The sequence below is a fragment of the Lepeophtheirus salmonis genome, chromosome 7, assembly GCF_016086655.4.
Source record: "Lepeophtheirus salmonis chromosome 7, UVic_Lsal_1.4, whole genome shotgun sequence".
Taxonomy (NCBI): domain Eukaryota; kingdom Metazoa; phylum Arthropoda; class Copepoda; order Siphonostomatoida; family Caligidae; genus Lepeophtheirus; species Lepeophtheirus salmonis.
In genome coordinates, this window is record NC_052137.2 from 41,155,408 (window position 1) to 41,211,356 (window position 55,949).

General features: G+C 31.5%; 1 protein-coding gene and 3 long non-coding RNA genes across 5 annotated transcripts; all 4 read left to right on the top strand.

Moving 5' to 3' along the window:
• The first annotated feature begins 6,990 nt into the window (after nucleotides 1-6,990).
• Nucleotides 6,991-18,057, top strand: LOC121122280 (uncharacterized). The gene is made up of 3 exons (XR_005865766.2): nucleotides 6,991-7,086; nucleotides 16,769-16,978; nucleotides 17,909-18,057. It is a non-coding gene; the product is annotated as an uncharacterized lncRNA (long non-coding RNA).
• A 3,658-nt stretch (nucleotides 18,058-21,715) lies between these two features.
• LOC121121937 (uncharacterized) lies at nucleotides 21,716-34,596 on the top strand. Its single transcript, XM_040716928.2, has 6 exons — nucleotides 21,716-21,945; nucleotides 24,091-24,240; nucleotides 27,225-27,338; nucleotides 31,429-31,522; nucleotides 33,980-34,220; nucleotides 34,282-34,596. The coding sequence occupies exons 1-5, from the start codon at nucleotides 21,893-21,895 to the stop codon at nucleotides 34,136-34,138; spliced, it is 570 nt and encodes a 189-aa protein (XP_040572862.1). The 5' UTR covers nucleotides 21,716-21,892; the 3' UTR covers nucleotides 34,139-34,220; nucleotides 34,282-34,596.
• A 16,462-nt stretch (nucleotides 34,597-51,058) lies between these two features.
• Nucleotides 51,059-53,370, top strand: LOC139906027 (uncharacterized). 2 transcript variants are annotated; one of them, XR_011781222.1, is made up of 3 exons: nucleotides 51,080-52,791; nucleotides 52,844-52,983; nucleotides 53,046-53,370. It is a non-coding gene; the product is annotated as an uncharacterized lncRNA (long non-coding RNA). The 2 variants fall into 2 exon arrangements; XR_011781221.1 differs by having other exon boundaries at nucleotides 51,059-52,983.
• A 693-nt stretch (nucleotides 53,371-54,063) lies between these two features.
• On the top strand, nucleotides 54,064-54,736 carry LOC139906028 (uncharacterized). Its single transcript, XR_011781223.1, has 3 exons — nucleotides 54,064-54,340; nucleotides 54,396-54,535; nucleotides 54,599-54,736. It is a non-coding gene; the product is annotated as an uncharacterized lncRNA (long non-coding RNA).
• Nucleotides 54,737-55,949: the final 1,213 nt, after the last annotated feature.

Below are 55,949 nucleotides of genomic sequence, written 5' to 3' on the forward strand. Positions count from 1 at the left end.
GGAGATGATGTGAATAATGAAGGTTCTTTTATCTAAAATGTTCCCCCAAGAATTATCAGAAGAGATGGAAGACACATGCAAGAAAAGTAGGCTCTCAACTGTCGCAGGGAATGGACCAACAGACAAGGATAGAAATGAGCGTCGTAAGTCAAGACATACTTAAGGATGTATATGCTGAAAGGAATGGGGAATATGCATGTCAAAGTGTAATGACATTCAGTTAGGAAATGACCAGGAAAGCTTACAAGTCAGGAATTATCTTCAATAAAGATCTTTGAGATTAATTAGAGAATCGAAGTGGATGGATGATTAAAACTGTAGGAAGAAAGGGGATGAAGAATCAGTATTATAAAGGACAGGTGTTTTCGTTTTTTGTATTCATTCAGTTCTTATGCCTTTCATAATCTATTTCTTGAATGTAAATTATATCTTAGCAGATTCAAGAAAGGCAGAGCTCATGAAATACATGGTGTTCCTAGAATGTCCGTATATAGCTGTCTTGGTTGATATTAGAACAAATATTATATAGCCAATATAAATAATTACTATGCTGTCATTTAAGTCTAGAGACTATAAATATAGATCTAATTTATAGCTATATGTAGTTATTATATATATGTAGTAAATAATCATGCCAGGTATAAATAAAAGATTTTAAATATCAGATATTTGGGAAGATGAACAACAAATGAAATGGATCAAAAGCTATCTAATGTAAATACATTCATAAGTTTATGTCTGAATATAATTTATGTACTCGTAACCAAGGAACAACAATACAAACAATCTCTCACTGCAACGCTACTCTTTACTATGATGACATGGACTATTCACAAGACTATGTAATGACTAATGAACTAGCATAGTTTTTGGGGAAAAAATGGCAAGATAAAAAAAGGAAAAGTGTCTCAATGGAAAAAATGGCAAGACTCTTTTAAACTGATATAATATCTATCACCAATATAATATATAATAAGAGAAAAGAAAAATATACAAACAGGACAGCGGTTCCAATGGAAGGACTTTTAATCACTTAATTCCCCGTTATTAATTACAATATCATTGGACATGATGGACTATTCATATTGGACAAGATTCCCCAGCCAAGGAAGGAGTCGATTCTTCTCTTTTGAGGCTTAGCTTGATTTTTTCTTCAGATAAAGTTTCAATCTGCCATCACTCCCGTAGAAATTGAAATTCAAGCATCTCCTGTTGAGGATAAACTATTTTTATATTAATTCGTAGACAACATGAAAGTTTTTCGGTCTTTAATTAATGAAGATCGATCCAAGCATATGAACAACACTTCTAAATTAAAAATATGTCTCTTCATTTATCCATTATGTATAAATAATAACTAATATATCATATTCATGCTGTCATAATCATAAGTAAACATTTGTATTTTTCCAAAAATTGATAGATGTAACTTTTATGATTTTTTATTGATTTTTTCCCAGGGAATAAAATCTAAATTACTTGAAAGTTACGCCGAAAATAACGATTAAAATTACTAATTTGATTGTATAAATTTTATTCATAAAACTAACTTTTTAAGGGCCCTTGAAAAAATATTAGTGTATTTATGATCAAAAGAAGTGGACTTATACCCACCAAGATCAAAAGAAATAAAAAAGATTGTATTTTTCTGTAATTGAAAGGTAACCCTGAGTTAAATAGACATAACAGTTTAACAAATACCAAACTTTTAAGATACAATATAGTTAAGAGAAATATAAGGCACCTGAAATCTTTGAGGTCCTGAAACCTTCCCATAGAGTTGGATCTAACTATGCGTACCTAATTAGATAATTACATGAGTGTCGAATAAATTATTTTAGAGTCGTTTCTGTCATCATAAAATATGTATTTACATTTATTCAATAACTAAATTAATTGATGGAATTCACCATTGACAAAGGAATTTACATTAATATTTGTTTTATAAGTTAATGAAATTGGAGCTAGATTCTTTTTTTCATTGAAATGAATGAATATATGGAGTTATAATATTCATATTCTTTGATAAATATCACCGAAGACCATCATTATTTATGACAAACGTAGTTACATATTCAAATGTCAGAATGGACTAGATCATACAAGAAAAATACATTTAAACATTCGTTGAAAGAGCCTATAAGTCACTTTTTATGGTTCTCATACTTGTCTTGATACATTGGAAGTATGCATTCACAGTCCCAGATAAACAAATTCGAGAATTCGAGTCCTTTAGAGAACTACATAATGCAGCCTGTTTCGTTCTCTTTGCGGAAGAAAGAAGGTTTATGAAGAGACGAAGACCATCGTTCTATTGCAATTTCAGATTGCTCCAAATGTACTGAGCTTTACAGTTTTATATGAAATATAATGTCAATATGAAAAAGTTAGACATGATATTAAACAATAAATTTATTCAACATGTCCTCCCTCAGCAGCCACCATCTTCTCCATCATATCCTGATTACTTCCGCAGAATCGACAGCATTCCACTCCCTCGTAATGGAGCCCTTCAGGGCCGCGATGCTCTTGTGGCTGACCTTGCAAACCTCCCTCTCCAACTTCCCCTACCAGTAGTATCACACGGATTGAACTCGGGTGAGTTGGAGGGCCAGGTGTTGCGATCCCAGGAAGTGATGTCGTGGGAGTTGAAGAGGTTAGTGGTCCTCATGGCGATGTGTGCGGGCGCTGAGTCTTGTTGGAATATGAACTCCCTCCTTGCGGTCGTATTCTTCATCCAGGGGATGACGAACTCCTCCATGACTTCGCAATACCTTATCGCGTTAACCCTTTCATTACGAAAGGAGGCATCACGTCACCGGTACTGCAGATGACACCCAGGGTCATCACGGAGGCCAGGAACTTTGTGGTGAAGACTGCAGGGACCTCTTCTCTCTCCTTGGCGATACACCTGTCATTCTGGACGTTCTGTCGACAGTCCAGTTCTTCTCGTCGGAGAAGAAGATGATTCTTCCTCCATGGGTCTTCAGGTCATTGAGGAGACGCTTACCGTTGGTGAGCCTGGTGGCTTTCATGGATACCGTGAGGATGTGTTGTTTGCCCATTCGGTATGACCTGTACCCGAGGTCCTCATTCACAGCCTGGGATACCAGCTGCCTGCTCACTTCACGTTTCTTGGCCAACCTGGACAAGGAAGTCCCCAGCGAAGCCTTGATGGACTTCTGTAGGCCTTCAAGGAAGCGGGGAGTGCGGATTCGGTCACTTTTCATGTTGTGGACCTTGCGGCAAACCTTCCCCTTAACCTCCCAGGCATTGAAGACCCGGTACACCGTGGTCTTGGGGTAGTTAAAAAGCTTGTAGATAGCAGAGGGCTTGTGTCCTGCACGAGGCAATTCGAGGATTGCGTCTCTCCTTGCTTGTTCCATGATGACTATTGTTTGTTGTCAAAACAATTGTAGTGGAAGTTATAGTGTATTGTTCATGCAACCTTTTATATTTGTATGATTTAACCCCGAATATCCACATTGTGAATCTAGATTAAGTTTAAAGTAGTTCCAATTTATCGTGGACACCCTGTACTATAATAGAAAAAGTAAGTACAAAGCTTCCAAGAATTTAAGGAGTATTATGAATATTTTATTTATTGACTCTGCTGAAGTGTCAGGCATGAACTCACACATTTTATCTTCTGAGAAACTGAACAATATTGTCGTATCATCACAACTGTATATATGCATGTGAAGTGCAGAACATACTTGTAGACTTATGGAATTTTCTATTATTCCAATAACATTTCTTACCGTCAGTCTATGCTAGCTAATTTCGTTTATGGTTATTTAATTCATCAACAAAACTCATAAATCTTATTAAGATAACATAAGGGAACTGACATTTAATTAATAGTCTCTTACATAATAATTATCGTAAAACTTAGTCACAGCTCAGGAAACAAGTTACTGGGACTACAATGAAGTTGTAGATTTCTACAAAAATTGTACAGTTGCGGAGACTGTGTATTAATTATTAAGTGTAAAAAGTATCTAATAAATATTGCCATCTTTGTCGATTACATTCGCGATTACCATCCAGAAAGCATACAAGTGAGAAACACTGATAAGATAAAGAAATTGTACATGCAAAAAAAAGAATGTGGTAAAAAAAGTATTACTCCCCTAGCTTATCATATTTTGGTGGACCCTTCTAAAACTGCTCATCTTTGGTTAAAGTCGATAAAAATTCTATAGGTATCACGGTAATTCTTTTCACGAATTGAAATCCGATGATTTTATTATTATGTCTTTGATCTTTCTTGCCCAATAATCTTCACTTTTTCTCAATCTCATGAACCAAGAAAAGTTTTCGTGTTTCAGTGTTATGTTGTGTTTTACGATATAATGACTCATCATTTCACAAGCAAGTTTTCTTGTATTTTCTTATTGTTCCCTCGACAAGTGGAGGGGCCTTCCCTTGCCAGGCAGACATTAAGATGTCTATTACTTTTTTTTCTAATACCCTGAGATGTTCTGATATTCTGTTTGTGGATGGTTCACCCTTTAGAGGCTTCTCAGAGCCCGCTCACTTTCGCTGAGGTGGCAACCGTTTTAAACATTCTATTTGGATTGGGAAACCCCATTTTTTTCTATATGTGATGTTGCATCTGTGTTGGAAAAGTCAAGTACTGAGGAGGGAAGCCTTGGTCTTTTAACACAGTTTGTGTTATCCATCTGGGTATGTCACTCCCTAACTGCAGAAGACAGATTTTTATTCGACACCTGCTAAATCAGAGCTCTTGCAATATAAGATGTGGAGTTTAATTAATATTCTTTAATACCAGATTGGTCAACCTCTTTCGTATTGCTTATTGTGTATCTTCTTTCTCTATCTCCCCATTGTGGGGTCCCTCCGCAGTGCCCCATTTTGGATTTTATTCCACAGTAATAGGACTTTCTTCCTGCTCATCATGGGAGTTACCTATTCTGTTGTCGAGGGCTGGTTCAGTAACAGGACTAAGGCCTTGCAATGTTCTTTTATGGATACCCTTTCATTGTTGCACCTTGAAGGTCTAATGCTGAAACATTTCGAACATTGGCTTCGATCCTTCTCAAAAACCAACTAGATTATAACTCACCTGATTGGTAAGAGTGTTGGATCATTATAAACTGTAGCTTTTATTTCCCGTAATAGACTATAGGAGCCTGGTTTGGGGTTGAGACTCTTATACCCTGGATGCATGATGAGCTGATCTTAATTGTTTTATTTTAATTTTCAGATTGGCATAACCAATAGCAGACACCTCTTCTGTAAAGGGCTTGTGAGCTTTTACCCATTTGCTTTCTGAGAGCTTGCCTAGTAATTATTTGGCCTGCATTCTAAAAGTTCTCTAAGCGTTTATTTGCGGGACTTTATTTAAGCCATGTATACCTACAGATAAACTCTTGTTCGTTTCTTTTTTATTATAACTAAAACGTAGTTCAAAATTTTTGAACTTTTCTATTATATTATTTGGCAATTTCTCAGTGACAATAGCTCTAGCCGGACCCATGTCTGAGCTAAGTTGAGATAAATTGGTGGATGGCATTCCAAGATTAAATATGGTTATTGCCGCCATGTCATAGTTGGTAAAATCTTCTTCTGTTGGGAGGGATACACTTTCAGATATAGAAATTAAATTTATTTAACTGTAATAATATGTAATTAGGATTTCCATTCATATCACAAAATTTTTAAATTAATTATTTGCTGCGTATTGCAATGATAGAGTGATAATAAATTAATAATTGATTCATTTCGTTATGGTGATGTTTCAAGAGTTTTCTCAACCCAATAAATGAATTATGGGGACTTAAGATATATTCAAATTTGTTTAAAATATAATATTTTCTTGTGCGTCCTTGGACATTAACAGGTGGAATCAGATATGTTTATATTTATATAAGAAAGGTACACCATTCCTTTCTAGAGTTGTTCATTATTGTCTGAACTTGCTTGAGTATGTTCATATTCAATTAAAGAACTAAAAGATTATTTGAATGATTCGATGTTTAATATGATACCCATGTCTCTCAATGTAGTGTTCACTATATCAAAGATAAAATTACAATTTTTATTTTTTAAATTTGTTTTTTGTGGTTAATAAAATGAATTATGAAAATTGAAGAACTTATAAACGAATACAATCAAGAAGTTTTCCACAAAATTTAATAGAATCCCAAATGGGTATCAAAAAGGATAGCCTCGTCGTTCTAGGGTTAAAAAAGAGACGGAATCAATAAAGCAATTAATAATTGACTTTCAATGGACAATGCTAATGATCAATCGTTTATATAGAATGCGTCAAAGCTCTTATGTGCTTGGTCAAGTCCTGATCTATACTTCTCTACACGAATGTCGTTTCTGACTATAATTATCAACAAATATATATTTTTTATTTTTTTTAAAGTTTCCGTTCGGCAATGCGGTAATTTGGGAAAGGGTCTGTTCGGTAAAATGTTATTCGGGGGAGTGATTTTGACAATAAGATCTTCGGTAATATGTACAACAACAAAAAAGGGTTTTTTATTGTTATACAACTTGTTGGTTCAGGCCCCCAAAATGACCAATATCAACAATGCATCGTCATATGAAAATGCTCTATTGCAGATTTCCTAATCGACACAACTAGATAATACAATTAGAGTCAAATACTTTTTATCAAAAAATGTATAACTCTTATTTATTTATCAAAAACATTTTTAAACGAAATAAATAATTTTATTTTCATCATTTTCCATCGAAAGTACTTAAAAGTATGTATTAAGCATTCATAAGTGCTCTTTTTTAAATCAAGTATCAGTGTTAAATCAATACTTAAGTATAATCATTCAGTTTTATACAAATCTACTTGGCCCCATCTCTACTAGATGTACACATATCGAAACTTCGTAAAGCGAGCCCTATGACGATAGATAAGAGAAAAAACGCTAAGCGCAAAGAAAGAAAAAATCCCTTAAACATTATATTTTCCTCTCATAAAAGTATTCATTAGTTTCAATCCAAGAAAGTAGCAAAAGTGAGCTTAAAATACCATTGAATCCTGCTTTTATTTATTTTCAATATTATTGTAATCCAACTTCAAAACTTATCAAGGTAAGTTTTTAAAAGAATATTTACCTGGTTTTCAGTGTGTGAGCCTCTTTTTTTTTAAACGTTTCAAAAAATTTCCAAAGGTTTTACGTCTAATTCGAATAAAAATTTATACATTAATTACAAATCCGCAGGTGGGTTATAAATAATTTTTGTTTACAATTTTTTCGATATAGAAAAAAAAATTATCAAAGTAACTTAGTAAAACTTGACATGAATCATGTGATATGACCAATTAGTCATAAAAAAATATTTTAAATGTAATCATTTCTATTTTAAAAGGAATAAGATATTTAATAATTAATTCACGAATTATATGATTGTAATACTTATTAAAACTTTGGAATTTTTTTATTCTATTTTTGATTATTGTATGTTGTAAAGCTTCAGTACGAAGTAAAAGCTGTCCTTTGTCTGCAAAGTTTCCCAAAATATTGAAATCTCTTTCTACAATTTTTTCTAAATATAATGAAATGGTGAAATGATTACATCTGAGAAAGTAAATTATTTATTCAATTTTGCTTCGAATCGCTTCTACATTGAAAGCATTTGAAGAATTGGGACTGGTTCCTATGATCTAATCAACTTCTTTCAAGCTTTCTTCATTTTTAAACTGCAGTAGTGTACTACTCGCGTTACTTTAGGAGAGCGATACAGAAAGTAGCCGAAAATTTATATACTATTTTGGCAGAAGTATCAAGTTTTGCATCTTCCTTAAGTGCAGTACTTGATAGTACAAAGGGATGATGTTCCAATTCTATAAAGTAGCTCCTTCTGATTCATTGTAGTAAATTGATTTCGAACTAATAATTAAAAATGATAGGACTGATTTTTTTTTTTTTGATTTTTTTTTTTTTTTTTTGAGAAACCTAGTCTAATGAACTGAGAATTTAGAAACTCCGTATGTGATTTTTTTTCTTGTACTGCAATACTCCTTTGATTTTTTTTTTTTTGCTATTTATTAGTGACTGTATGATTAATCCGAATAGGAGAATCGGCATCGAGAAAAAAAAGTTTAATTTGCGATTCTGATTCAAAAAGTGTTATTTAACTATTTATTATTTTTCTAAGTTATGAAAAAAATAGGACCCCCCTCCTCCCAAATTAAAACTTTTTTTCTTTTTTCTAGAAAATTTATTATTTTAAATTTAGTTTAGTTTTTAAATTTTTTTTTCCAAGATATGTAATTTTCCAAAATTAAAATTTCTCTTTGTAACTTGGTGTTTTTGAAATTTTTCTCCAAAAAATGTTATATTAGAAATTTAATTTTTGAAATTTTTAACGAAAAAATTAATTTTTTTGAGAAGAGATGTGACTTCTTGAGATTTTTTTCCCAAAAAATGAATTGCTGCAATGGAGAAGAGAACCTTCCACATTTAAAATACCATTATTCTGGGGACAATATTGTATTCATATTTAAAATCATGATTTGTAAATCATTAACTTTATTATCCATTTTTCAATTAATCTACAACAAAGGATGGCGAAAATTCTACCTATCAGATAATGTACAAAAAAGAAGAAAGAGCACCCGCATCAAACGGTTTTCCTCTTTTTTAATCAATATGCTTAGTTTTTTCTACACATGCATCTCTTTTCTACATATAGGCCATAACATATATATTTGTAATTTTTGAGTTATGATAATTTGTCTATCAACCATCGATATATGAATGTAGATATATTTGACCCTTTCACCGTGTAGAATGACACAAGTCCCGTCAAATCAAGTGATGGTCGTTCTTTGCAGAATGAAATCACTATTCTAAATTTAATGTCAATGAAAATTTCGTATAAAATCAATAGAAAGAAAAAATAGTTTTTGCTCCTTCGAAAGTTAATTTGTTCGATATGTTGTGTTGTCTATAAATATTACCATGCGATTATATTACCAATGATTTGCCTTTAATATTGAACCAAATTAGACAAGAAATTGTAATTGTATAGTATAATTTTTGCAAAAAATACCTTGAAATTATATCAAGATTATTATTTTGCAGAAGAATTTAATTAATTAATAAAAATGAATAAACTCGATTTACACAAAGTTAAGTAAAGATGAAAAAATGACAATTATTATACAGGGTGGAGCAAAATAATTCATTTTTTAAATATTCAGGGTATAGAAGAAGTGACAAAAGGGTTTTTGATATCATTAGTACGGGTACGATTCTAAAGTTTTCTTGAAAATACAGTAGACTGTACCAAAAGGACAAAAGTTAGGAATTTGTATCCCCGAATATTTTTCATTTTCAATTTTGTTACTTTAAATAAGAAAATAATCAACTAACGTCTAAAAAAAATAGTTCTCCATGTACGCTTTTGGATTTGAAAATCTGTAAAATGTCTAAAAAAAGGAAATTTTGATGTTATTTCTTTAAAATTATAGATTTAAATCCAGGTTACAGGATTTTAATTTTATTAAGTATTATAACTGAAATTTTGTAACAATATATTACAAGAATATTGTTGCAAAATATATGTTTCTTCTATAATACTTAAAATGATTAAAATCCTATAACTGGATTCAAATCAATAATTTTAACGAAATAACATTCAAATTTCCCTTTTTTGATATTTTGCAGGTTTTCAAATAAATGCGTGTCCATGATGGATCATTTTTGGATACTTGATTGTTATTTTCTTGTTTAGAGGAAAAAAATGCAAAATAAAAAAATATCCAGGGGTACCGAGTTTCCATCTTTGGTCATTTCCGTACAGTCTAAAATACAGTAAGTCGCTACAATGCGTTGAAATAGTAGAGAACGGGCTTTTGCTGTCGAAAATAAGTATGGCAAGTTTAAATTTATTTCTTGAGTTTTTGTTGGTGCAATTTAGGAAAATCGGTTAATTGCTTCAATTTACGAAAATCATTTAATTGCTTCAATTTACGAAAATCAGTTAATTGCTTCAATTTACGCAAATCAGTTAATTGCTTCAATTTACGAAAATCAGTTAATTTTTTCAATTTCTAATATACAAAAAATGATTTTTTTTCAATTTCTATTATACAAAAAATGATTTTTTTTCAATTGCTAATATACAAAAAATGATTTTTTTTCATTATCTGTATATATGTAATACAGTTTGTTTGTGTATTTGATGGGTACCCACACATTTGACCTAGGATGCTGAAACTATGGATTGGTGCTTCTTTTGAACCTGGTCAGGCTAAGACGGTGTGCCAATTTGGAAAGGGTTCATATACGGGAGGCTTATTCTATACCTAAAACACGAAAATTGTTTTTGGAGTTTAAGGAGACTAGAATGGCTGTGAGTTATAAATCCAAAATTGACTAGCGCTCAAAAAATGACTATTTTAATATGGACAATTTCTAAATTTATTCAAAATCAAAAAGTTATGGGCAAAAAAAAAGGTGAAAATTATACTTTCGTGTTGTTTTTTTTCAGATGCAAAAAAAAAAAAAGATTTTAAATGGAATATTGGATTCGTAGAAAAAGTAAAGTTTGTAGAAATTTGTGGAGAAGTTTGTTTGCATAGAAAATTTGACAAATAAACATTGATATTTAACTGAAATATCGGTTAATTTCCGAATGTGCTTTCTCTTTTTTTCTTTTGTCTTTATTTCATCCATCTTAAATTTTAACTAAGAAGAGCCACGAAACAATATTTTTTTGACGTATATTATACTAATTTTAACCTAATTATGTTAATCATTTTCAATTTCCTGAAAATTTTATTAGATAATTTTGAAATATTTGCAAAAATGAATCAGTTATCGAATGTTATTTTTTTTCAAAGACATTATTCTCCATAATACTTTTAGCTCTGCATATACGAAAAAAATCAAGGTATGTTTGTGTCTCTCTTTACAATACAAATAAATACTATATGCTACTTTTTTGGAAAATTAAAGTAAAACAATTTTCTTTGCAAATTTCGATTTGTCAATTTTTTGACAAAAATAAAATATGTACTTCTTATCTAGAAATTTTTTTATGTATATATTTTGGTATGTTATTTTAAGTATATAACACAACTTTTTTTTAAAATTCATAATAATACTTTTCATATAATATACAGGCGTTATTATATCATGACTGTGAGAATAGCCACTAAAAGGGTCTAAACATTAAGAACATACAGTCCATGTGATTTCCCCCACCCTCCTTGTCCCAAGCAATGCTAGGTAACCCATTGTTAGTATTTTTATAATTTGAAATTTGCAAAAAAAAATTAACGCAAATAATCCATGGTTAATTATGTTAGAGATTGCAAATTGATGACATCGTATTTAATGTTGTGCAAGAATTCTAAATCTGTGCAGTTTGTCCAAATCCGGTAATTGGAACCAGATTTATTCCGGAAACCCAAAATTTTTAAAACTAATTATTTAATCAACTAATAATTCAGAGTCAGAAAATAAGATATGATAATAAAATCATGTACCTTTTTGTATAAAATAACCCTATCCCTGTTAATTCTTTTACTGGAAAGTTATTTAGAAAGAAAATAAAAAAATAAATAAATTACTGCGTATTAAAATATTGTCGTTGGGAGTGTGTATGGGAGACGTCACTTATTTGATATGATGTTTTATGAGGGTAGATACATGAATTCAGAACAGCATTTCATTTTGATTAAAGTATTATTAAATTAAATTAGATTATTTCCAGCATTCCCCTAAACATGAACAAAGTAGTGTTGTGTCGTTCGGAAATGTGACTGCTCTATGAGCACGGTTGACAAATTGAACGACGGGAGCCGGTCCCCCAAAAATCAGGAACCAGCTCAAAGCGGCAAATTATGAAGCAGAAGAATATTTTTCCAAAATATAATCCTGCGGCAGGAACATCTACAGGATAATATTTGGACAGGGTGGGGGGTGGGTATTGCTAGATTTTTGTAATTAAAAACATTTCGAAAAAAATTTCTCAAGTTAAATTTTTTGGACAAAAAAATTGAAATATTAATTTTTTTTTTTAATTTCAAAAATCTACAGCTGTTCACAAAAAATTAAATTGTTTGGAAAATAATTTCAAAATAATAAAAAGCAAATATTGGTTTTTATTAGAAAATTGGATATGGAGGGGGGGAAGTACAACCCCTCACCCTCAGTTCACCCCCTGTGGACAACCATGTACGTACGCCTATATAATTGTAATATATCTATTAAATCAACAAAAAAATATCTGAAGAGTCGTTTGGGAGCTGAAAGAGCTGGAATTCCCATCACTACAGCAAAGTATTAAATTGTATTGAATCAAATTTACGAGTGTTTAGGTAAATACTCTATAAATAATGGATTTTGAAGTATTTTGTTCAAAATGAAAATATGTTTGGAAAATAAATATTTACCTTTTTTTCTAAATTTATTATTGTTAACCTACCTTAAATATCTACCAATATTAAATTTGGAGACAAATAATTAACTAACAAAATGATATTTTCATTTAAAGTTGGCTGAAATACTTTGTCGTCCCTTATTTGATAACAAAAATGATTGTCCAATTTCTTGAAACTTTAAGGTTATGATTACTGTTATCATGGTTTTGTTTAATTCATTACCCTCTTTACTAATACAGCAAGGTTTGTTTTTCCGTATGAATATATGATAACAAGTAATGGAGTGCACCGTATATAGTGATCCCTGATGTATATCATAAACATATTTTGATAGAAGAAATAACAATGTAGTCATATTAATGAACCATTGCAGGCGTGTGCATATAGCATCGAACGTGTATACTGGGTGCATTGTATATAGCATCCCTGATGTGTTTGAAAATTTTAATTGTCATTTTTGTGGTCTATGGCTTAATTAACAATAATACTTTTGAGTTTTAGTAGTTGGAGGAAAATGCTGTTATATAGTGTAAATATAGTATTTATTCCGTATGAATATATATAATTTTGTTTATACCTTTATGTAAAAACCAACACGATTTTATATTTAAATTGATTTTTTAACAAACTAGTCATCCGATTTGATACAAACCAATGCCAACTGAATCTGAATAAAAAAAAAATTTATTCCATATAATCACATTTGGCATCAATCATGGCCTCGACTCGACCTCAGATTACGGGAGAAAGTCTTGATGTAAGTCTCCTTTACTAGATTCCAGAATTCCTCCCTGGTCCCGGACACCAGCTCAGATTTTGTGTTGCCTGAGGATTTGTTGGTTGTGTCACTCAACTGCGCCCTGAACAAAGAAGTTGATGGAGTTGATGTTAGGTGAGCTTGGAGGCCATACACATGGTTCAACAAAGTCAAAAAAAATCTGACAACCAGTTCAACGTTTCATTTACAGTGTGGCATAGATTAGAGTCTTGTTGCCAGCAAATGACCTCCCAGTTTCTTCCAGACTCTCCAGACAAAGGATCTGTCCAGGTTAAAGAAGTTTGCAATCTCAACATTGTCTCCCCTGGAACGAATTGCAACATCTTTCTTTTCCACAATTATGGAATAAATACTTTGTTCATCAATGCAGTTTTTTAAAACTTACGCGAAACACTTCTGGCTAGTCGCCACAATAACAAACAACGTCTCTTTCACCTAGTTTTTTTTTTACACTAGCTCTTTAGAAGCTGGCGACTGGACACAAGAGCCGTATGATAAGTATTGTTTTTTTTTTTGACAAGTTATAAGTTTTTGGCTAGTAAAAAGTTTCCACAAGATACAAGTAACCTTCAGTAGTACTCGAGATTTTTTCCTAAGAATTTTGAAAAATCTTGGGACCAAAATGTATACTCATGACATCTTGCATATATTTTTTAGCTCTAATTGTCATCCATAATGATTAAAATCCATTGTAGAATTGGAAAGTTGGCAAAAAAAAAAAAAAAAAATTAACAGGGTAAACCTGAAAATTTGAAGAATCTTTTGCAGAAGAGAAAGAATAATGCTCATGACGTTGCATTAAATCAGCTACAATCAGCTGTGACAAGAGAAGAAGGAGAAAAGGATATAAATGATGCCATTTGCTAGAAATACTCCGATCTTGATCCCCCATTCTACTCTGAATCCAACAAGGACTTAGAATTATTACCCTAGAACAAATCCTCAGGGATACGTTCCGTCTTTTATGAGCACACACGAATGTTTAATCAGGTTTTGAATATAATTGAATCTATTTAGGAAAGGATGTTCACTACTCAGGAATTAAATAATAATTACAACTGCTAAGGAAAAGGACACTAACCATGTAAACTTGAACACATAAAATATTAATAGGTACACAATGATAACTAATAAATAAAAAGGATACACTTGACGCTATATACACCAAAACATCGCTACGGCTCAACATATGGGAAGCCACCGTTTCAAAATATTACAGAGAGGATAACTCTAGTAGACCTCGTGAATGAGGATTCTTGATTGACACACAAGAAATCCCTTAAATCTAAATATGAAGTTTTCAAAAGAAAATACCAACCCATGACAAAAAATAATTATTAACAAAATTAATATGTTGAATGACTTTGCAGAGTGAGTAGTGAAGCTCGTATTGTATTTTTCATTAGCTTCTAGAACTAAAATTATTATTAAATCTAGTAAGGAGTAGAAAATGACGGGAAAAAGAATCCAGATATCCTAAATTTTGTAAGAAAAAGAAAGATTTATAATTTTTGTAATTATGACTTTTTGAACGGAAATAATATGTAATGATTTTAATTTTTACATTTTGTAAAAGATTATTTGATTAGTTAGGTCAAGAGCTTTAATTCGATAGCAAACATGACTAGTTTCTAGTAAAAACAAGAAGGTTCAAATTTTGTAGGTATCAAATAGCTCAATAAAGTATATAAGGAGTGCCGTCCTCAGGATTATATTTGGAGGGGGCTATAGCCTCTTCTGCGGATGCCCCTGATAAGTGTTTCATGGCCTTTATAGAGCATCTCCTATTTATCTCATTCTTTGTACAAGCACATTAAGTCTCACATTTCAGATAATGGGTAATAAATCCCTGAACCTTTAAGCGTATTTCATGCAACCTTATGCCTACTTTAGTTATTCACCCTCTATTCTTATTTGCATCCGTACTTAATTTTTTTTATTCTTCTCCTACTAACTGTAAACCTGTCAATAGAAGAGAAAGTCCCCTTAATTATAGTCCCACTCTAAGTCGAGCGGTCTTATATTTTGAAATGACCGTATTCTCCTCACTTGCGCGCCAAAATTTAACCGAGCTAGAAAAATAAGTAAGAAAGAGGCATCTTTCGAAAGTTTCTTTAATAAAGGAGAAAGTAACACTGAAGAGAGTGAAGATCAACCTATGTGATTCCACACACACACACACACACCAAGCCCACTTTTCTTAATATGCAGTAAACAGCTCTCAAATGAGGCAATGAAGGCTTCAAAACTGTTTTTTCACCGTGGATTCACATTTGTTATTATTTCAGCCCAATCCCCCCCCACCCCCAGTCTGCAGTTAGAAAAAGGTAAGGAGCCCTGATCTACGTTATATGTAAGTACCTACGTGGAGAGTAAATATTTTTTTAGATATATCGATTTACACTAGAAATGAAATACGGTCTTATTATATAACTGAGTAGACAATTATATTAATGATATATAGTACTTATTTCATCATATTATTAAATGAGGTCTGAATTTAAAATATAATCTTTTAGTAGTAGACAGTATTTAATTTCTCCATGACAATACTTTTATCTTCTCCAAATATTTAAATGATATTCAGAGGTATATAAATGAATTCAAATTGATCACTCAGTCTAGTTCAAAGCCAAAAGTAATCGTACAAAACAAATACTTTTAAGTATAAGCTCGTAATCAAACTTTTATTAGCATATTATTTATCTGCACATATATTTAAGTTGTTAAAAATGAATCACAGGCTCATAAGATATGGTGATTTAAAATTTAGCATGTATCACAGTTTTTGCTACAATTGCAAAATAAAAGACTTAAATTTACTTTGGATTTTTGCAACCAATTTGAATCAAAATCATGGGGAAACTCAAAAATAGTCTAGCTCAATACATCTCTGAGATATTTTTTTTATGACGAATTTGATACAAATAAATCTTCAAGGCCTTTAAGTTTGTGTATATAATTTGTAAACTATTTCACTGATGAGTAAATATCACCATCAGTTGATGGCTATTGACCAATTCAACCAACTTTTTTTTTTAATATTATAAAAAAATTAACATGCCTGAACTCAATCTTATTGTTGAGTTGTGACTCCCGTACTAATTAATTTATTGACATAAAGGTACACTGGCTAAACATATACATACAGCCTTACTATAAGATTCAACTTCGTGGCACATGGCCCCACATATATTTTTGCCCTTAAATATCTCAAAGATCTATTTTTTGATAAAGTCATTGTATAACAAACCTGTGTAAGTGTAATATTTATTTTACTTAATGGTCATTTCCGTGTTTGCATAATTAATCTCCAAGTAGACCTAGGGGCAGGCATTAATTAAGTTTTTGTCAGGTTCATTTTTTGTTGTAAACATTTTTATGCAAGTGATAAAATGTCTTTATTTGTTTTCGATTCTTTATTCGATATTTCTTTCATTTGTACATATTCATACTACAAATAATTGTTTGATAAAAATGCCATTGATATAATTTATATTATCATATCACCTATGAGTATAAATAGGTTTTTATGAAACAATATCTTAAAAGAAATGATAAATATTCAAAAAGTTTTTTCATCTATATTTTTATTCTAGATTTCTCGAATATGAACAACAGTAATGATGATGGTAATCGGTCCAATAACACCTGTTTACGAGTTTTTCGAGAGCGAAACTGTTTTCTACTTGAAGCATTCCTTTTATGGGCATTTATCTGTCTTCCCATGAATATAATATCCTTTTTTTTATGGTTAGAGGCTCCTACATACGACCATTCTGCGGAATATATATCAACTGTTGATAGCAGTAAGCAAATGATACTTTTTTTCTATACAGTGTGTAAGGTGAAAATCATGGACTGGACTTTATATCATTCTGGATTTATTTAGGGTGGATGTTTTATAATGCTAGGTTATGTTATTAAAAGTAGGACTATTTCGTTAATGAAATATCATGCAAAAAAAAAAACTTTCAAAAATAAGAATCATCAGCATGGAGGTGAAAAGGGAAAGGGTGCCGGATCTTATACACGTCTAAGTGAGTGTCAAGGAAATATTGAAGGTCATAATGTGCTCACGGAGTCTTGTTTACCAGATTAAAAGCATGGTATCCTCAGTTAGAACCTAGAGAGGCCCACTGGAAGCAGTAGACGCTGGAAAATGGGAACCTTGGAGGACGTGGGCACTGCAATCCACAAAAGTTTAGCCAAGTTGATGAGGCAGCATGTCAAGGATCTCAATGTCAGATATTAGACTGTTATGCCAATGATTTTGGGACTTTGTACAACGACATTGGCAACTAAAATTAAGGGCAACTGAGTCAAGAGAGGCTCGAAATTGTTGACTTGGTTAAAACATAATGGATCAACAGTTTGCAAATTATCAGACAAGAAATATGACATTTGGGGCAAGGTCGAGAAGAGAGACTGTACTACCACTCCCAAAATTTAGATTACCTCAAGGCATTTGTTGAGGAGCAGTTGTCGGGCATGTCCTATGTTTTTATCTAGAAGTGCTGGCACGCCTTTAAATCCAGAATGGAGCCCATGGTAGTAGCCAAATGAAATAATTTTGAAACATAAAAAGTACTTCATAAATCCTAAAGGTTGTATTCCTTTTTATACAGTGCAAAAGGTGACTCCCTTTTTTCGTTATCAAAAAGTACACGATGATTTGACCTTATACACTGTACTCCTTAACCTAATTATCATAATTTTGTTGCACATACCTTTTTCAGATACGACGCAGAAGAATGAAAGTATACTATCTGCAAGCTTTGTTCTTCCAAAGGGAAGTAGATAAAGATATCGCAATAAAACATGTATCTAGGAATTTTCCTATTAACATGCAAATAAATCTTTAAAGAAAACTTTCTTTTTAATTCATCCTCAAATGTACTACTTTTTCATAAAGTTTAATAATTTAAAAGCCTATTTTTCTCTTATTTTATTTTGATATCTTTTCATATGTACATTATAGTACTGTTATGAAGATATTTCCAATATTCTTCTGACAGAAAAGAGTTTTGATTATGTAATCAATGGTGCCATTATTTCCGTTGTCGGACTCATTGGTCTTTTTGGAAATATTTCAGCTCTAATTATTCTTCTCAAATACGAAAATAACAATTCATTTAACAAGCTTCTTGTTGGACTTACAGTCATAGATATAATGCTCATTATCTCCTTTGTTCTTGAATTTTCAATACTAAATGTATTTGTTGGAAAGCAACCAACTTGGTACACCATACCTTATTCCTATTTTATACATCCCCTCAAGGAAAGTTGTTGCGTGACATATCAAAATATATTTTAAAGTTCTTATAATGGAATAAATTGAAAATTAATGTATATTTATCAATAACCTCCATCAAAATGTAAGGATTACGGGGGAAGTTACAAAAGTTCACTTTCAATTTGAAGATGGCAGCACTATCGAACAAAAACTAAGGGCGATATTCGCTCATATTTTTGAAAGGACTCTATGGAACTGGAAATAAAGGTTTCGTCGTCAAATAAAACTAAAAAAATGAACGATTTAAAAATACCCAACCTCGCGTGATAAAAATAAATAAGTACTAGGAAAACTGCCACTGGAAAAATTGCCCGTGGAAGATTGCCATGGAGGAAAATTGGCCGTATTTCGTTCTAAATTAATAATGAATAATAAAACATTATAAATTCGCTTAATATTACTTATGACCAATATCAAAACATATTTCTTTGTTCCATCCCCCAAGGGAGTACCTTCAAGAGTGAGTAATATTATTCCAATACAATTTCATTGCATTTTTTTGAAATTCAATCTAATCTTCTAATAAATGGATCGAGAGGATATTGGTAAAGAGGGGGGGATAATTAGCTTAGGGCCGCTTAAAATATGGTTGAATACTCTCGCCCTCAGATTTGCCAGCCAATGTACCGGGGGTAGTGAGGGATTTTTAAAAACCACCGCCAATTCATCCAATACAATCCCACACTACCCCCGGGACACTGTCCAATCCGTAGTGGAGATTATTCAACCATATTTTAAGAGGCCTAAACTATTTATTCCCGCCTCCTCCTTCTCCTATATTGCAATAATATTACTCACAATTGAAGGTATTCCCTTGGGGTATGGAACAAAAAAATATATATTGTATGTTAATATAATAATTAACAAAAAAGTTATAATAATTAAGCTTTATATATTAGACCAATATTTCTATAATATAGAATATGCAAACTAGAAAAATATATATATTATCTGCAAGGTTGTGCTCCAATCTGTAGCTTATTTTTTTTTTTTAAACTGAGAAGAATGTTTACAGCACCCTGTGTGTGAGTAACATACACTTATATTTTATATTGAATAATATTATGATTCAGGGAGTTGTATTATTTTGCCGCAAGACGGTGCAACTTTCTGTTGCTTTGCTTACAAACAAACATAAGTTAACAATGCCTATGCCCCTTTGAAGAAGAAATTAAATTTTATTAATTGAATATGCTCCAAATTAGGAACGATTTACTACTGGTCATTTCGAGGGAGTCAGAGAGGTGAGAAAATGATGACGCCTCTTGTGATATTAATGTCCACTCTTTACTTAGGAGTCCTTCAGTATTTTCTATTTATATAAAAAAAAAAACAAGAATCATAGTACAAAAAAATTGAAAATCATTCAGGCGTTAGGAACACTACATTCTGTAGAGCCCCCTTTTCGAAAGAGGATCGGAATTCATTTTTTTAAAAAGAGTGCAAGATCCGAAATTCATTTAAAATTACCTTTTTCTTATAAATAATTTATTAAGACACCCCCACATCAAATTAAATAATGACTCCCTTTAAATTACACCAATTCATCTGTAAATTTGTATATGACAGATAAATTAGTTGTAGAGGTAACTGGAGGTAATATGGGGCTCCAGGTAAAAAGAAACAATTTATGCTTTACTATTTATTCTAAAGTTACTTTGGTTTGACAAGTGACAGTAAATGGCATTTATCTTTCAGCCATATTGAATTCATTTATTGATTTTACCTCTTTTTCCAAAGATTTTTTAATTGCACTCAATTTGTGGATTAAATTTGTTGCACAACCATGTGTTAATACAGTAAACATAGGAGACAATAAGGAGAACTGTTTAGTAATAAGCATTAGTTTCTAAGAGGATAATTTTTTTATTAACAATTTTCTATTATATGAAATGGACCGGTCGTTAATATGATACACACTAATTGGGTGAATGTTGGTCATGGCTTTGCGGATGTTTCTGATATTGGCATACGCTTCCAAATCCTCAATTTGTAGAAGAAGGGGCTTAGTTTTTGGAATCTTTTTTGAGAAAAAAATCCCAAAATTATTTTTTTTTGGAAATATATTTCAAAAATCTTTAGCTATTCATTTAAAATTTCAAAAATTACATTTGAAATATTACATTTTTTGGAAAAAAAAAATTAAAAGCTCATAGTTATTCATAAAAAATTTAAATTTAAAAAATTAAATTTTTTCATTTTCATTTCGTGAGCAAAAAAAATTCTAGTAACAAGCAAAAATTATTCGATTTGAAGTGGAGGAGCTACAACTCCTTCAGCCACCCTCTTCAGACGTGCTTGATTATTTTATTAGGAATATATTTCCTTTTACTGCCTCCGAGATACGGAAAACCATCTTTAAGATCAATAAAGGCTTTATATTTATCTGCAGCCGACCATTTGTAAATCTCTACAGAAATTTATTGAATAAGGATACGATAATAAATATTGTAGTAATATTTTAGCATCCTTGGTTGTTGTTATTTTTTAAAAACTATGTCTGAGGGTTTGTTGAAAACTACACTGGGAGCGTTGGGCGTAGCCAATATGAAGCCTAACAAACACTTTATTGCCCACAAAATATAGACATTCTAAAATCATAAAATACTGTTTTTTTTCAGTATTACTTAATTAGTAGCTAAATAAAAACCATAAACCAATTAAGTTTGAGTAATACAAATGTAACTTTAGTAGGCTGTATTGCTCTAAGCATAGAATAATTGCTATTGCAAATTGGGCTAACTGCAGGTTTAAAAAATCCTCAAACTGTTAGGACATGTTATGTTTTTTTTTTGGTTTTGGTTTTTAGGACAGATAAAATGTCTTCATAACCTGTCCTACTGGAAAGGTTAGGGGGGAAAATAATGTAAAGACCTGCATTATGTAAAGCACTAGTGTTTTTTATTACATCTTGACCTTATCCCGCACTCTACCAATGGACTCTGAGTCCCTCCTTCCGAAATCTTCAATAGAAACATACTCACAATCTTCTCAAGTTATTTCCTTCTTATTAAAAGGTTGCAATAGTTTAATATGAGCTTTTTACTGTTGCTGTCTCCAATTTTGAGATATAAAGTGAAAGTATAATGTCCGGGTAAACAAATACAGTGTTCCCCAATTTAAATATTATTGTATTATCATTACTTAAATGTTATCAACAAAAGGGGTCATGTACAAACTTTTAGCAATATTTTGCTCATCAAATATTTGTATTTGGAAGACATTTTTTTAATCTCCTATCCTGATAAAATACGTTAGCAATAGCTTGTAGCTTGTGTTTTAGATTTAACTTCCCCCTTCTAACGGCAACCTTACTTTGTACAAAGCCCTCATATTTAAAATTTATCGAACTAAACTGAAAGATGAATAAGTCACGGAACAACTATCAATTTTACCCTAGAACATCCTCTTGTCTGCATGTATATTTATGATGGTAGCCGTATCAGCTGAAAGATGTCAAGCAATTTGTCATCCCCTAAGGTAAATATCAAATTAAAATATATGTATATATTCTTAAATGTTTAAAATTTTGCATATTAAAAATGTTTTATGTATATGATTTACTTTTGAAGTGATTTCCTTTTTAATTTCAAGTAGCATTTTTCTTTATATGGGGTGGTGGGACTTTATATGGGGTGGTGGGAGGGCGAGTTTTTTCATATTGTCCAACTGATACCTATCCTTTTCCGACTCTAATATGTGACTATTTTTTTTGAAAAGTAAATATAATTTTTTTCATTTTTCCCATAAAGAATGAAAGTCCTTTATTATTAAAAAAAAATGTTTACAGAGTGCGACAGAGACATTTTCTTTGATCAAGAAGCATAACCTTAATAACTTTATATATAAAAAGTATACTGAAAAATGCTATTGAAAAACTTTATGCAATCAATCTCTGCAAGATTCATTCAATATCCAGCCTCCACACGAAGCCGGAACTTGGTGCAGGTTGCCACGATATAATCGGCAGACTTGCTATCCCATTGCTTCTTGATGCTGGCCTTGAACTCTTGCACATTTTGTGGGTGATGTCTTCCCAGCCTTGGTCTCTAAGACGATTTACAGACTGAAGCCGAGAGGATTGAGATAAGGACTGAAAGAGGGCCAGAAAGTCTTGTCCCAGAAGTCAGCAAAGTGCTCCTTGCAGAAGTTCTATGCCTTTATGGCTGGGGGCACCGTCTTGGGTAAACACATAGTTGTTCTCAGGGTAATTACCCATCAATCGGGAAATATTTTATACCTCAGGACCTTATAGTAGGCCTTAGGCCCAATTTTCTTATTGAACTTGCAGAAAAACGAATTCATTTCCTTCCAATCAAAGGCCACGAGTCCCAAGCACATTGTTTGGCACGAATATTTTCTCTTGAAGGTGCCGTGGACTTCTCTGGTGATGCAACTATATATCTGTGATTTCTACGGTTCAAAACCTTGTGGACTGTGAAGATATTCTTGTCTGAGAAAATATTCACAGTCAACAGATGACTCTTCAAGTAATTAAGGACTTTGTTGCATCTCTCAATCTTTTAGGCCTTCATCATTTCGGTCAAGAGATGTCTTGGAGTCTTGAAAAAACTCTCAAGCCTGAAGTCATCGTGAACTGATCTCCCGATTATGATCTCGTCCACGTTTAACTTGTCAGCCAAGCGGTGCATTCATACTATTGGATCTTCCGTTATCTTGGCCTCCAAGGACTGGAGAAATGTTTCATCTCGCTTCAAACAATTTCCTCCACTTCCTACCTTCCTTTTGACTCCTTCCGCAATCCCCATACAATAATGATCCGAACTATCCTCACGGTCACACCAACAATGTCTGAAATTCTTTTTGGATAAACATCCACGTCGAGAAGATCAGAAACCCTTTGCTTTTTTTATTCCTGTTCACGTATTTTTCCTCCGATTTTGATTAAATCAAAACAATGCGCAAGATAAACAGCACATTTATTGGAATATTGCTAGAGATCTCACCTGAAACCTTAATTACCATAAACAAAAAAAATTACATTGAAAATTCCCTTGTTGGACTCTGTATTATTCCCGAATGACGTTTTTCTATAAAGACAATATGATTTTATTCTATTTTTTGAGGGATATGTTTACCTTTGCAACGAAGTTGAACGAAGACAATGTTTTTCCCCTATTTGTTGTTTGTTAGTCAACAGCCTTAGGGCAACAGTTATATACATATCTAATAATAGGTTGTGATAATTGAATTTCCACTTTCTGCTCTCGCTTTCTCCAATTTCAATTTAAAAAGATAATGTTGGACTTGTAGAAAAACTTATAATTATAGTGTACCCATTCTAGGTATATATGTTTTTTATGGTGACATAAAGGGCTTTATATTCGGTTTCCTTTTTTTTTTTTTTTATATACCGTCGTTACACATTATTTTAATTTCTCCCTAACAATAAAAATACTTCATTAATAATTTAGACAAATAAAATGAATGCCAGTCCGCAATTTTTTTATAAAATGAAACAAGTCCGTGACACAAAAAAGTGTTGGAGATCCCTGTTATAAAAGATCAAAAATGTATATTATAAGTTTATTTGATTATTATTACCAGTTAAATTATACTATACAATGAGTATTAATGTAGAATTAATCACAATTTTACCTTCAGAGAAAGACCTCCACCCACTTACTACATCACGTTTGTTGTGGTCATATCCATTTCTTTGAATGCAAGGAAATATTTTGAATTTCAAAAAACTCTCGATGGTGACTATGAAACAACTTCTATCATGGAATATCCTCCTTACATTATATTCAGGTAATATTATCATTTAAAAGACCCATTTCAAATCACCTCAAAATGTATTGTGGATCAAAATGGTCCATACTCTTAATCTATATGTACATCTGAGGTTAAGTATTTTTTTTTTTTTTTTGAGTAATTGCGATTTAAATTAATTAATTAAACCATGCAACAGCATTTTTGCCAGGAGGCTGAAACCCATATTTATTATTGTTATTAAAGCCGCAGAATACGAAAATGACTATTGAGAGTTTCAACTTCTACAGGCTTGGCCTTTAAAGCTTTTTTTGAAATAAAAATTTTAAGGGTACAACTATAATTCAGCGCCATATTTCGACATGAAAGAACAATAAAGATGAAAATCAAAGTAAAGAATAAATTGGTACAAACATTCAACATTTGAAAAATGAATAATTTATTACTTTATCTTGATGACAATTAGTAAAAAATGTGTATTACCACTAAAAATGGAGATAAATGAAGGACCTTACATAGAAGCGAATATCTTTGTTTTTTCTTCGAGTGCTTTATATCATAGATGAAACTATAGAATATATATCCTCCATTTAATTTTAAAAAATTGCTTTTAAAGAAGTTTGATTATGATTGATTTTTTGGTCAATTTAGTTTTTAATATTTATTAAGGAATTATCATGAAATAAGGGGTTAGGTTTCGTTGAATAGGAATTACAACAATATTCCAAGGGGAAAAAATTGAGTTTTTAAGTAATAATAAATACTAATATGAAAGAATAATTTAGATTTAAGGGGCTTAAACATGTTTAGAGATGCTTCATATTCAAAATAAATGATAAATTGATAGATATTAACGATTTTTACGGAATATTATTGTAATATATATTCAGGTAACCTAACCATCTTATTTAATGACAATTTCCTAATACATATAAAAACTAAATTGACCAAAAATCAATCGATTTGTTTACAATCTATTCTAGACATATCAGTTACTAAGATTTTTTTTTTCTCTTTATTTATATCGAAAAGTTGCACTTAACAGATATAAATAAAAGTTGTATTTTAAAATTACTTTCCATGAAAGAAACACTAAAAAAACGGGTTTAAAAAGATTACAAAAAATGACTAGAAATGAGTATAAAAATAATTACCATTAAGAAAAAAAAAAGCAAAGGATTATCTTGTTCTAAAAATTTTGAACTATTTAAAAATTGGGAATAAGCATAAATATAAAACCATCAAGTATCTTAATGAGAGTGATGGATGAAATTGAATCAGATCTCACATAAACTTCCATGTTGAGATGTTATCATCTGGAACTTTAATTGTAATCAGTATAGCAAGCAGCTGCAGGAATTTGGGTCTATTTCATATCTCACCCTTTGTTGTTTTTTGAAGTAAATTTTCTTATCCTGTGCTGTTGAAAATTTATTATTTAACTCCTGAGCAGTGATCTTCCTTCTCTAGTACATTCAACTATACTCCAACCCTGATTGAACCTTCGTGAGTGCCCATAAAAGATACTGAGTAGCCTTGAGAATTTGTTGCGAAGCTATAATTGTAAGTCCTTTCTATATTCAGAGTAGAATTGAGGATCGACATTAGAGTAACTCTTACCTATGCCAAATTATGTAAAACCTGTGATTTTTTTAGCTGGCCCGTTATTTTGAAATTGGTAATATGAAGAGTGAACTTTCTTTTCCTTTGCAGTTGTGATTATTATTTAATTTCCTGAATAGTGAACCTACTTTCCTAAATAGATTCAATTATATTTCAAACCTGATTAAACATTCGTATTTGCTCATAAAAGACGGAACGTATCCCTGAGGATTTGTTCTAGGGTAATAATTCTAAGTCCTTGTTGGATTCAGAGTAGAATTGGAGATCGAAATTGGAGTAATTTTTTCCAATGTCCTTGTTTATTTCCTTCCCCCCTTCCTCCCATGTACAGCTGATAGTAGCTGATCTCCAAAACATTCCTCAAATTGTCAGGGGTACCGTGTTTATTTTCGGGTTTTTTAACATGCCCATTAAATACAATATTTTTATCACTGCCTTTGCCCTTGCTTATTTTCTTCACCCATCCCCACCTTGTCACAGCTGCTTGTAGGTGACCTATTGAAACTGTTGAAAACATTCTTCTAATGATTTGTTTTACTATATTGATTTTTGGTTTATTCTAAACCCAATATACAAACAATTTTCATCGCTGATAATCCCTCTCAATCCCCCCTCCTTTTTTTTAAGGTTTCAACTTTGTCAGTTACTCTATGGCAAGAGCCTTTCTTTGTTTTTATTTTACAGTAATTACGATTTATATTCATTAAATACATTCCAGGTAGAATCTTTAGCTCAATAAAACATTTCCTTTTTTTTTGGAAGACATTTTGTATTACATTTTTTTTCAAATATTAAAAAGTTTTTGTGGATACATTTCATTTTAGTTACAGATCTGATTCTAGAGGGATAAACACTCTTAGTATAATTTTCAAACTATTGTCCCCTCCTCACTGACAACTGTGTCCATCTCGGGCGTCCACAAGATTTTATTTTGGAGGGGGAAAAAATCCTTAAATTGATTTAGAGGGGGAGCTAATTTTTTTCCAATAGAAGTGACTTTTTTAAAATTCTCCACTTTTTTTGAGGGGGCTACAGCTCTTCCAATGCCCCCCCATGCGGACGCCCATGTCTATGGAGATAAACAGAGGCGTTGCTACTTTCCTCATTTGGGGATTGGGCCCACCTAAAAAGGGGCTAACAACACCTCTGGATGAGGTAAAACTTGTCTTATTTTTAGCTTAATTTATATAAGAAATTTAGTTTTTAATAATATAATATATAATTAAATTTGTTCCCCCTATTTTGAATTTAAAAAAAAGTTATAAGCTAAATCAGACTATCGTGTTTGTGTCATTTTAACATATAATTTGAAGAAAAAAAAACAAAAAACAAAGGCAAATCAATAGTGCTAAAAACAAACTTTTATAATTTAAATACTAATACCAAATATTTTTTTCTAGCACAATATGGCAAGAGCTAATTGCAACAGGAATAGTTCCATTTCTAGCACTGATATATTTCAACGTCAGGATATACAAAAAAATCAAGGAGTCTTCGGTTCATGAACATTACAGGTAAGATAATATTGAATCCGTGATTTGGAATTCAGTACTGGAATAACTTTTTTGGTATTATATTTTTACTGCTTTCTTTTTTTTATCAATTTATTTTGTAAGGAATAAAAATGAAATAAAATTGAGTAGAACTTTTTTTTTTAAATAAATGAATAAAAAATAGTTGCTAATAACATGTCAATAAAATAAGGAAAATCATTTATTTATATTATTGAGTCATCTATAATAAATAATGGCAACCATATAAAAATGAAAATATATAACAATTTACAAAAATAAGTAACTTTTCTTTCTAGTAAAATCCGTCTTTTTGAAAGAGAAGAGTGTTTTAAGGCCTGGCTCAATTTTCAAGAAAGAACAAAATGTAAATATAACCATTCACCCAATTTGCTGCCCTCTTAAAAAAATATTTTTCTTAAACAAATCGTGTATATATAAATTTGCCTGCAAACATTGACTATTCTACCGTTTTTTCCGTTCATTTGTTCTTTTTCTGAAATGTTTCCGTTCAACGTTCATTCAATCATTTTTTTAAGTTCATTCGTTCATTTTTCCACTCCCTCTTTCATTTTTGAACTGTGGAAAAAAAAACTTGAAAGAAGACATTTTGGAGATAACAATAATAAGTGAATATTCCCCTGGCTTCATGGTAAAAACTCCAGTAACGTTATTAAAAAATGTTGAAACCTCCTTGCTGATATATTATCTGAGACCAACCATTTTGGGGCCTCAAGAAGTTGCTACCATACAACTTTACGAAAAACTCCTTGAATGTGCTTGATTTTACACTACATTCCCCATCTTGTATTAAATTAAATCCAGATTTTAATGAAACATTTAGCAATGAAAATAAGAATTGGAGAAAATTGCTCCTAAGCTAATCTAGAATACCTATTTTATACGCGAACATTCCATGGTCAAAGTTATTAGCAAATGGTGTATTGTGAGGAATTTCATAGAAAATAATTTATATACACAGTTATTGATAATTTTTCAATATATATAAATTATTATTCTATATATCCTAATCAAGAAAAAAAAATTGTAGTAATCTTGGGAAAAATAAGTATAAAATAACTCTTTAGAAATGTTAAGAAAATGAACGGAAAAATGAATTAACAAAGTTAATTAAATAAATAGTGATGTAAAATAGTGTTAAGGTTCGGTCAGGAAATCCTAAGTCGGTCTGACCCGTTATATTTTTTGTTGGACCGAATTAGTTTGGTGTAACAAGAAGCTCGGTCTGGACCAGTATAGTATAAAAATTCGGTCTAGATCGGTCCAAAGGAAAAGTTCGGTATAGATCGGTCCAAAGGAAAAATTCGGTAAAGTTCTGTCCCAAATTTAAATTGTTTATAACATGACGTCATGTTTTTTTCAAGTACAATGACGTTATACGAAGTTTAAACAGAGATAGCTGAGATTAATTTTGTTCCCACTGTCTTTTATATGTATTCAGTACTTGTTCTAGAACTTATGGTGTACTTTTGAGATTGTTTGAATAAAATAAATGACAGTTGATCTAGAAAAAAAATTATCTCATAATATATATGAGACCAAAAAAAATTGGCCGATAAATGATGACCGGAAAAAATTGGTCGATAAATGATGACCGAAAAAAAATCGGTCCTTAGAGTGAAAGCAAAAAAAAACGTTCCACAGTCTGAGACCGCGATCTGGGCCGAAAAAACAGTCCAAATTGGTCTAGAATAAATTACTTATAGCCGAACCGAAAAAAAACTCCTTGCTGTACATAGTTTCGAAACCAATGTAAATCCTATGAGTCTTTTAGCAGGCCTGTGTTCTTGGAATGGGTAATCTAAGAAAAAAAATTATTTTCCTTTGCAGTTGTCATTATGATTTAATTCCTGAGTAGTGAACATCCTTTCCTAAATAGACTGATTTAAATTCAAAACCTGATTAAACATTCCTGTGTGCCCATAAAAGACCTGAGGATTCGTTGCAGAGTAAGTCCTTGTTGGATTCAGAGTAGAATTGGGGATGGACGTCGGAGGAATTCTTGTTCTTCAAATTGTCAGGGTTACCATCTTGATTTCCGTTTTAAATTTTTTAACATGCCCATTATACACAGGATTATACGCACACACATTTTCAGGAAATATACAGATTTACATAAAAACTCTTTGTCTACATTGCTAGGAAAACTCTCTGATTGAATATGCTTAATGCCATGGATATTGATTTAATTAATTATTCGATCAAACATCTGTATACTTGGGAATCTATATCATGTATTCATGAGAAATGTTCTATTGCCAAATTGTTTGATATATTTGTCTCCTTGCATCATTTTTTCTGTTTCTTTGGAAAGAGTTTCTAGACTAGTTTTGACTGGCTCTTTTCATCATCATTTAGATGGTACTGTAAAAGAAGTGCAATATATCAAGCTCAGAACAAGATACAGAATTATAAAAAAACACATTTTTAATGATAAAATACTTGTATATTAGATTTATTTATCCTATTTGTAATTTAGAGATTGTTTTAAGAATAAAAAAGGACTCTGAAGGACAATAGTCCCGAATTACTATAATCCCAGATATTTCAGAATTCAGATGACTTAGATAAAAATTGCGTTACGTTTGTACTTTGACCTCAAAAATAAATTCATTTTTTGTCTTGAGCTCATTTGCACACAATGAGCTTTTTTCCCTTTGCAAAGGACAGCAGCACCACACTGTAAGCTGACTCCTTGGCCGATGAAAATGGGTTCATTTAAAAAAGTATCAACCGAAGTTATCACGCTTTGTGGAAAATATCTCCGCATTCTATGCTTGAACGAGGATTGGACAAGCCATATAATGAATTCCACTAAAGGAATTGCAGATGGGAGGAAGTCCACTGCCCAATTTCAAGTGGCTACGGGCTATATAACATTTAATGATTATTGCAAAGACTGTGGTAAGGTGTTTAATTCTGTTGTTCATGCTTTTGCCGAGTTTCCTTTTTTTGCTGTTATTGAGGAAGTTTGTTGTACGGAATTTAGAAAGTCATATAAACACAGCGCCAAACCAAATCTTGCCAATAATTATTTTTGGCCTTCCGAAAAATAAGTTAAATCCTTCGAAGAAGGCTCAAGCAATCGGGTTTAGCTTATTTAACTCTAAGTCTTATTTTACAAAAAAGTTGACATTGAAGGAAGCAACAGAAAACCGGGAGTTAAGAGGGAAACTTATGGCAGCTGCGTCACGATACATGGATTTTAAATTGAAAATACCTAATAACAGTACCTTGACTTTCGATTTACCACTGGATAGTATATAGTATTTTATGGAGAACTCAATTAAATAGATAAAATTTTCAAAATCATATTATCAAGATATTTAATAGACATAAAAATAGGCTAATACTAGATACTTCGTTTCAGATTTCTGACTTTTTTGGGTATTTTATGTTTTTTTGCTGTTGTTGGGATTTTTTGTCAATCTTATAGATTTTTAGTGTACTTTTGTAACCAAAGAAGTATTTGGGAACTAATTTTAAACTATAACGTTTATTTGTATTTTTACTAAAAGTAATTTCCCAATTTATTATGATGTATTTTTTAACAATATATATAGAAAAATAAAAACCAAAAAAAAAAAAAAAAGTTCGCTTGTGTTATCAATTCTATGAAAATATCTCTAATATCTCCTAATTAATTGATTTTTCAACTTTTCAAAAATTATATCCGCTGACAGAAAAATAATCAATAATTCAAATGATATCATTCACAGAAAATACAATCAAAATTGATTAAATTAAAACAAAAATATTATTTCTCAAAAAAAATAGTTTTACCCAGGTCAAAAACAGTTTTCATATAACATCTCAAAATTTTGTTCATCAATAAACTATCTTATGTTCTACGATTGTAATGTAAATTATGTGTCCATACATTTTTGACTATTTAAGATTTTTTTTTGTTATGAAGTTTTTTTTAGATCATACTCTCGATTTTTTTTTTTTTTTAATCTAGATTTTATAAATTTATTTTTGAAATTTTGTCAAATCTCAATCGGACAAACATTTTTATAACGAAAAATATGGTATATATATACAAATTAATCAAAAATATTTTTATTGGTAGATTTATTGGAGGAAAACGAAACAGAAAGGCTATAATGCAACCAGAATGCTCAAAACAATTACGGGAGAATACTAAACCTAGAAATTATGAGACGGTAAGTTTAAAATAGAAAATCACGGGGGGTTTTCTAGGGAAAATTTGTAAAAGATAAAAGGGTCTCTCACACAAATGGTTTTATCATATAATCATCATGAATCTAGAATAAAACTGGTTTTATTTTGTTCGGTAGATTTTTAATTAAATGAACAAAAATTTGAAATTTAAATGTTTCTTGTCAAAATTTATTTTCTATGTTTCCCAAATAGTTTTTTGTGGATGAAAAATCTTTGGCCAGCTATTTTTTTATTAGCGCCACAAAAATGACGACATTTGATCCCTCTAGAAATATTTATAGTGGTTCCTGTTTTAGGGTACAAATCATTTGGATTTTCAAAAATGAAGAATATTTTAATTTGTATAAAGATTTTGTTTCTAAATTTTAAATTTTGTTTTAGGGTTTGGGAATATTATTATTCTATTGGATAATAATATTTCCATTTTCAGAGTAGTTTTTGAAAACTGAAATAATAAATTTTCTGCTGTGGATAACCTGAAAAAAAAACATATAAAGTGTAAAATATAAAGTTTCCTAGACAGGAATGTACAACTTGTAGCCCGCAGGCTGCATTGCAGCCTCCTTAATGTTCAAGTGTGCCCACTACTTATTTTCACTTCAGGTATTATTTTTATTGAAATATAATCAAAACGCGTAGAACGCGCATAATCAGGATTTATTTTTCTTAACAAAAAGTTCATTTGATCAAATTAAGCAGCCGTCCCCCCAGATTGGCTTTTAAAAAAATATTTGTCTTTTTTTATATTTGGCCTCAATTTGAAATAAAAATATATTCAGTAGTTTTCTTTTATGAAGCCATTTTTTATGAAATTTAAATTAGTAGGGACAAGTTGCCCATAAAAATATTTTAAGTAACGATACAGCCCATTATATTAAAAGTTTAGCCATTCCTATCCTACACAGTTGATAAGCGTTCAATCATTTTTAAATATGAAAAAAAAGTATTTGTTTAATTTAAACTAAACATTTTTAGATGACTTGTACCGTTTCAAATTTAAACTTGTTGATCAAACATTATATTATTTTATTAATCTTCATTAAAAAAATAATGATTATTTGTCAAGAATAGTATGACGTCAATTTGATAAAAATACAAAAACAACATTGCACTTGGATTTAGTGAAAAATTATAGGAAAACTTTGCGGCGAAAATTTCCACCCCCGGTAATTTTGCCGCCTAGGTATTTGCCGCTCGTAATTTTGCCTCAAGGAAATTTGGCCGCTTGCCATATTTGCCTCCTTTTTATGTTTTTATATTATCGGTTCGAACTTTACTGTTATATATCCTATATGCAAAAAAAAAAATGATTGTACAAAGTTTATTTTTTTACCACAATAGGTTGCATGATTCGTACTTCTTCTCCTCCAAATGATATTAGAACTCATTGACTATTCCTTCTTTATAAATTATTTGACCACTATTCCCTCTTTTTCTTTTTATTATGGCTATATAAATAGTCAGATCGAAAGACAATAGTAAAGTTCGAGTCTGCAATATAAATAAATTAAAAGGTGGTGAATATGTCGTGCAGAAACATTTCACCGAGGCAAAATTGCCAACGCCAAGAATGTTCGCAGTATAATTTCTGGTCACACATTAAAATTGGTGTATAAAGTATTTCGTATCTGTTTTTTTTCAAATACTCATAGCAGAAAATGTGTTATTGCAGTAAAATAAATTATTCTATATAAGGGAAACTCATTGGACAGTGGACACTTATAATATTTCCACATGAAAATTATTGTACAAAAAAAATGTCGGAATTTCAATGATTTTTCAGACCAAAGTCCAGTAATTAGCACATAACAGAAGGTCTGCTATAACATATCGTGTTGTACCAGTCTTTATTTATTCGGTCCAGTCCAGTCTTAGGACCGGTCCTATTAGTCAATGAGGCGGGTCCCAAAAAATTTCTAGCCTTTATACTGTCTGTATAGGAACTAACTAAAAAAAAAAAAAAAAGTTGAGTGATGTCATCAAGGACCAAACTTTTCAATTTTTAGGACTGAGATGCAGGACTGAACTGGACTACTTGCATTTACATCCGCAAATTTGCAACATTTTAGTAATTTTCGTTAGCCAAACTTCTAAACGTTGAAATTCGAATCCAAACTTGCATTTGCAAATGCCAAATGCTGATTCGGTTCCTCATATGCATTCGAAATATCACTAATACGTATGTTCTGTCAAACCTGTTTTATGTGTGTCACTGCACTAAGCGGTCATTTCCAGATTTTAAATTTAGAATTTTTACTATATAGTAAACCTATTTTAAAATGTCACCTACACTAAACTGTCGCTAGGAAAGTTTCCCTTGCCTGACCACTTAATAGGGATTTGACTGTGTGCTGTTTAACTAGCTGACTAAAAAAATGTGTCAGTTAGTCAAAAAATTTGTCATTCTTACTCATTTTTTGCATTGATTTTCTGTTTAGAGTGAATCACCAAAGAACTTGCATCAGAACAAAACTACTATCTTTGCAAAAGATTCTTTGAACGTCAAACCTAATAATCAACACATTCAGTCAACTGCATCACTTACTGGTTATTCCACTCCAACCAATGGGCAAAAAAAAATTGCGGAAACGACATGAAAAATCCGTCCTCATTCTTGTTCTCATCGTTTTTGTATTTCTTATTTGCCATTTCTTTCGCCTGGGAGTACAAATTTTTCAAGTATTTTCATATAAAAGTTATAAGAAAAAAAAAATCTTTATTTATATTTGTTTTTTTTTAGACTTTTCATTCAACAGAAATAACCAAGGATCACTATTTGTTTTGTGTAGAACAAAGTAAACTCCACGTCCCTCTTGTATTTATCATCTTAAATTCGTTTAACAACTTGTTTTTAATCATTAATTCGTCTGTAAACTTCATCATATACTGCGCAGTTCGAAAATCTTTTAGAAAATCATTTTATAAAATACTAAAAGTTCCATTTCAGTGTTGTTTTAAATTACGACCAGATAGTTTGTGAATTATTTTCTTTTAATTTTTATTAATTTGTGGAACTTTTTCCAAGAAAGAGTTAATAGCAAAACAATACCTTTGCTCCCCCTCCCCCCAACTGAAATATTTTACTAAAACTGCAGAATGGTTACTTATACTTTATAAATTATTGTGCTTAACAATCTTATATTTTTAATTTTGCTTTCTAGACCTGTGACTACTTAGGGATGTACAGAGGGGAGACCCAAAACTTGCAATAGCATGAACAAATTACGAAAAAACGTGATTTTTATGAAATCTCAAAAAGACAACTGAAACCCGAATTTGTGATATGTTTAAATCCTATATTTTTAATTCAATATGTCCTCCTTCACAACCAATAAGAGCCGAAATGCACCGGTGGGTAAATTAACAGCTCTGGACTATTAAGGCTGTGCCCATACTACGTACCACGCTGTCATAATAGCAGCTCGGAGCGAATCCAAATTTGGATGAGAGGTGCAACAGACACTATTTTAAGACACCCCAAACTGCAAAGTCTTGGGGATTGATGTCAAGGCTGTAGGAAGGCAAGAAGTCAGTCATAGTGTTGCTGTTGAAGCTTTGGTTCTTCTTAGCTCTATGGGGCTGTAATGGACTTCTTTATCTTGTAGGCAGTCTGGATGGAGATACCAGCGGTCATTGTAGCCTTCCCAGCATTACCACCTAAATGGGGGAGATGGCACACGTATTCCTTTTTGTGTACTTGCTCCAACATTTTTGCACTTAGAGACATGGGATCAAATCAAAAATTGTTTCTTTTGATTTCTGCTGTGATTTGGTTGCGTAGTTAAACCTCATGATTAAATAAGGTGTAGTTTAATACTATTTCATATTTTGAGTCTCTCCACTCTGTAAAAATAATAAAACTGTTAAATACTTTGTCTTTTCTTTTAAAAAAAGTAATTAAAAATCAAGAATAAGAAAATATAAGAGTCATCTCAAGTTAGTCAACCCGATGAAAAAATCATATCCAAAGCACCACCTAAGATTTGGACTGTCATCCTTGGATATAGGTCTGGTTACAGTTCCTCCAACTAATTGAGATTGGTATTTGAATAAAAGTTTTATCATTTCCATCTTCAAATATTCAATATATATATATATATGTATTAAACTATTGTGATGAATATTTTAATAGATTGGAACGTGTATTTTATCTTAATTTTGCCCTTCTAACTATAATTTTTTGATGTTGAATTCATTATATTATTGACATTAAGCCTAACTATGCATAATTTAATATACTACTTATGTAATATATAAATTTAGAGGGTTCACTATTTTTGAAAATAAAATAGTATTAAGGTGCCCTACTAAAGTAAAAAGGTAGCTTGTCTAATGATTACAAAAAAAGTATTTCCAAAACTTGCCACGGCCATAAAAAAGAATGATGTAATTATGGTAATAGGTTGCAATAATATATTGCTTTAATTATTAGACATGATCCAAGCCATAGATTGAAATAATATGACTTACGGTTATGGTAAAAAGAAGGAATTGAAAATTAACGTGGTAAGACTGACAATTTGAAGAATGTTTAGTATGAGGATAGTACATATAACTCTCATTACATTTTATTAGATTCGCTGCGAGTAACAATGAGACCAAGGAATAAAGAGACTAAAAAAGATTTGCACTCCGAATTTAGCAAAAATCCATAGAGTTACTCCTTATCTTTCACGCACTAGTCATTACTAGATACTTAAAATGTTCCCTCTTCAAGAATAATGAAAACAGATTTGGAAAGTAAAAAAACATTCTAACGTTTGCAAATAACCTCCGTTAGAGAACATCCATTTTTTGACGTGGCTTATGATCTTGGGTTAAACGTTAACCCAAATATTAAGTGAATTCACTTCTGAATACACAGTTGACATAGACAAAAACTTACGAAAAATTGTGTTTAGAATATTAGATTTGGGCATCAATAGGATATAATTTGTGATTATTATAGTTGAAATATTGTAATTTCATTTTCAATAAAAATTGTTATGAAATATTAATTGCTTTTAACAAACTTTTGGTACTAAAAACGTATTCTTAACATTTGAGTTTGAAATATTTGTGTAACAGCTGATATTATATTTGTAGCAATGCGTTTACCTTAAATTGAAAAAAGGAAAATATAAAAATATAAAGAACGACTTAAAATTGTACAAATTAATTAAATTTTCAAAAAAACTTGATCGAAGTTGCAAAATTTGCGAATAATTCCAAGAAAAATACATCTTTGTAACAACAAAAAGTTGCATTTATTCTTAAAGATGTTTCAGGAGCATATTATTGCATTTTCTAGCATTGAAATCTATTTAAAACAGATTAAAAGTAATTTTATCAAAATTTGGGTGCAGAAAATCCCCTTTCAGTAGCAAAGGGCTAAAAAAAAAGAGAGGGATATTCAAATTATATATTTTTTTAACCTTTTCTCAAACAATTTTTTACTTCTTTGATCTAAGATGGTCAGTAAGTTACTGTCAAATGGTTACATATGTCAACAAATAATTAATGATAACTAAAAATTAAGTTTGTAACTACATGTATGATGGAATTTTTGAATATATGTAGGTTATTCCTTTATTTTGTTAACTGTGTGTTATTGTTCTGCCAAGAGAATGGGGTAGGAGTGCATCTGAAGTTAATTTATGCACGCAAACTTTTCCTAAAATCGGCAAAAGTCCGTGGCAAGTTTTGGAAAGACTTTCAGTAAAGGTGAAACTATTTTTGTAATCCTTAGACATCATACCCCATTTATACTTTAAATCATCAGCTTCATACTATTTCATTTCAAAAATAGTGATCCCTCTAATGTAATTTTAGAGTGTACAATGTAACTCGTTTCAAGTTTATATGTTGATGTATTTGTTTGTATAATCTTTATTAATAAACAAAGTTCATCTGGATGTTTGTATGTACAATACATATTTGTATACGTTTCCCATAAAGTCATTTTTGAGTGTATCATGGAACTGGGTAGATACTAAAGATAAGACGGAATCTTGGACCCAGATCCAAAGTACCTGGCTACGGTATAAGAAAACTTGTATTATCCGAAAAGAGCAAGGATCTGTTACCTGAACCGGCTGCGGATATCCAAACTTTTACAGGTCTTAACAAAGAGCCAAGGATTTTACATATTTTTCTATTTTTTTATCCTCTTGACCTATGTGTGCGCGTTCTGTTCCTGTGAAAACAGACATGCACACACGCTACGTCCACGCATAGTGCCTGTGTTTGTCTGTGCGCAACATTATAAACCACCTCCAGTGTCGTTAGAGGTCGCCGGTCTCTGGTACTGTTATCTTGGTGGTTGCAGGCTGAAAAGTTTGGGAACGCCTGTCATAGATGACTACAGTTATCTAGTATTCCTCGTTTATTCATACATATGCTCCGTTTCCAAAAAGACAGGAATATAATTTCTTTTTTATCTTTCGTCCTACTATATAGCATATATTCATCATCTTATTATTTCGAATTTTGGCTAACATATAGAAATAAAAATGTTAAAAATATTACCTAACAATATCATAATTATTAATTTATGATTGAAAAGGCTCCTAGGAAGAATTTTTGAATACTGAAAAAATTGTGTTTTTTTCTCGTAAGTCCAAGAAAAAGAATTTTTGGTTGTGTTACCGCAAATTTAGTCTTCAGTTTATTGCTAAATACTTGATACTATAGATCTATGTCTATAAAGATATATACCTAACTTTGGAATAAATAATGGGGGACTTACATCTTATTATCATACTATACCTTAGTAGGTATAGAAAAAAAAAAGTATGAATAGTATTTTGAAGGGATATATTAAGTTACTCATGAATATTTATCATACACTTATTTTAATAAAGAGAATATATATAATTATGTTAATATTACATATATATTAATGTAATAAAGAAAGTAATGAATTTAAACTTGAAACTTAAGAATATTAAATGAAAATCAATCAAATAATAAGCATAAATGTGAAAATAAAAACATCATATAATTTGTTAGATCTGATCCAAGTGTTTGAAATACGTATATTTATTCTCAGTTTTTCTATTTCTACTATGGAAGAATCTAACGTCAATCCATTGTTTATATATACGGATATTAAGATTTTTTTTAATTAAAAATTGCGAATAAACTACTTTTTTTATTTCTGAGAAATCAATAGCTCATGGTGTTGAATTTTCTGGTGAAGATCAAGATCTCATAGACACTTTTCAAGATATTATTAATATGGGTTGCTTTAATAGAGCTTCAGATTTATCCGATTTAACTACGTTACATGCTAGTCAGCTTTACAATATGATATTATCAGCCACCAAAACTCGACAAATCGAGACGGTGCTTTCCAAATACTTTTGTCAATTTATTAGAAACGGGGAATTCCTATCCTTCTATTGGATTTAAGTTGTGAAAAACATCCTTTGTCTAATTATATTGCTCAAGGTTTATAGAAATACAAAGTAATGCCATAACGCATGTACGACTGATGTTTGACTTCCACCACAATTTTTAATATTGATGTCATAGTAAATGAGTGGTTGCATGTTTTATCAAAATCTATTTCCCTTGCTCAGCAGTCGGTGCAATACATTAAATTGTAAATTCTAGTAATAGTGACGTCATATACTATGATTGATTGCGTGTTTTTCCCGCTAAATCTGCCTGTCTTGCCGTACAGTCGTTACAATACATGAAATTGAAAATTCTAGGATTACATGATGGTCTTACCTTGTATTTCTATTAACCTTGATATTGCTCAGGTTGGATTCAAACATTTTAATATGTCTAGCAAAAATCTTATAAATGAGGCTAATAGTCCCTAAGAATGTGTTATTACATAATGACTTATCACTCAACAATTCACTAAATCTATTTATGCTCATAACAGCAAAATATAATATGTATTGCACACAAAAGTATCGAGAAAAAAGACTTTATATTCATTAAGAGTCTAAGATTGACTTCTACTTTTTCCAAGGGAATTTTACCTTATATACATCAAGGAAACTGAGGCATTATTATCCATTAAATATTTTTCACAGATATGAGATGAAAAAAAGTCGACTTTGGAAGGAACAGGCTTCAAGAGTCTCAACGAAGGAGCTGTGGATAAGAAATGATAACTCTTTGTTCCTCACTGGGTAATTCATACGGGAATTATTTCTTTTTGTGGAACTCTCCAGTTCCAATTAACTATATATATGTAATATCAGGAAAGAATATGCTGTGTACACCAAACTATCGAGACATATTATCTTTACCTGTCTAGAATCATCTTGCACTTGTTTTCCAATGACGAAAAAGACTCAGAAGTAATAAAGAAAACAGGCGTGACATTGAAGTGTCCAGATAATATAATTATCCGTATATACTGTATATCACAAAGTCCAACTTATAAATAGAGCTTATATAAATCAGATTGCAATCAGTGATTTCTGCATCATATGCAATACATCAAGGGCACTGAACAACTCTTATAAATAAAAAAGTTTTCTTAGAGTAGGAGAGGAAGAAGAATTGACTTTCTAGAATTTCAAAGAAGGAGCTTTGAATAGAGGATGAGAAACACGTTGCACGTCTAAGACAGGCATCTGGGTAAACAATAGTGAGATCGGTTGGATCTTAGACACTGTTTTGCCGAGTTTGTAGGGATTCAAAAAGTACAAGGGAAAATTGTGAGTCTCTATGTTGAGTGACGAATAGATTAACAATTTTGAAATAAAATTCATGAAAAAAACGATGCTGATGGAATTTTGTAGCCAATTCTTTTCCTTTCCCTTCAAATATATCTATTAATTTTTTTGAAAAAAAAATTTAAATTTTATTTCGTAATTTTAAAATCCCACATAGTATTTTATTCGATACTGTGTTATACGATTATATTGAACAATAATTTTGGAGACATCCAACAATTCTCCTACTTGGACTCAGGATAAACCAAACACAATTTCTTCCGTAAGTAAACACTTTGCAATGCGCGCAAATACAGGTCAAGGGCCTGTTCACTCGACCGACACACGCAGTGAGATCAGAGCTCGTTCACAAGAAGCAGATAATGAATAATTAACTGTGTCTTATCAGTTGAAACAATGAACACACAGTATCTCTGGTCACAACTGCTCAGAGATCATTGACACAGCTTCTTGAACAGAGCAGAAGCTACTGGTGGTTTGTACCGAGTTTCTGTGTCCGCCTTCGTGCCAACCTGCATTCATGTTTAGTTTTAATATTTTGTCAACTAAAATATATCTTTTAATCTATTGGGCTGCAGCTTTATTGATTTATTTGTTTCAAAATAGCTTATACTTTCACATGTATACTTGTCTGCTCTTGAGACGAGTTTCGTAATTAATCTTGTTGTCAGAGGTAAAAAAAAGCTACAAAAAAAATAACAGTTTTATTTTTTATCATTCTACTCTTTCATCAAGGCAACAAACTTTAGTTTAATGTATAAAGTATAACTACCAGGTGTGCAAGTTTCAAATCCCTCTTTTTGTTAACAGAGGGCGCTTGAAACATGTTAAAATATATGTTGTACACAAGGCTTCATTTTGTTGGTAAGACAGCCGACTATAAAACATAAATTCGTTTAATTGTTTTCAAGTTAGTAGCAAACTTTTTTTTTCGTGTTAAACATGTTGAATTTTGAGCCAAATAAAGAGCATTTGTAGCATGTAATGATTTTCTTGTTCAATCAAAAGAAAAAGGTATCAGAAAGTCATCGAATTCTTCTAGAGACTTACGACAATACTGTTCCAACCGTGAAGACTTGTCAATGTTAGTCCCAACGTTTTAAAATTGCCAATTTCAATGTTATTGACAAAGAACGTGAAAATCTACCAAAAAAGTTTGAAGACGATGAATTACAAGAATTATTGAACAAAAACGATACACAAACACAACAAATGATGATGGAGAAGTAAATGTCATTCGGCAAGTCATTTTTGATCGCCTGAGAGCCATGGGAAAGATTTTAAAGGTTGGAAATGGTTTCCACACGAACTGAACGAATGGTAGACGGAAAAACGAAAAAATGATTGCGAAATGCTACATATACACCACAAAAGATAAAGTTTTTTGCATCCGATTATAACTGGTGATGAAAAAAGGCTATATTTTGAGAATCCCAAACTTAAAAAAATAATGGGTAACGCCAGGAAAACCATCAACATCGAGTGCAAAACTGGATCCTTTTGGGAAGAAGATAATGCTGTGTGTGTGGTGTAGGATCAGAGGGGAGTAGTGTACTACAAGTTTCTGAAATCCGGCACAACAGTTAATACTATCCACTACCTACAAAAAATGATCATTCTATAAATTCATCTCGTTATTTTCGATCCTTGATTTGCCATTCAGACTGGTGGTGGATTTTGCCACGGAGGTATCCACCTCTGCCCAAGATAGACGCACTTGAGGACGGGAATGCTTGTCTACTCTCTACCTCCACTACCTTCTGCTGCTCCGCTTGCATATCAAGTTACATTGGCCTCTCCTTCTCCTCTAGCTTCTCGAGTTTTGATAGCATCTCCTTCTCCACTAGCCTGTCATGTTCCTGTGGCCTCTTCGATTTGTTTGACATTAACAAACGTTTCATTGTGACTGTCAACCATTTTCAGCTGTTTTGTATGAGACTGGTTCTGATGTAAATAGAACTGTCGCTAACCTGTATCATTAGTTGTAGGAAAAAAAGGTAAAAAAATAAAAATGTTGACTGTAAATGTGTAATCTATTTTATTTTGTAAATTTTACATTGAAGAGGGATTTTACTGGAAGGATGTGCTGTACTTAACAGCTGCTATATCAATTGATAGACTTATTATCCAGTACCTTAAACAAGGTGCAACTCTTAGGACCTTTAATCTTAACTTACTTGACTTATTTGTAATCTTTTATTAAATATTTGAGGAAAGTTGAGCTCAATTTGAGCCTTATTCAATACAACAACTAAACGCTCGGCTACAATTGTATGTCTCTTATCAACTCATATACGATATTTATTATACCAAAAAAAAAAAATAATAATAGTTGTATTTGTTTTTTAATGCATATGTGTCTCGCAACCTCCACTTTGGGAACCCCTGTTCTGTTCTATTAAATAATTAATTAAGATTTGTTTAGTTATTAAAAATAATTGATTCTGAAATAGCCATGACGTATCAATTGGGACGAGAGAATGAAACGATGATAACAAAATATTATATCCATATTTGTAAGGTAAAGTTTGTCTGTATGACTATTTGTGCGTTGGATAAAAACTCACTTGTTAAAAACCAAAACAAATGTTATATAAGATAAAAATAATGAATATGACTTCGAATGCAGTTGAGTGACGACTGTGTGTAGTTAAAGCACAGCCAGTAAGCACTATAGAACCTAAAGTTATCCCTGGCTCATCACATCATATTTTATTTTTTTTAAATATCAAACTGTTATTATTGAGGAAAGAACATATAAGTATCTATTAGCTTTGTATATGCGTGTACATGAAAAAACGGAGAGAAGCACTGAGGGTTTCTTGAGGAGCTTTCTTCTATATTATTAAAGCAATGCTTGTCTGTTAGTCAACAAAATTAATTAGTCAATAAAAAATAGTTACTTCGAATAATGCAATACTCTAGCGATATATTAAAATATACAATAATAAATGTTACTTTAGATGAGATTTTTTCAACGAACGTGTTTATGCTGAGCTCTTCCTATTAAAAAATGATGGAAACTGAGAGTACATAAATCTTTGGCAGTAAATGATAAGCATTTATTTTATTTTTTTGTAGCCAACTTGAACATATTTTTTTCTCATGCTATTATCTTAAGTAAATCCTTCTTGAGGAGATATCATCTAAGCAATTATTCAATATATATTCGTCTATGTCATCAATAACGGCCTCATCTTGACCTCACAAACGGGAGCAGGTCTTGATGACAGTCTTATATGACGGCATATTTTGGAATTCCTCCCGGATCTTGTACATCCGCTCGTTTTTTGTGTTGCAAGATGATCTGTTGCTGTGTTGTTCAACTAACCCCACACAAATAAGTCCATGAGGATAAGGTTCGGTGAGCTTAGAGCCCAAACCTTGGGTCCAAGAAAGAAAAAAAACATTATGAGAACCATGTCAACGTTCTCTTTCCAGTGTGGGATGGAGTAGAGTCTTTTTCCATTCCAGACTCTTCCAGTTTCTGCCTTACTCTCCGGACAAAGAACATGTTTAAGAAGTTTGCAATCTCAACATTGTCTTGTCCAGCGTGAATAGCAAAAAGGAGACTCTGCTTCTTTCAAGGATTGTTGAATAAATTATTTGTTGATCGATTCCATTTTTACTGACGCCAAACACTTCTGGCTATCCACCAAAATAACTAACAACGTTCTACATGCGCAACTGCTGTGCGCTGTATATCTAAACTCCGCCTTTTTTCTAAAGAATTAAAGTTCGGTAAACAAAATGTAAAGTTCTCATGTATTGAGATTGCAAGGGAACAATGAATTACAGGGTAAAAATTGTAATCATTGATCTTAAGCCAAATATTGAATTTACCTATAAATTGAGTTTCCAGTTTTTCTCTTATTCCTCTGGTTTCTCAGTTATCTGGGCTTAAAGTAATTCAGGACTAACATCGTTCAGAGTCATTCTTCACGACTAAGATAATCATCAATAAAATTTATGTAAACGTGTTTTTTATGGTTTTTAATGTTGCTTATGCAGTTCCTTCTTCTGAACTCGAGTTATTTTCAATTTTAGGGTAAAAAAGATTTAGATTTTTATAACTTACTATTTATTTATAGTAATCAAAAATATCATCTATTTTGTATTGGGATGAAAATCGTGCGTATAATGATGGGCAACACCTTAAATAATGGGAATTAAAAAAAAACGAATATCATCAAGCTAACCCTGACAATTTGAAAAATGTTTTAGATGAGAAAAAGAATAACGCTCATGGGTTTTCATTTGATCAGCTACAATCAGCTCTAACAAGAGAGGAAGGAGAAAAGGATATAAACAAGGGCATTTGTTGGAATTACTCCGATATCGATCCTCAATTCTACTTTGAGTTCAACAAGGACTTACAATTATAACTCCGCAACAAACCCACAAGCCTCTTTTATTGGCGCATACGAATGTTCAATCACGTTTTAAATATTATTGAATTAGTAGAAAAGAAATTCACTACTCCGGAATTAAATACTAATGAAGACTGCTACGGAAAAGAAAATTCATTCTTCAGATTACTAATTCCAAAAAAATAGGCCACGTAAAAAATACACACGATTTAAATTACTAATCATCTATATTATATATATATATATATAAAGAACTGTTAATCCTTGAATATTTATATATAATAACATCAATTCCTACTTCCTCTAATCTAAAAGGATGCTCTGTAAAGGAAAATGGGGCATATCATTAAATGACCATGATATACAATTTAAGTATTCAGTGAGTATTCAGATATAATTTTCTACTATGATAATGATTGCATGAATATATGATAATTACACGTCCAAACTGTCATAATGAAAATATGGGCTATATCTTTCTTGTTTATGCATCATTTTTCTTCAATTTGTAAACCTTTTCAGTCATACGAGAAAGGGAGATACATTATTTTTAGTAGCAATTGAATATCATTTTAGCTGTTCAATTAATTCATTCAATGACCTATCTAATTTTTCAAATGGGCTGAAAAGTCCCGGATTTTTAACCTTTTTTAATTCAACTCATTTTTAGTTGGTTTCAGCCTTCAAAAGACAGCTGTCAATATTTTATGGCAATATGTTCTTTAGTTTGTGAGTTATTGTGTTAAGTATGACGCCACTCTTGTAATTTCCAAAACATGAGTGATCAAAAACAATTTCGTGTTTCAATTTTACACTGCTTCTTGATGGGGAAAAAAAAAAACATTTCAAGGTAAGCAATGGCTTGAAAAGTGTTATAAAGACTCTGTTCTATCATAAACAACAATTAAATTTTGGTTTGCTGACTTCAAACGTGGTTGTAGATACATCAATGTTGCAGAACGCAGTAGACGTCTAAATAACGGGGTAACAGCATAAAACACCAAACAAATCCACAAAATCGATTTAAATGATTGGAAAATGAAGTTAAATGACATCGTAAAGATATAAAAGAACGTGATGCCTTTACATTGCCTGTGCAATTGTCCATGTGACAGCTCTGTCAAAGTTTTCCCTCACTGTTGGCAAAAAAAAAAAAACACTTGCAGAGCAGTGTTTGGCCATGTTTAAATGTAAAAATCGCAATTCTTGCGTCGGTATTTGACTATGGATGGAATATGGATCCATCCCTTCATTCTGGAATCAAAACAATCATTATCTGAGTAGACAGCAACTGGCGAACCTCGTCCAAAGTGCTCGAAAGAACAGCTGGGATGGTTATGGCAATTGTGTTTTAGGATGCGCATGGGATAGTATTCATGGACTAGCCTGAGAAGGGGAATATCATCAACAATTAATGTTATATACCATTATTAGAGTCAAGGACCAAATTGTGTAAAAATAGCATGGACTATTTTCTGTGCGTCTGGAAAAAGTAGCAATTAAAAATTATTAAAACGGAATAAAATCAGACTTATATTGATATTAATTAGTCCAGATAAAGGACTCATTGGTTTCGTTCTTTTTATATACCTAAACAACGTAGATTTGAGATTCCAGCCCCTAATAAAAATGAAATTCTGCCAAATGTAGTGAAAAATTGCAAAATATACTGACGTCTCAGAATGAAAACTTCTGAAGATGAACGTTGTTCATGTCCTGCTTTCGAAAACACAAAGTATCGTCACACAAGAATTGTTAGAGAATTACAGTTCTCGGGGGTTAGTATTATATCACAAATTTTTCCAGACGATTTGAACATGGTAATCCACGCAATTTTAAGAATGTTTTAATAGAAGATTACCTAAACTATCATAATGCCTTATTAGACCAACTGTAATCAGCTGTGAAAGTTTGGCGTCGCTCAGACCGGAACGATCTTTTGTTGGTTATTGGAAAATACCAGTACATAACTAACAGTGAAGAAAAAAAATACAATATAGAATATAGTTAATGATAGTGTACTTGGTGTAGAAAAAGAAATAAGACCTTCTAAAAAATCAGTTTTAAAAAGGTGTCATTGATTAAATGTACATATTGATGTACATGTTGTAAACAAAAATTATGTATATGTCGTAATGGAGACAAGAAGAGCCATCATTGGTAATTTAATCCGCGCCGGGAGGACCACTTCAGACATCATGAAGGCCTTAAACGTCAGCAAGGCCCCATTCTGTAGGGTCAGGAAACTTTTGACTGATGAGGACAACCTTAAGGACAGATCTTAATCCACTGGATTACTCCATTTGGGGGTAAAATTGAGAAGAAGGCCTGCAAAGTCACCCATCCGAATATTGATGCCCTGAAGACCTCTGTTAACCAGCAGTGGAGGATCATGAAAAATGACTACGCTGCCAATGTGTGAAAGGGGTTCCGGAGGTGGTTGGAGGCTGCCATTGAGGCTGATGGTGGACAGATTCAGAATTAATGTGCATTGATATAGTAAAAAATATTAGAAAATAAAATTTTCTATGTACACCACCATCCTGATCAATTACGAAAATTTTAATGACTACTTAGAGGCAACTCTAATTTAATTATACTCAAAGAAGATATTCGACCTATGATTGTGAACTGTTAAACGGCTTATTGGGCAGTTCTCCGTTTTAAAAATCTAGTTCAATGTCAAAATGTAACACTGGTAACAGATCACAAACCTCTAGAATTCCCATGTTTTATTTCAAAAGAACCAAAATCCGATAGTGAACAGAGACACTTACGTGTTATTATGGAATATGTTCAAGACGTTAAGTATATCCGGGGTGAAGGAAACGTGGTTCCAAATCATCTTTCACGTCCTGTAAATACTGTATCAAAAGTAATTATTGATCTTCCTACAATAGCTAAAACACAAATTAAATCCTTCGAAGAAGATGAAACTTTCATCGAATACTTTAATGAACATTCTAAAATTTTTAGTAAAGTCAAATTATCTACAGGATTGGATCTTATTTGTGAGAAATCAACATGTTGACTCGTCCATTGTCTTGTCCCTTGTCCATCCCTTGTTTCTTTGTAAAGACTTATTTGATCAATTTCATGAACTATCACATCCTGGTGTAAAAGCTTCGATTAATATTCCCAAATCTCGTTATTTTTGACCAACCTTAAGTATTGATATCAAGATTTGGGTATCTGGATGTATAGGTTGTCAAAAAAGCAAAAATTCATCGACACCAGAAAACTGATAATCGTACATTTTATTCTACAGGTAGATTTGAAACCGTACATATTGATATTGTTGGACCTATTCCACCCGTGAATATTCCTGGTCAAAGTTCGTGTGAACCCTTTCACATCATTCCAGTGTTTTATTGTCCGAATATAATACCAATCTTAGTCAAATTGCACACAATATTATTGTCTTGCAATAATATTACTAACTTATCTTGCTCACGATTATTTTGCTTCACAATCATATTACCCACTATCATTTTGTCCACAATCAAAATGTACACGATGATATTACCCTGCAATCATTTTGGATGCAACCTTTTTACTGCAATGAACCACACAATACATAGGGTATTTTTGTGTTACCGAGGTATCGCCGTGCTCCACTTATTTTAGGGGGAACCATTGTGACAGCCCTCGGACCGGACCGATCTTTGGTTGCTTATTGGAAAATGCCGGTACATTACTAACAGTGAAGAAAAAGAATTTAATTTTGAAAAAAAGATAATTAAATTTAAAATTCATATAAAAAGAATATGTTTATGCGGTGTTAAATAATTAATAGCCCATAATTTACTCCTCTTTACTTTAACCCACAAAAGGAAGGAAGTAAACACAAACCGCACACCGTATATAGTAAAGACATATAGACCGGAATTACTTCTGATCCTCAATTTGGTGTCCGGTACTGTTGCCTTAAACTTTGTTGGACTCGGAGTAGAATTGAGGGGCGCTAGGTAATTTTACTTCAAGGATAATTCTCCTTAATATATAAATAAATGATATTTTATACGTCGTTATTGTTTATTTTTGGTTGAAATTGATATTCCCTTTGAATTTTGTGGATCAAAATATGTAATGTTTATTAGTATAAAACACATTAAATAGTTAATTTCTGTTGGTATTATGTTTTTGCCTCATATTTCACTTGTTCGTCAATCCATGAGGGTTTTTTTTCAATAAAAATAACCCCCATGTCTTATGATAATTTATTGATTACGGAGAAGTGATTAATTATCAATTGAATTGTTTCTTATTATACTAACTTTATAACTAATTTGGTCTCTGGTACGAATTCATTACATAGTCAGATTTCCATAGTAAGTATGCATTGAAATTTTGGGGCATAATTCCATCATTTTTTCCAACAAAAAACAATCATTTTATTGTTTTATATAGTATTAATAATTACATATTCGGATTAAACAATTCAGAGAGCATAAAGTAAAAACAAAAATATACAATAAAGACGTATGATCCTCCTTTATTTATATATTAAGGCAAAATATCCTTGAGGCAAAATGTCACGAGACAAAATAGTTTAAGGTTAAATTATTTATCTCCTCTCAATTCTACTCCGAGTCCAAGAAGGATTTACAGTTATAACTCAGGCGCAAATCCTTATTATTACGCTCTTATGTAAAAGGTCATTTGCATTTTCAGTTTATTTTAAGATTTGAATTAAATATTAACGAGGGTATGTTAAAAGTAAAGGACTCTAGGGGGGAAAGTGGGTTAAGGGAAAAATAAACAATTCAATCTAAAAACAAGGAAGAATATGTTTCTGACACCGACCTATAAAATATCATGTTATTGTTGTGACGTAGTCACACTTATTCTTTTCTTTTCACTAGGGGGGAAGACGGCCTGTTCAAACTGGCTGCTTGCCCGGAGGAACATGTAGCAGCTTCTAATTTTAAGCCAATCACAATTAAGAATGACTAAATCCTACCTTCTTTGGCTTGAGTGGCCACTCCAAGGTATCTGACTATATATAAAGGTGAGGCAGCAAGGAAATTCTAACCTTGTTAGTTTTTTTTCATTATCAAGAGAAGGAAATTTTAATGACGTCAATGTTGAGGCACATAGCACTCTGTCCTATATAATTGTAAAGTAATAATTTTAAAATCCAGTCTTAATTCATTGTAAGGCAACACAAATTAAGTAAATAAATATAATTAAAATTCATTTATAGTACAAAATGGTAAACAGAGGACCGTGCGAAAAAAGTATAAAAAGCAAAAGTATTCAACTTATATTGTTATTAATATCGATAAAAGTAATTCTTTTCTAATATATATTTCGATTGTTATGAAACTTGATACTTTATAGAATAATAAAATCAATTTCAGAACTAATCATTTAAAAAGAATAGCATTAATTTGCATATTAATAAAAATGAACTATCTGTATGTAAGCTTATATTAATATATTTTGTGTATATTATCTAATTTGCCATTTTATTACATAATATAAGAGTGGTGAATAAAAGAATAGCAAAAAGTAAAAATTATAGTATACATATTTTTTTTACATACATAAATGAATAATAAATATTAATTTTAAATCGACCAAACTGTCTCCGTTTTCTCAGATTAGCACTTGCATTCTACAGTTTGAGCTCTTTATAAAGGTTATTTACTCTAATTCTTGTTCTTTTTTTCACAAAGGATATAATGACTTCTTTAGGCCAGTTAGGATATAATTCAATTAGATGATTATGCAGCCTTCCAAATACATTTGAGTCTTTGTCAATTCATGGTTACAATGAAAAGCATTGAAATGTATTTCAAACCAATGACAAAATTTTAAAAACTCACACGAGGGGATCGTAAGGCCTCCCTTAGGGACCAATTCAATCCAAGGGCTAGACGTTTCTTCATAAAATCAGAAGTCACATGTCTTTTTCCCTAGATTTGGATATAGGTGTTTAAATTTTTTTGCCAAAAATCCTGCAATAAAAGCCAAACCCTGATCTGAACAGCAATTGGAAATCTGAGATGATTCTTTTGTATCTGCTGTAATTACTTTTTCGGTTTCAAGAAGTCCAGAATCTTCTAAAGTTTCCTATGATCCAATTGCATCTTCATCATGCTCATTTTCCTGTACATTTGACGAAAAGAAGTGACTCGTTATTGATTTAGTAACTATTTTGTCATCATCCTCATCATTTAACTCCTCTTCGACATCTGGATTTCTTGAAACAAGTTCATAATTTTTTCCAATTAAAATTACTTTTAGTCTTCTGAGGGCTTCCACCGGGGATGGAAGAGTATTGTTTCCTATGATGGACTTTTAATTTCAAAATCATCGAATCAAAGAACCGCCATACGCTCTTGATATTCTTCTGAAATACTCATTTTTTTAGAAAGAATTTTGATGCTATCTTCGAGGAAGCCAGGTTCACACTTAAGATCTTGTAAAAAGATTTCTTGAGTCTGCCGAATGGGTAATAGAAGAAGGCATATATCTTTCAGACTCGAAGCTCGATAATGTAATCTAATGATTCGTAGGATGAGGGCAGTGGTTACATCCTCTTTAGAGTATCCTCGATTGAAATTCGTAAAGGGATCTATAATTCTTCTTACTTGGATTTTGGAGTGGCTCTTTTCTAGGGTGGTCCTTATTAAATTTTGTTTAAACTTCTTTGAGTTTAGTAACTTGCACTTGGTTTTGTACCGACACAATTTCCTTTTCGTCAAAGAAAATTCTTTTTGCAATTGCACTCCCAATACAAAGACCTATTTGCTTCCTCACAATAAACTCCTTTTTCGAATTTGTAAACGTGAATCTGAGTGCTTCGCGTCTTGGTAAAAGGATCTTGTTGGGACTCAGTGATCTGGCTACAAATTTCCATGAGCTCTTCATTATCAGTCTCTGTTTCTGATTCCATACTGGTTTCCTGGACCTTACTTGCTTCCAATAGTTGTTTCACAAGATCTTTGCTTTCGCGAGTTTCCTTACGAATATCTCTGGAGGATTTGGGTTCATCAGAACTGGGAGAAGCAAAGGGAGTATGGAGTGAGGGGACTATATCAATTTTAATTTCTTCCTGACATTTAAGTCAAAGAAATCATTGGATGTAAAATGCCTATCACAAATCTTAGCTGATTCTTAATATTAATTGGATCTTTTCTCCTGCTGACTGAGATCCAAACACGCTGGAGCATCAAATTTTTCTGATGAAATGCAAAATACTGGGCATCCCGTGAATTGAGACAGCAAGGCATGGCACAAACACGCTTTGAACCTCGAGATGATGCCATTTTTCCTTAACAGATCCAAATTAGTGCACTTCAATTAAATTATCTTAACTGCTGCAACAGTGACGTCATTACATGAGCTGAGTCAGCTAACGATAACCCGACTGCCTTAGAAGATCCTTGTTGTATCACCTTTATATATTGTCACCTTGGTCCACTCCCTTCCTAGAGTTCTTTAGTTTAAAGGAATTTGTTTGTTTTTATAAGTAAACGCTCTAAAGACTAAACTACTCATCAGTAAGGGTGATAATTTTGGTAAGAATAGAAAAGCGTGCGAGGAGAAAAGAAGAATTACTTATGGCATCATTGATTAAATAATATACATCTTCTTCTATCAATCATGAACGTTATCATTCCCGCCTTTATTATTCAATAATAATATAATAATATTAGATGGGGATAGTCGATAGAGAACTGAATAAAATCCCCAAAATGACGTCGCCTTCTGTCTGGATTTCTGAAAATGGAGGCCCAGGAATTTGGAAAATACTTACCGGATGAGAAACAGATGGTTTGTCGGATTTGTCGATATAAATGTGCCTTTAGTCCCCTGTCTAGAATTACACGCCACTCATTATCCTCATCTCATAACAAGAGTATGGATATTCATCTATAAAATCAATTTGACGATGAATAAATCAAGTCAGACTTTAACTTTGATCTCACAACGATGCTTATTGCATGTAATATAACCTTATCCATTGCTAATCATCTACGTTCAAAAAATTTATGGAGAAATACAAGGGTAAACATATCCCTTCCCGAGGAACCATCATTAAATTAATGGAGGATGTTGGTACTGATGTCATATATAGAAATACATATAAAAATGTTTTGAGTCATCCACACCAAATGATGATCAAGTTATCAGTAAAAAGTATTTACGAATATCGAAACGGAACTCTGAATTTTGTACTATCTCACAGTAAGTATTCAATTTTTTTTAAATCTAACCATAAAATATGATTCTATTTTAGCTAAACATATCAAGAATTATGATACACAACTCAGTAAAGGGCAAAAACAACTGCTTAAATGGTCACAACAACGGGGGTAGTAGCTTTGGATGATTTGCAACTAGTTTGTCTGAGACTACTTACTTCGCTTTAAGACTTGGGTATGATAATTAGGTTTTCCAATATTACATAGTCAATAAATATTCCTTTTTTATCACTAAAGGCTTAGCTATGGTTGATGGGCTCCAAGAAATGGTGTTCAGAAAACTCATAAAAGGCAAAAACAACTGTTTAAATGGTCACAACAACGAGGGTAGTTACATTGGGTGTTGCATTATAATTAACAATTGTGTATATCCATCATGATAATAGTATGTTGTTATATAAGCATACCTAAATAATGGGGGAAAATCTTTTTTGATGCTCTTAATAGGGAGTAATATCGCCGGACATTACTACATAATTAGCTTTTGCTCTAAATCTTTACGATGAATTTATTTATAACATTTTTTTATTAGTATATTTATTGTCTAATTTTATGATTTTGACATTTACTTTATTATTAATAATTAGTTAGATCTCATCGGTAGAGATATATCTATCCTGTGCACAATTGTATATAGCAACTTCCACATGAAGAAGAGAGGTGATTATCGTTTTGATTAAACTCCACGTCTCGCTTGTGTATTGCAACCTAAAGTTATGACATATTTAACTGAATTCCGATGTTAAAACAAGAAAAAATTATCTGGATCAATCTATTATTTCAATATTCTGTATTTATAATTTATTATTATTAATAGTTATATGGTTTTAATTGTTTAATTTTGTATATTTAACTTAAATGTTTAATGGTTTATTTTTTAGTATGTAGATTATATTTAGTTAAAGCCTTCTTTTTTAAACTTTGAACTTCAAATATATTTCAAATACTCTACTTTGTCGTTTCATTAGCTATTATTCTGAGAATAAGGTTCATAATGAATTACAATTTCACGGAGTGTGACGTTTTCAAATCTACTGTGACGGATAAAAAACGTCAAAGTCAATTATACGTAGTATATCTTCATTAAACATTTTGCTAATAAATACATTCATTATACCCTCAAAAATCATAATAAAGCAGGCAGATGATAATCACATCAGTATTTTAAACAATGATACCATATGTCTTTTTTCCCCCTCCTCCTTGCACGCGTTTTTCTCTACAATATTATCAACTATACTCATCAGTAAGGTTGATAATTTTGGTAAGAATACAAAAGCGTGCGAGGAGAAGGGAAGAAATACTTATGGCATCATTGATTAAATAACATAAATCTTTTAGAGAAATACAAGGGTAAATTCTTCCCTCCCCCAGGAACCATCATTAATTAATGGAGGATGTTGGTAATTATGTCATTTATAGAAATTTGTAATTTCACATTGTAAATTGTGAAGTTAACATAATTTTCATCATGTTTAGAGTCATCCACACCAAATTGCGAAATGGAACTCTGAATTTTGTACCATCTAACAGTAAGTATTCTTTTCTTTTTTTTAAATTTAATCATAAAATATGATTCTATTTTAGCTAAAATTATCAAGAATTATGATACACAACTCATTAAATGGCAAAGACAAGTGCTTAAATGGTCACAAAAACGGGGGTAGTAGCTTTGGATGGTTCGCAACTAGTTTGTCTGACATAAGTTTCTTCACTTAAAGACTTGGGTATGATCATTAGGTCTTCCAATATTACATAGTCAATAAATATTACTTTTTTATCACTTAAAGATTACTTATGGTTGATAATCTCCAAGAAAAGGTGTTCAGAAAACTCATAAAAGACAAAAACAACTGCTTAAATGGTCACAACAACGGGTTAGTTACATGGGTTGTAGCATTATAATTAGCAATTGTGCGTATCCTTCATGAGAATAGTATGCTCTTATACAAGCATTAATAACGGGGGAGGTATTTTTTGAAGCCCTTAATAAGGAGTTATATCGCCGGACATTACTACATAATTAGCGTTTGCACTAAATCCTTACGATGGATTTAATTCTAATATTTTTATATTAGTATATTTATTTATTGTCTAATTTTATCATTTTGATATATACTTTATTATTAATAATTATTTAGAGCTCATCGATATCTATCCTGTGAAAAATTGTATTTCCAAATTAGGAAAAAAAGGGTGATGATCTTTTTGATTAAACTCCACGTCTGGCTTCTGTTTAGCAACTTAAAGTTATGAAATATTTAACTGAATTCATGTCAGAACAAGAAAATATTATTTTGATCAATCTATTATTTCAATATTCTATATTTATAATTTATTGTTATTATTAGTTATATGATTATAATTGTTTAATTTTGTATATTTAACATAAATGTATTATGGTTTATTTAATTTAAGCCTTCTTTTTAAATTTGGAACTTCAAATATATTTCGAAATACTCTACTTTGGCGTTTCATTAGCTATTATTCTGAGAATTTGGTTCATAATGAATTACAATTTCATGGAGTGTGATTGTAATCAAATCAACTATAACGGATAAAAAACGTCGTAGTATATCTTCATTAAACATTTTGGTAATAAATACTTTCGTTATACCCTCAAAACTCATAATAAAGCAGATAATCACATCAATGTTTTAAAAAATGATACCCTAAGTCTTTCTCGTCCCGCCTTCTCCTTGCACGCCTTTTTCTCTACAGAATTATCCGACATTCTCACATATTTTCTTTTCTCAATCTCTTATTATTATTCTCGAGGGAGACAAATGGATTGAGTAGTTACGTGTGAGTGCACTCATGAAAACCAGAGAGTTACAATGCAGATTTCTTGGCTTATTTTCTATATTATTGAAGCAAAATTTGCCTTTTAGCCGAAACCTAATTAATAAGGGTACAATAGCTAGTTGCTAATAATTTGACAAATTGAATAATATAACGTAAGCAATCATCATTTCAAAGTGTGGAATGACGCGTAACATTATACATATTAATTAAACCAAAGCCTATTGAATGCGCAGAGGGTCAGTAGACTTTTTGAATAAGTAGCTCTAAAAACTTGGAGTCTTCATCAGAAATCGTATTAGTATTTTTTTTATGTATCACTCAAATTTAACAAATGAC

Bases quoted from the DNA above. Each gene is read 5' to 3' on its own strand.
- LOC121121937 (XM_040716928.2), top strand. From the start codon at position 21,893: ATGATGGTAGCCGTATCAGCTGAAAGATGTCAAGCAATTTGTCATCCC. The intron at 21,946-24,090 runs GTAAATATCAAA...TTTTACCTTCAG, and splicing joins GCAATTTGTCATCCCCTAAG to AGAAAGACCTCCACCCACTT. The intron at 31,523-33,979 runs GTAAGTTTAAAA...TTTTCTGTTTAG, and splicing joins AACCTAGAAATTATGAGACG to AGTGAATCACCAAAGAACTT.